The 72,089-nt window shown below is 42.0% G+C and overlaps 2 protein-coding genes across 3 annotated transcripts in view; both read right to left on the bottom strand.

Moving 5' to 3' along the window:
- GPM6B (glycoprotein M6B) overlaps positions 1–1,883 on the bottom strand; it is a 110,946-nt gene extending 109,063 nt beyond the window's left edge. Inside the window, exon 1 of one of the 2 annotated variants that reach the window (XM_042867729.1) lies at positions 1,813–1,883. In XM_042867729.1, coding sequence (XP_042723663.1) covers positions 1,813–1,816 — 4 coding nt within the window. In that variant the 5' untranslated portion in view covers positions 1,817–1,883. The remainder of the gene's footprint in view (positions 1–1,812) is intronic. The other variant, XM_042867724.1, reaches the window with a different exon arrangement.
- A 13,134-nt stretch (positions 1,884–15,017) lies between these two features.
- GEMIN8 (gem nuclear organelle associated protein 8) lies at positions 15,018–42,035 on the bottom strand. Its single transcript, XM_042868177.1, has 4 exons — positions 41,950–42,035; positions 37,682–37,717; positions 34,550–34,967; positions 15,018–16,710 (listed from the first exon to the last, which is right to left on the bottom strand). Exons 2-4 carry the CDS (start codon positions 37,703–37,705, stop codon positions 16,454–16,456), a joined length of 699 nt encoding a protein of 232 aa, XP_042724111.1. The 5' UTR covers positions 37,706–37,717; positions 41,950–42,035; the 3' UTR covers positions 15,018–16,453.
- Between the last annotated feature and the right edge of the window lie 30,054 nt (positions 42,036–72,089).

Here is a 72,089-nt window from a genome sequence, read left to right on the forward strand (position 1 = left end):
AGTCATTCATGTACTGCTTTTCAAGGTTTCAGAACAAAGCTGTTTTGCAGTTTTAGTTCATTTTGTAAAGCATTGCCCACATCTCCCAGGTGAGCCACACTGCAATATCAAGGCGGCTGTTGGAGCACAGGATGCACAAAGCACCATGGTGGTTAGTAATGACAACCCTAGAGTCAATGTGAACCATAAATGTTGGTAACTACAAGCCCAACTTTTCCAAAGCACTGAGTGAGCCAATAGCCCAACGCACTCCATGGCAGCAACTCCAAAATGGAAAAGAAATCAGTCACGGCAGGCCAGCCTAGCACAAAAGTTTTGCACAAGTAAGGACAATTCAAAGGGTCCTAATTAGAAACAGCCAAACACATCCTCGTGATTGAGACGGGAGGCTACAAACCAGCCCTGGTCCCACAGCCCCGGCTGTGGTGAGGCTGTTACGCAACACGCCAACAACGCACTGCATTCACCACGGACCAGTTTGCTGCTACAAAGGCTCCATTGCTGTGAGCTCTGTTTGCAACATCCCATCCGAGGATGTCCCCGCACTCGGTGGGTCACAGCACAGCCACCCATGGGCTCAGTGCTGCTAAGCCAAAAAGCTGGCAGGCACAGGTCCTTAGGCCACTGTCACCAGCAAGGAGTTCAATATGTGCTTCTTTCTTTCCAGTCCTCTTTTCTCAGCTGTTCCATGAAGGACAACACACCCACTGGGACAACCTGTACAATGCCTGCACACCAAAGGCCCATGACTTGTGAGGATGTGTTGGGGTTCTTCTGAGTTTTCAACACAGTAATAGATTGGCTTCTTCAAGATGAACCACCTTTGAAGACCTGGAGCAGCTTTTTGGTTTTGAAGGCTGAGCCAGTTACTGCACAGACAAAGCTACCTAACAAAATGCATACTCTCACACCTCAAATGAGATGCTGTGATCCAGAGAAGGCTTCTCTTTCACTAACAACACACTGCAAAACTCTTCTCCTCCTCTCCTCCCCTCCCATTCCCACCCTCAGATCCCTCTGACATCAATCCACAGCAGCAAAGCAAAAGCCTATGTTAAGAGAAGGACAACAGATGCGGGACTGGCTGTAACTTCACAGCTTCAGTTAATATCAATTTCAGAAGTGGACACAGTGGAACAGTCTAAGAAATGACTACGGGAATGCACACACAAAACCCAAGCTTGTCAGTACATACAAATAATTCAGCTGCTTGCTGTATCGCAGCTGAGCAGCGGGAAGAGTCAGTGCCGTAACACACATCTAAAGGGTGTTGGAAACTTCGGCACAGCTCAGTAACGGGGCCACAGTGCCGCAGGAGCCAGAGCCCAAACCCGTTAATAAGCCGTTAGAAAGTAAGGAATGAGGTGATGCGAATTAATTTAACTAAGTAGCAACCGTAGGAATTCTGTCAGCTTCCCTTGGCTGGGCAATTAAATTCTCTTTTATTCCTTCCCTCTTAATTAATACCGGAGGCAGCGCCACAGAGGCGCGCTGTTACACAGGGACGCGCTGAGCGCTGCGCACCGCGCGGGCACCGCGGCGCTTCCCGCCCGCCCAACTTCCCCGCGGTCCGATTCATTCCGTGCGCTGCCGCTCGCTCGGGGGGAGACCGGGGACGGCCGGGCGGGCTGCAGCGCCCGCACTCAGCTCCTGCCGCACGCCCGAAGAAGCCTCCAAACCCCCGCCCGACCCCGAGCTTCTCCTCCTTCACGCGGGGCTCAACCGGGGACGGCACCGCTTCCCAGGACCCCAAGGGCGCTGAGGCCGGCGAGCCCCCCGCACCTGCCCCCTCCTCCAGCCCGGCTCGCTTACCCATGGCTGGCTCCGGTCTCCCGAGCCGTGCGGGGCGCTGCGGGGAGCAGGCGGGCGTTCGCCGTGCCGGGCTGGGCTGAGCCGGGCTGGGCTGGGCGGGAAGCGCGGCGGAGAGCAGCGGCCGCAGCTTCACACACTGCCGGGCTCCGCTCGCCTCGGGCAGCTGCGGCGCGGCCGGAGGGGCGGAGACGGCCCCGCCCGCACCGCCCGGGGGCCCGGCCCGGCTCGGCCCGGGGCAGGGAGACGGAGCGCCGCCCCGCGACAGCGCCGGGCACTGCTGCTGCAACAGCGCTTCGGCCGCCCGAGGGGGGTCTTAGTTCCTCTGGGGGAAATGGGAAGGCAGCCCCAAGAAACAACGGGGTGGGCTGGAAGTGTCCGCGGGCTCATGGAACCCTTCCACGGCCAGATGCGATGGAGGCAGAAGTCGTCATGTTGCCCAGTTCTGCCCCATGCCAACAGGTGTGAGGCAGAGCAGCAAGGTCAGAGCTCCTCCCAGCCATGCTGACGTTCTGGGTTTGGCCACCATATTCCACCATTAAATTCAGAGGAGGTTCAGTTTGGATATCAGGAAATGTTTCTTCTCATAAAGAGCAGTGAGGCAGTGGCACGGGCTGCCCAGGGAGGTGGTGGAGTCACCATCCCTGGAGGTGTTCAGGAACCGTGTGGATGTGGCACTGACGGATGTGGTTAGTGGGCATGGTGTGATGAATTGGTGGCTGGACTAGGTGATCTTACTGGTCTTTTCTAACCTTACTGATTCTATGATTCTGTGATCTGGTGAATAAGCACCCTTGTCATGTCCTCTTCCTTGTATTCTGCACAGCTGTGCCAAAGGTACGCCTGTATATGAAATCATTGAATCATAGAATGGTTTGAGTTGGAAGGGACCCTTAGAGGTTCAAGTATGGGGCATCCGCATCTCTTTGGGCAACTTGTTCCAGTGCCTTACGACCCTTACTGTAAAAAAAGCTTTTCCTTATGTCCAATCTAAATCTTCCCGCTTTTTGTTTGGAACCGTTTTCCCTTGTCCTATTACAACAGACTCTACTAAACAGTCTGTCCCCTTCTTTCTTAAAGCTCTTTAAATACTGAATGTCTCCACAAAACTTTGAACTCTTTTCCCAGCAGAAGTAAGCCATTTTATAGAGAGAGGAAAATATCTTACCCAAGCTTGTCACTGGCAAGCTGTTCCCAGTCTTCTCGGGATCCAAAGCAGATGAGCTACACAGCACTGAATAAGGAGATCATGACGGAAATGACACTGATTTGCACTAAATAGCACTGAAGTCATTGAATCATTAAGGTTGGAAAATGCATGTAAGATCACCTACTCCAACCACCAGCTCATCCCCCCCATGCCCGCTATGTCCCTCAGTGCCACATCCACACATTTCTTGCACACCTGCAGGGACAAAATCCAGAAGGAGCTGAAGGCAAGTGGTAACAGCACCCTGCTGTGTTCAGTTTAGTGTCGGGATCAGTTGATTCTGGTTCTGGCTGTGCTTGTGTTCATGGGCATCCTTGCCCTGCAGAAAGCCAAGGGCCATCTTGCATCCCAGAAGCTGACCAACACAGCCGATGCCAGCTGCTGAGTATGTGGGCTTGCTGCAAAGCAGGGGGGAAGAATTCCTATAAGATGTGCTAAGGAGAGAGGCCCGCCTTCCTTGATGAGCTATCCCCAGGACTGCTGTTCGTTTTCTCTCCAGAGCACAGCAGAGAGCAGCTGTCCAAATATTGGCCACAGCTCTGCAGTCAGTGGGGATTTCCACTTGCAGATCCCAAGTCTGGGGGCAGAGGAGCGTATGGGGCTGGGGTCTAGGCTTGCAGCTCCTCAACCTGAAGGAAGGGGCAGCACTCAGTGAGGCCAGGAAGTCAGGACCACGGGGGGCAGGAACACTTGGCTTCTGCAGGACAGCACATCAGAACTGTGATGCCTGCAGAAATAGCTACTGGTTACACAGTCTGTGCTCCACACCCTCACACTTTTATCCAGTGCTTAAAGGAAAAGACAGACAGACAGAGTTGTGCGGCTTCTCAGCGAGCCCTGGTGGCCAAGCAACTCCTCCATGGGGAGTCATTTTGGAAGCCAGATTAATCCCACACTCCAGGCACCAAGGGGTAACAGTGGGACCTAGTTCTGTTGCAAGCTGGAACTGTAAAGGGCAGAGTGAAGGCTGCAATTCTGTGCTGATTGATGTAAGTTATTGCCTATGCTGGGTGCTTGAAATCTTTTCCATAGCCTGGATAACAAACCGCAAACATTTCTGTGTTTGCTAACAGTGGACTCAGTGGTTACTTAAGAATATTTCTTCTGACTACAGCACCAGTGGTGCCAATGGGCAGCAGTCATTTCCAATTTCCAGAGGGTTGGAGTACATAGGGAGCCTCTCTTATGCTTGATTTTACAAAACCGCAGTAAATCTCCAAAACCATGTAAAACCAGAGGCTTACGAGCCAGCCTCCCTTTTAATGCTATCACCAGTGCATTTTGGGTTTAAGGGAAGCAGAAGTGCTAACATCCGATTTTAGTTCTCTGTGTTCTCTGTGGCCTTCCTCTATGGATTTGGCACTCCTCTCTGTCCTGAGCTCCTGAGATTCCCTCGCAGCCAAGGCCTGCTGGGGCCCTTCTCTCCCATGTGATCTCCTGCTCACAGCAGCGCTACAGAAGCCATGGATGTTAAAGAGAAATAAGATGACAATTGAATCTCTTCATACTGTCATCTGCGTGCAATGGAGCAGTGACCTTTCCATGCTTTGAACTCAGCATCTTGGTGTAGATTAAGGAGAATGACTCACGCTCTCCTGTGTCCTTTGTACCTTTTATGTGAAGTTGATCTGCTTTAGATTCCCACTGCTGCTACCAAAGCCCCTTCTCAGTGCTTTCTACACAGAGCTGCTTGGAAAGTTCATATAGCAAAATGCTGAGGAAAATGGTTCAGATCATTGGCCCTGTGTAGTTTGGGGAAAAAGAGGGAAAAGGAAAGATGAAAAGCGAGAAGTGGTTTGGTAGTTTAGCTAGCATGTACAAGTCCTCTCCTGGAAATTAACATTCACTTACAATAGCACATGGAATAGATATTCTTCAAAATCAAAACTGTTTCTTATTACCAAGAGGTCACATTTTCAGCAACCGTTCCTCAATATGTAAATATCAGCAGTGATTGCTTTAGAATAGATATAATTATATATTCAGCAGAATGCATAATTTTTCCCAATGAGCCGATGTTAATTTTGTCTGAAAATTAGTGATTACCACTTTGGTGTTAATTACAGAGTGCTAAATACATCCTTAGTGTTAAAAGATAGACTTCTCTGTTTCATACAGCCCAAGTTGATGGTGAAATAGCTAGTGTCATTTAGTGATTTTAATAAATGGAAGGTATTGTAAATGAAGGATAATGCTTTGATCAGGACTTCTGGCAACTCAGGAGTCATCTTTCACTTAATGGCTCTGCATGCTTGGCCTTACTTGCTCTGTATTTTACTCTTATGTCCGTGGGTTCCATGGCACAGGCTGCCCAGGGAGGTGGTGGAGTCACTGTCCCTGGAGTTGTTCAGGAACCATGTGGATGTGGCACTGAGGGACATGATTAGAGGGCATGGTGTGATGGATTGGTGGTTGGACTAGGTGATCCTAGAGGGCTTTTCCAACTTTAATTGATTCTATGATTCTATGAGAGATCTGAATTTAGAGAGAGCAACAGAAAGAGGACAGAAGAATCAGGCACGGTGTTTCTTATTCTGAATGCACAAACTTGCTTCTATACCTTCACCTCTCTGTGCTTTTTAGCTGGTAGGGAGCCACGAAGGAGGTAATGTGAGGTCTGAAAGTGGGTGGATGGTTTCAGTAAAGCATTACACAGAGTGGGAAGCTTGTGAGTGAAAAGATCTCTGAAGACTGAAGTCTGTTATACAGAACAAACACATGCTGGTATGAATTTCCTCCAAAGTGGAGCCCACCTGCTTTCATCCTCCCTTTATGAATCTGTGAAATGTGGATGGAAAACCTTGACAACCCCTCCTCCAAAGGAGGAGAGAAAAATCTGGCCTCCTCACAGTAGAATGATCCCAGTAAAGGCATTCTTCCACAGGCTTCATTTTAAAACGTTTAGGTTCAAAAATGCATTTGAGTTTGGCCAAAGATGTCAGGTTTGATCTAACAGGCTTGGGTGTAAACATCTATTGGAGTGCTTTGTCACATTATTGCTGTGTTGTGAAGTAAGGATCCTGTGGGCTGGAGAGGCCACTCTACTGTCTTTAGGAGGAGCTTACTCAGATGTATGAATTATCCAGCACTTTGATTAGTACCAGAGGGGAGATCTGAACGTGGAATAGTTTGCAAATGGAGAAACCAGACGGGGGCAATATGCATACCCATGCGACATCAGTATTCAACTTCAGAGCAACTTCTGTGTGAGCATATATGTGCTCATTGCAATATCCTGAAAATAATTGCATACATATGTACAACAGCCACACCCTCCAGCACTATCAATAGACTTAACCTAAGTATTATGTTGAGTCGCAAATGAACAGAATAGACTTTATTTCAGGAGTGTTGAACACATGGCTGCCATCCAACAACTTCAGCATGGCACTCACCCAAGAAATCGCTCTAAGGCAGCCTAATCAGGACAGGACTCCTGGCAAAAGCACATTTTGAGACAAGGCTCTCTCTCTTTTTCCAAAGTAGAAAACTCCTTTGATGGCACTTACAGAGAGAGAGCATTTAAGAACATTCTCAGGTGCCTTTTTGTTTTTTTTTTTCAAACTGACTCAAAGAGCATGGAAGGAAAATTGCAGGACTCATTTTAACACTTCTCCTGGATCCAGTTAGACAGTAAAGGTTGGGTAACGGCCAGCTGATTTCATTTTAGTTGCTTTTTTTTTCCACTTCTGTCAATAGGGAAAAGCTCATAACTTACTACAGAAGGTTTTAATTCTTCTCTGTAAACATCACTGGTGCCTTAGACCTGAACGGTGTCAGAAAGCTGAGTTAAATTCGCTCATAGTGGGCTACCCAGCTTTAGTTTTTCACTGTAATACATTTCAAAATGCTGGTTTGGGTTTTTGTAATTGTTTTTTGTTTTTACCCACTGTTTTATTGCTTCTGTACTACTGTTCTTGCACTGCAAATGGCTGTCCTCAGAGCTGTGGTTTGTGGCAAAAATGTGAATGCAGGAAAAAAGATGGGAGTGATTCAACAGCAGCAGTACAACTGAGTGTGTCCAACAGCACAGTGCAAAGGGTCTGCAGGAGATGGATGGACTGGGCTGCTGCAGTCCTGCAGAATCTTCACCAGTTGTTAACAAATGAGAATGAGATACAAACTCATAGAATCATAGAACCATAGAATTACAGAATGGCTTGGGTTGGAAGGGACCTTAAAGCCCATCCAGTTCCATTCCCCTGCTACCTAGATCAGGCTGCCCAGGGCCCCATCCAATCTGGCCTTCAATGCCAGAAGTGTGGTTTTAGAATGAAAGTGTGGTTTCAGGTCTGCTGACATAATGGAAATATTTAACCTCCTTCTGACTTCACAGCCAGCCAAACACCTTAAAATTGCCAGAAATGTGACATTCAGAAAAGAAAAAAAAAAAAAAAAAGAAAAGAAAAAAGAAAAAAGTGCAATTCTGGTCTGATGAACGACAGCCCTCCAGGAAAGTCCAACAAGGATGAGAGTACAATGGAAGAACTTGAAAAATAACTGTGAGATGAAGTTTGATGTTAAACCTTGGTTTCGGAGAGTTTGACATCTCATGCCCCAGACTAATAAATATTTTTTTAAAAATTATCCAAACACCTATTTTAAACATAAACATTTTCTTCCCATTTTCTGCAAATGTGTGAGCATAGGATTAAAAATAAAAACGTAGGACTCACTCGTCACTTGTACACATTGTCCAATTTGAGAGACCAAAAAAATAAATAAACGTGTCAAGTATCTTACTCTAGTTATCATTTTGCCCTTCTTTTGTAGCATAAATAAGATAGGTTGTAGAGTTTGTATTTTTGAAACATAGATCAGTCTTAGGACCCTTGCTATCTGATTCTATTATTTTGGATATCACATACAGCAAGAAGAAAAATAACACAACTCCAAGAGAGGAATGTAGTAGAACTGTTAATTAGGGTTATATAATTATATAATATGATATTATTATTATATATTATATTATATGTAATATTGGACAACTGTCATACGGGGGTTTGGATTCTTATTTTTATTTTAAATTCATTTTATTTTAAATTCAATTCTGGCTAAACTGAGAAGTTTCTAAACCGTCAGTCTACAACATCAGCTCTGGCCTCCCATACTTTAAGGTAGTAACTTAGAATCACAGAATCATAGAATTTTTTGTGTTGGAAGGGACCCTTAAAGGCCATCTGATCCAACACCCCTGCAATGAAGAGAGACATCCACAGCTCAGAGTGCTTAGAGCCCCATCCAGCCTGATCTTGAGTGTCTCCAGGGATGGTTTCCACCACCTCTCTGGGCAACCTTGTCCTATCACAACAGAGGCAGCAGAAGTGGATAGAAAAAGATCTTACTGCAGCAGTTTCTGTGGCACAAGCTGCTTCTATACTTGCAGACAGTGTAACCACCTCTCTCTTCTGACTAGGGACAAGCTCTCACCTGGTGGCTTTCCCTTTCCCCACTGGTCCCGCAGTCTTGGGTCTCCATGTTGCAGAGCTTACAAATCCCAGCAGCAAAACTGGAAAGCTGCATCCACTAGAATAAAGTGAAATATCCAGAGAGCAAGCGCTGCTGCTGTGTAAAGAATTTATTAGCAGCAGGAACAGACGCCCATATCAGCACTTCACCGGTGGATAAATCAGTGGTTCACTAATGATGTTTCAGTTGATTGAATTGGATTTGTAAGACAGAAATGCAGCTGCAGACTGAACATGCCAAGAGAATAATGACTAACCAATCCCTAACACCCAGAGCTTCTGTATATATGGGATAATTTCATTTCTGTTATTATTTATTTTTTTGTACAAGCAAAATCTTTAATGTCTCTACCTAATCACTTTTTGGATTGCATTTATTCCTGAGTTTATGCCTTTTTGTGCGCAAGAGAAACTTCTCATTTTAGCTGGGGCTAACACTAAATCTTGGTTGTGCTGCAGCTTGTGGGAGTTTTGTTGTATTACAGATGTGACCTCTTCAGAAGATACCTGAACAGCAAATACTGGAATTGCCCATGGTTATGAGTGGTATTGATAGAGGTCACATTACCTCATGCCATTATCTGCATGTTACATGTGCTGCCTTTGGCATATTTGGTGTTTCCTTTGCATGCATGTCAGGTTCCTTTAACAGTAGCATTTCAGAGATGATCTGGCCAAGTGCCCTCATTTGCCTCTTCCCCGGTTGCTCTCTGGGGTTCCAGCCAGTAAATCCCCATGGGTTTTAAGCTCTAAATAGGCTGCTGCTCCCCCTCCTCAGGATCATGCTGAGCTGAAGTGGTGCCTGCTGGAAAAGTAGAAAACAGGATGCCAGCTGGCAAAGAGGGCTGAAAAGAAGGAAGAAAAGAGATAAAATGATTCTCAAATTGAGAAACTGCCTTAGCAACATCCTCATTTGCGGGGGTGGGAATAGATCACGGTTGCCTGGCTGGTCTTTCAAATGGCTGAGCTCTTAAATCACAGTTATGCCTTTCCACCAGAGAGATGGAGTTGACAGAGATGTACTGTTGAGACACACTATAAATTGAACAGATGGATTGTGAAGCCCAGGCTCTGTATCCAGTAGTTCCTCCCACGAAGGGAAAAGCCTTTCAAAAGCTTCCCCAGTGCTCAACAGGATCTTGGTGGCTTCATTGCACTGCTACTTTAGAAAGGCTTTGGTCAGCAGTTAAAACAAGCAGGGATATTTACTGGAGGTGGTTGACTGAAGCCTGCCCAGAGAGGAGTTGGCAGTGATCCTCTTCCCACCACTGGCTCAGCAGGAAGGGAGTTGTGTGGTTTGACTGGGAAAAGAAGAGAGAGCGATCCTTCCTCCCTTGGCCAGCTCTGGGCTGGAGCTGCTAGGAGGTACCAAGGGCAACAACGCTGTGGTAAGGGGCCTGGCACCTTCCTCTGGCAGCATTGATGCTGCTGGAGGCACCAGCTTTTTTCTAGGCATCTAGACTAGAACTCCTCATTTGCTCTTCTGGCTCACAAGTGTCTGGGTAACCTTTCATCCCTTAAGTGTAGGAGACAGATAGGAGCGTAGGAGCTGAGAGAAGAGGAAGCACAATGAGGCTGCTGAGAGTGTGTGTTGGAGTGAAGGGAAACAAGTGAGGTGGGATCAAGAAGAATCATAGAATGGTTCGGGTTGGAAGCACTCTCTGTGCTGTGACAGAGAGACTCCTTACTCCAGAACCTCCTCTACTACCAGAGGCAATAAATAAAATTACTGACAAAATAAAGGTTCAGTGCTCACTCCTTTGCTTGTTCTGTTGAGAAGATCCATCTTCATGTCATCTACAACTCCAATGCGAGAGCCAAAACAAGTATCTCCAGAGTGCAGAGGTTCTTCTATAGAGTTCTTCTAAAGAGATCAGTTATTTGCCCTTTACAAGCTTTTTTTTACTATGCAGACTTTCACTAGGAGAATGTCCTATATTTCCCCTGTCAACAGCAGTTAAATCTTGTTTGGAAGGGGAAAATGGGCTGCCTTAGGAGCAGTCTGGTGCCTTCAATAGCTCTTTTAGTCTCAATGTTACCTGCATTATGCAAGACCAGTAAATTTAAATCCATCTCTATGGCATGCCTATGGCTAAAGCTTTTTTCTTGGTAAACACATTGATAACAATGAACTGCACTCGTAGCTTTTGTTAACACTGTGGAAATTGTTATTCCAGGCATAGACTGCAGTTTGATAGTCCCCACCAGTGAAAAAGAATTGTTCCCTTCAGCCCAAGAAGCTATCACATCCTACTGGAATAAAACATGCCAATAGTTTATAGTGTTGAAACTTTAAATCATATAGAAGAGTGGTAATGGAACAATTTTATTTAGATAGTTTAACTTCCTTCATGCCAGGATTTTGAAGTGGGAAATGATATAAAACCACCATAGTGTTAGAGAAGATAAAGCAGAATGTCAAGAACAATGTATCTTTCTTTCTCTAATAGGGTGCACAAACTTATAAAAATAATTGTGAAGAAAAAGTGTCAAAAATTGTGTTCAATGATTTTGCAGTATTATTTTCATTTCTTGGTTTCTAGAAATAAAATTGGATTTTCTTTATCCTTCTTAACTGAGCAACCTTTAAATTTTGTAGAACAACTTAGGCAGTCATACTTTGCAGGGCTTGAAATAACATTAGAATGCAGACTCAGTCTATGAAAAACACCTACGCTGCCTCTCCTACTGCTGCCATCCCCACAAAGCTACCTGGAATTAAATGGATGTGCCCCGCAGTGCATTTTCCTACCAGTGTCCATCATGCTTCGGATCTCTGAGCACCCAGCTAAACAGTTTCCAGAGTTTCTCTCGCTTTCAGGTCATTTTCAGGTCACCTATGTTCTCTTCCTCTTTCCTTTGTTTCACAAAGTTTCTCTCAGGTCCAGAGGAGGGCCAGGAAGATGAGCAGAGGACTAGAGAACCTCCCCTACCAGGGCATGGACATTTTCTTGCTGGGTGCTTGTATGTGGCTAGCCCAAATATGTCATGTGATTCAACACTAGGCCTCTAATCCCTGCAGTGGTTTATACTGAACCAATGGGGATAAACCTCAACCATGTAAACACGCTCCTTTGGCACAGCATCTGCAAGCCTGAAGAGCTGTAACTATTACACATAAAGTAGCAATGTAGAAAATAATTAGAAATCCTAGGATAAAGCTTCCTGTGGTTTTGCCAATCTTTTATGTTCAGCGTGGAAGAAAAAGCACATTTTCCTATATGAGAAAAATATACCAGAGAAAGTTAGGTCAACATGCCTAATGAAAGTAGTGCAAGAGGAGCGCACCAAGCAGGAAAAGTCTGTGCAAGCTGTGAGCACTATAAAAGTATTTGTGTACATTCTTTTAGTGATGTTAGAATCTACAAATGCATGCATCTGTGGAGTTCATCACCTCCACAGGTCTGCTCATCTGATTGCACAAGCGAGTGTTTCCTGTAAACCTACAGATAAGCTGTAAACAGCTTAGCAGAAGGGCTCTTACAACTGAGCTTTTTACTTAGGGAGTGATCAGACAATTAAGAGCTGCTGGCAGATGCAGGTGGCAGAATGCTTTGGTGAAGCTGAGCCACTGAGTGACTTCTGAAGCTACAAAAAAGGATGCGTGGGACAGCTGAAAAAGGAACCTCAGGACTGGTATTTTACTCCTGATCTTCAGTGTAAGCAGCACATAAAAAATTCCACAAATTGCCATAAACAGATCAGAGGTCTCCTATATAATCATCCAATGGCAGCTGTGTAGATGACAGTGTAAGAAAAGTCCATGAATAAAACTATTTTTTATCCCTTCTCAACATCCAGTAAGGCGTAGCTTAGGGAGATCGGGGGACAGTGGTTCAACTCCATGTTTAACAGCCCTTCGTAGACTTTTGCCTCACAGCTTTTTTGAACCAAGACTTTGGTAAATTGTTATCTTTATTCAAAACAATGTTTAAAAATCAAAAAGGAGGATGTGTCAGGAGCTCTGTTTGGAAAGCAGTTCTATCAACCCTTCCCGTCCTTTCCTCCCCACAGCAGTATTTCTTTAGGATGGGTGTAAACAGCAGTCTTGGGGACAGTAACAGAAACTCCTGCCCTGCTGGAACTGATAGCTGAAGCTTAGGCACGTGCACTCACCTACTTCAAAGAATGGACTGAGCCCAGCCAATTCTACAACAGCCAGGTCCCCAAGAGAATACCTGAATACCAAAGTCACAGTCCATCACCTACTCAAAGCTCCACTGCACATCACCTATGCAACCTATGCTCAGCAATTCCAGCCACATAAGAACAAGGACATACAGAGAGGAGTGAAGCTTCATACTTTAAGTGCAATCACCCTTCAGGAGTGACTGAGAGTCCTTTGGAGGCTGCCATTCTACATAAGAGAAAGTCCATGATTTTTTTTTTTTTTTTTTCTCCTTTGGACCCTCCAAGCATGACTGCAGGAGACAAGACAGCAGGTTATACAAAATTTCTTCACAGCAAGACTGTATTATTTATTAAGCAGTATGTTTCCCAGTTAATTCATACTTTTATGAAAATAGAAGGAAAATTGAGTTCTTGATGCTTCCTTTAGATAGACTGTATTTGGTCAGTAATCTTGGCACACCATAATTCTCTCAGGCAGATATTCAGTCCAGCCTGCCAAATATCACTTAAAAACCCAAGATTAAGCAGCTAAATTAAAGTGTCTTGCTTTTCTCAATTTCTATTCAATGAGTTGTACTCTGACAAATGTAACAACAGATGAAGATGTCAATATTTGAAATTATTTCATATAATGACTGAGAAGCTTCTGCAAAAAAGCCATAAGAAAGAAAAAATCCACTGTGCATTATGTAAGTATTTATCATTCTTTAAAGCTGTTACAGAAATTTAAGTTGCTCTACATTGTAGATCCTTCCGTGATATTTGCAGCTAACCATTAAACAGGACTACTAATAACAAAGATGAATACTTACCAATAATTTTGATGAGAAGTTATTTTGCTCAAAATTGTTTAATCTCCTCTGTTTCCCTGTATACACAGGCATATTAAACCATCAGCTGCTTTAGGAGGAAATAATTCTACAAGGACAGGCGTCCTTGACAACGTCACCACTGTATAAGTAAGTATTTTTTCTTTTGATAGGAAACAAGAGGCCATTGCTTCATTTTTATGTTTATACTGTGCCAGTTCTGAAAGTTTTTCTTTTCTTTTAAGAATGTGTACACTAAAAGAGATCCATTCCCACTTTTCTCCAGTCTTCAAAAGCATCTTCAACCAACCACAAGCTTCTGAAGATGAGGCAGTTTGCATAATTGGCATGTAGCACATCATCATAGTTTCTGAAGCTGGTTTCCCTAATTTCTTGTATGAGAACTTTGCTTGTAACTGCAAGATGCATTTTTTTTTTTTTCTGTTAGAGCTGAGAATAGCTCAAGACAACTACTACCACCATGAAGAACTTCCTCTCAGCAGGACTGTACAAGCAGTTGGTATAGCTGAAAGTAACACTGTGATGTTTTGGAGAAGGAAAAATCAAGTCTGCAGCATCATTGCTGCATTCTATTCATGAGGTTGACATACCATCATCACTGGGGAATACAATAAAAAAAGGAGTACATGGTCTGTCACTTGAGCATTTCAACAAAAAGCACGCATGCAGGACTGAAAAGTGTTACAGACATTCTGACTCCATGCACATTTTTGAGTTGCAATTACCTTGCTTCCATGATGATGCTTTTCTGAGGTATTTCTTAGAACTCTAAAATGACACAGGAGACGGAATAAGCTGTAACACAAAATCTCCAGGTTCTACTGAATAACCAGCAAAATACAGCCCACCAGCAACTGCCTGCATCCTGAAATCTGGGAGCAGCGAAAAGATTATTTGGCAGCAACACCGTCTGCAACAGTGGATTCCTCTTGCTCAATCTTAGTGCATAGTTCTTAGGGAACTTTTTTATTTTATCCAGATCTACTTCCAACCTCACAGCATATGTTAAAACCTCTTAGAAACAGTTACAAGAAACAGAGGCAGAGAAAGTTCTTGTATATTTTATCTGAAATGAGAAAGGAATTCCATGTTTGTCTTGTATGGGGTCTCTACAACTACTTTAGGAGATCAGGACTTCTGCTAGCAGAACCAGTTGGATTCAGAAACATCCATCATAAGAACTGGGTTGAAATCAAGAACAGCCCAGTTCTATGCATCCCTTCTTTCTTCTTTAGTGCACTGCACAAGGGAGTTCATCACCACCACAATGGAAACATTTCCAAGAGAAACAGAGAAATCTATGCATATGATTGGAGACACAGTTTTCCCCCAGCAGATGCAACAGCTCTCCTATTCATTTTGTAATATACTCTGTGGTATGGTACTGATCAGCATTCCTGTGAAAGTCCTGTCAACACTCTTTGTGCTTATGTGTTAAAACTGTAACTAGTTTTAATGCAACTCTCTCTAACCAATACAGCAGCAAAAAGAAGGCTTGAGATCTGAGAACTGGAGTGCAGAAGTATGGAAGTTTTGCCTGTATGTTTTTGTTTTAAACCAATTACGATATATCATTAAGAACATTTATTTGGTCAACAAAGAATTCCATACAAAATACCAGATTTCTGACAAAATCCAACAAAAACAAGAGCTAAGACAAATGCAGGGCTGTAATTCAGAACACGCCTCCCTCGTGTGTCAAGCCTAAGTTATTCATATTAATCATATCCATAACAAGTCTTGAACACCGGGGGATTTTAATTTCAGTGTTTAACTCATCTCTTCACATCTAATGAGGAGTGAGGGAGGTAGAACTGAACTCAAAATGCTGATTTACAAAAACATGGTAACTACTAGGAAAAAACAAAGTCTCCAAACTGCACCTCAGATTTGGTTTGGTTCAGCTGACTGTAGCAGAGAACACCAGACACAATGGGCATGAGAAGTTAATTTGTGACATTCTCTGCTGTGATAAAAGGCACACAAATGTCAGTCACATCTAAAACAGTGTGCTGTTCCCTTGCTCTGCCATGGTAATAGTGCTTAACTCAAACTACAGATCTTCAGCACACAGTGGTATGTAACAGCAGTGCTTCACAGTTAAAGACTGATATATCTTCCTTCAAGCTTCAAACCAATAAGGTGTTTTTATTAGAATGACAAAAATAATTGTTGGCATTTGCCCAAAAAGCATTTTGTCCTCTTAAGGATCTCTTTTGCTGGACAGATCTATAATAGACAGGGCCACATCAAGTTTCTCCCCCAAACTCCCCACCTCCTTCATTAAAACATCTTCCTATCTAATTTTATGTTAGAGTTGAACTCCTGCCAGATAAGTATCAGTCTTGAAGAAAAGCTTCCTGCTTTATTATATGCATTTGAAAAAAGAATTCAAATGGCCAAGCTACAGTAATTTGATATGTTGTGTCTTGGCCAGTGGGCTCCTGGCTCTCAAAGGAAAAAAAGAAGAAAATCAAAAGATTAGGAGACACAACACTTCAAGCTGTGTTGCATTAAGCTGGATCCAAACGCTGCTATATTAAAAAAGATATAAAGAGATATAAAAAAGATATAAAGACTAAAGAATACTTAGTCTTAGAAACTAAGACTACTTAGTTTCCTAAATGGAAAGAGCTGACAATTTGTACAGTCCTTTTCATTTTGTAATTGCTGTTAATTTTTTCCAGTTCATTAGGTATAGATGTTGTCATATTTCTCACCTGCATGGTCAAGGCAGGCTGACATCAAATGAGTGAAACAGACTTCAGACAGTTAAATTACTGTCCCCCCCTTTTACTAATTGGCAATGATATGTACGTAAATGAATTCTGACCATCACAACAGGTGATGTTAAAGGAACATAGGGCAAAAAAATCACTTTGTCTTTGCTGGATCCTGCCCTAAAACCCATCAAAAAATGACATGAACAGTTGATGCTTCCAGCAGTACAGCTTGAGGCAACTGTCCCTACAGCTCTGTGCCAAGTCAGAGCACAGTCCAGGTACTCACAGCTTGAGGGGAATAATAGGCCAGTATTTGGGCTGTTTTTTGTCACAATTTCTATCAAAGATAAGCTGCATGGCAGTCTCCATAGCTAGGATTTTGGCAGCTTCATCACCGTACAATTTCTCCATTTCCGCCATTCTTCTCGCCCCAGGTCTTTCTGCAGGCGGCTCCACAGAACGCTTCATGTTTCTGTAAAGGTCTTGATCAGCCTCCACGTACATTTCTTGTTGCTCAGCTTCCAGTTGCTGCTGTCTCCCTAGACAACAGAAACACAAGACACGTAAGTCATCCAATCATATTTTATTTTGACTTCTAAAATATTACACATTCAAATCTGTGGTGAGTCTAGACAGCCCAGATCCACTCGTTTAGGTTGCTGCTAACTTCTTCAAGGGAAGATGATCCTGGAAAACACAGAAAACTTTCCTATTGGTAATAAAAAGTAGTAACTAGTGTTGCTTCAGTTCTTCCCTAATGTACACAAGTCCTGAAAAGAAAAAAAAAAACTGTAAGAGTTGGTTTCCAAAGTAATTACTTAGCAGCTGAGATAACAAAACAATGCATAGGACAGTGCAACTTTAGCTGAACCACAGCCAAGAGAAAATGTAATCAGTTACTACTCTCTGAAAATGAACAAACCGGTCTGTCATGTGAGTGTCAGCCATCAAATGTATCCAATGAAATGCAGCTGTAAGCACTGTTCAGACAAACTAGCCAACCTCATCCATTTTGCACGACCTGCAAAGTTCAAAACTGACAGCCTTACTGTCATTGCTTTAAAGACAAGACAAAACAACAGCTAATGTATATCCCTGCACCACATCTTTTAGAGAGGATTCAGAACAGTTCAGAGAGGTGAAACGCTTGGACCAATCTGCCAAAAATCCTCTTTAGTAAGCCCAATTTTGAAGCAAGAAATTGGTTTGCATACATAAGGATACCCTCACTTCATGAGTGCTTCTCTGATGGAATAAACAATGCTCTAGGCAGTTAAAACACAGCATGTGCAGGACTCCTCTCTCATGGGGGACATTCATACATGATGAAAAAAATCACTTGGGAGGGACTGAACTTCTTCACCTACCAATAACAAATGATGGTTTCTAAAACTGCATCACAGGAATGGTTATTCACTGTTAATGTGAACACTTTTTTAAAACAAGCAGATGAGAGGGACTGAGTTCACTGGTCAGGATGCATTAATCACATACAGGACATACTTCTCATGTTCGGTGCTACGGACCCCTTCTCTCCTTCCTCAGAGAGTGAACTTAGCTTCTACCAAACACACGACATCTGCAAACCCTAACCCAAAGCTAAGTATCCTGACATATCCTTGTCAAACATCTGCAGTTTATTGTTACACTGCAAAGCCCTGTATGCAGCAGCCAACTGACTGTCAGACTTAATAAAAGAATTATCCTCTGTACCTCATTCACAGAAAATAGGTATTTTCAACAGTGTAAGAAGAAACTTCAATGCTGGCATCTGCTCGTCAAGAGAGGGACAGGGAAAGCTTCTGTCCTGCCATTTCCACCATTCTCTGTTGATAGAGGCAGGACAGCAGAGCTTGAGGGGCTATCAGAATCATTGAATCATAGAAGTTGGAAGGGATCTCTGCAAACCACTGAGCTAACCACCCCCCTGCAATCTACTCCAAAGAGATGCTTCAATTTCAGTGCTTCTTCTTTAAGGGTACATCCCCAGAGCGTGCTGCATTGCCAGAACTCAAGAGGAAACATACATTAGAGGTTCACATGCATTTCTGGAAGAGTCAGATTTACTTGGTGTGAGGCCATTTCAACCAGAGGTCTTAATTAAAACTACTGACACCACCCACAGAGGGCCCAGCATCATGAGAACAGCTTAGAGCTCAGGTGGCACAGGTCACTTAGATTGAATGGAAGCAAACTTTGTGGGACACCCGGCTGCCCACAACTAGGTAACATGCTTAGAGGACAAACCTGCTGCAAATTATGCAACTCACATTGCATATTCCTTGACAAAGCATGACAATCTATGCTGAAAAAACATCTCCTGCTGCAGGTTATAAAGCAAAACTCTGGCAGGGCAATGAACTGAACCCGCATTTGTTGACTCCTGGGTCACAAAGACAATTCCTTCTACTTCTGTACTGTCCATGGGAATTACTCATTACTTCTATAGCTGCATGCTAGAAACAGCTGCTTCCTCACATGCCTGAGAACATCTCTGATAGTTCGCTGCACACAGTAACACTTAAAAGTTAATTTCTCTGGAGATATATAATGAATCCTTCTCTTTGGAAATTAAATATATTTCTAGCAGAAGCTTTATGATGTATGAGTAGATTACAGTTTAGTGTGCATCAATCTCTATTTGAAGCACAGAATGGCTCATAAACCCACAGATCCTGACGTTAACAATCAAAATAATAATATAAATTATAATTCTATTCTCTGAATTACCTAATGAACCTCTGAAGCATACATTTTACATTACGCTTTACTAGTTGTACATAATGCCATTAACTTCCCACCCTAACTAACTATTCCACAGCAACTGGCCAGAAAATTCCCTGAGCGACAATATTACACAGTCCTAGATCTAAGAAAGAGAGACTGGGCATGGGCAGTGGACAGAAGTCTGCTCCCCCCAGCTTTTAACTGCAGAGGCTGAATTTGAGCACAGAATACGGTAGCTGTTGCCAGTAATGCCACTGCAGTTGCATGGAAGATGTAGTTTCCCATCGCTTATTTGTGGAGTGGTACCACTGTGAGAAGTGTCAGCAGCGGCACCAATTGGTACCACGGCACCATTTGGTACCATGGTAATTGTGTAAAGAGAAGCCATGGAATAAAATGGGGACTAGTAGGCTACTGCTTTTACCAAAGCAGTTATTTCCAGCCAAATATTGAGATAAGAAAGAAGTTTTGTCCTGTTGAGAAGCATACTAATTACCTCTGGTGGACAGGGAAACAGAACTCCCCTTACTTGCACTCAGTCTGGGTTCTGTTACCTCCAAAATTACTTCAAAAACAATACAACTTGTGCTACATCTGCAGCTACTGTCTCATCAAAAAGACGACAATAAGCCTCTGATAATGGAAAAAAAACTCAAAACAATATAACTGTAAGCTGTTTATAGCAATAATAGGGAAGAATCTCTGTGAAGAAAGCACCAAACATTCGTCTACAAATTAGACAGCAAGGTTTATTAAAAAGCTAATTCTCAGCCCACAGCAATGAAGTTCCCAGCTCATTTTCAAATCTGAGCTCCACACTCCAAATTTGTCACAGTGCTGTCAAGCAATAAATGTGAAACAATTTTTTCTTTTTCTTTTTTTTTTTTTTTTTAAACACAATTCTGAGCAGTTTCTCCTTCACTTCACACATGCTGAAAAAACAAAAAAAAAAAAACAAAAAAAAAAAATCAAAAACCCCCAAAAGCCAGAGCTTTCCTTTATAGCATTCAGTTGCAACTTCTGGCAAGCTTTACTTCCCCCTGTTGTGAAAAAGCATTTTGCAAACGGTCAAAAGGCAGGCACAGCACAGCAGCAGCGTTTGGTTGCTATACCAAGGATAAGAACTGCTGACGTTTTCTTGACTGGCAGTTCTGTTTGTTCCCAAACATTCCCCTCTCCCTCAAAGCGATTTTCAGAAGTAACTTATCCTTTCTAAGTCCACTTCTGCGAAGCCATAGCTAATAACTGGCCAAAAGCAGTTCAGACACCTTTTTCCAAGCGCATTAAGTAGTTTTTTCTTCACCTTTCAGGAACACCAAGATCTCTACCCAAGTCATACTGCATTCTGGGACATCATCAATTATTCTAGGTCTTTTAAAAGAAGTTTCTTTTCCTCCCACTTTTTCTTGCCTGCTATGGATATCCGCTTTTAATTTTGGATATACTAGGTGGTGAAAGAAATGTGAATGAATGCAGGCGATGACCTTCGTACTCAGAGGCTGCCAAAAGCAGGATAAACAGTAAAAACATCTTGGCTATTCACTGCATTTGTGGCTTCATATGCACACAATTTTGCATGCTTTCTGTGGAACTGTGACCAAAGCTCTTCAAGATGTAAGCAATTTTCCCTATAGGCTCTCAGAAACTCAGAGGTCTTGTTCCTCCTATTTTATAACAAGGTCATACACTGTTAAGTCTGATCCACGTTGTTCTTCTTTGCTCTTAGTATTCTGGGAGAAGATTAAGAAGCAATCAAAAAACAACTATGGAATTCATCCTTTTCTTATTAGAAAAAAAAAAAGGAAAAAAACAAAAAAAGAAAAAAGGACAAAACAAAAATCTCGAAACCAAAATGCAAGAAAATTCCCTTATTTGGAGACAAGTCTTCATGAAGAGATTTTTCCACACAAAGAGAAGATGAAAGCAGGGCCAGTAATTATCTATGCTGAATTTTCATTGAAGGCAGTGAAAAATTCACACCCAGCATCCTATGGCATCTTGTACCATTTTTAGCTCTTCGTATTGATACACTCAGCCCTTTGCTTGCTGCAGCCCAGTGATCACACACAAGCTGACAGCACTTCTCACAAGGCAGCTCTCTCTGTCCCCACTTCTCTGGGTGCACATCATCTGCAGCTGGCTGTGCTACGGGATGCTGACCTGCACCATGGCAGCTACGCCATGACACCAAGGCCTTGCTTGCCCTATATGGCACACAGCCTCCACTGACTTTTGGTTTCTTGCCTATCTAGCACATTACTCTTGAAGGAATTATTTCACTTTTCCCAGTCTCAGTTCTGCTTTTTCTTTTCCATGCTTTCAGATCAACCTATACCCCTATACCCCTGTTCACATATTCGTCTGCTTACTTCAAGTGATTAATGATTTTGTTATGCTGCATGTGCACTTTCTGAGCTTTCTCATCCTGTCTTAAATGCTACCTGAGCTGAGCCTGAGCAGCCCACGCTAACAGCGTTTAAAACGCTTCCCTTTCCTACTGTTTAAAGACTCCTAGTTCCCTGCCTTTGAATGCCACTTCCCACAAGCCTATCTGCTGTGTTAAATATTCTGCCCACACAGGCTTCTCAATGCAAAATGCCAGGTTCTTCAGCTCCCCCAGAAAACTAAACAGCTCTACAGTGAAGTTACACTGTTTCTCTGAAGTGATAGCATCAGACCATTTTATTATGCCAGTACTTGTATAAACCAGGCATACCATATAGAAAACCCTAATCTGTACCTAAAGGAATTCTAACAAAATAAGGATTTCAATTTAAGAATTTGCCAACAGGATACTCAAGGATCTTAATTTTTCCAGAGCTATCGTGAAAGCTGGCGTCTCAATCATTATCACTCTTTATCAGGTGCAAGGCTTTATGGAGCAAGAGTTTCTATAGGTGGGAACATTAAAGATCCAAGTAATCACAATCTTACTACACCAGCAGTGTAACTTACACAGTTAAATCATGTTGTTGGCTTGAAAACACCATTCTGGAATAAAGATGACTTTTTGGGGTAAGTAACTGCCTACAATGATAAGCTCTCCGTCACCACAATGACAACCACTGTGGAAGAGAGTTACCACAAATGCCAAAGGTGTTAAAAACCCACACACCTATACTGACATCTTTTCCATCCGCTAGTTGAGAAGGGAAGGAGTCAAAAGAAATTGAATATTTCACCCCGTGTATCTACAAGCAATGCAATATTCTCCAGAAAAAAAAGAAAAAGGAAAGAAAATGTTCTGTTACAGGCTTTGAAGTAAGAGCAGATGTGACTCCTTGGCAGGCTGAAACTGTGGTTCCACAGACATTCTTTTCTCGGCTACAAAACCAGCTTATGCAGCTCTTTCTTCTATCTTCCTCCCCTTAGCTGCGTGTTCCAGCTCCCAAGCCCCTCAAAGACGCTGGTATAACTGTCCCAGGGGCACTACTTTGCATCCCACAAAAAACAGTTATATTTAATCTTGGTACACTTTAGTGTCTTGGCACCATGAGCTGAACTAAAGTGGCAGCATGGAAGCAGAAGTGAATGGGCTGGGAAGAAAAACAACCTAACCTGGCTTTGGTACTAAGAAATGTTCGCTGAACCACAGTCTGACTGAAAACTTAGTGGTAAAAGCAGGAAATAGTTTGAGAAACATGAGTGTCTAAGAAAGATGCAGTAGCAACAGGCTGTCAGAGCAGACAGGAAACAGATTTTGCAAATCTAAAGTACTCAGTTTGATTGTTTCTTTATTATAACATACTTTTACAAATTTCAAAGATGAAACTCCTGTAGAAACAGGGCAAGATCACTTACTAAGACAACAAGCGACTAGATGTTATCTTTGAAACCAAGATGAAAACGTAGCCAGGAAGCAAGGTTAGAATCACGGCGTTCTACTCCCTGGTTTGCTACTGAATAGTATTTACCACTCCTGATAATTATCCACATCATGCTTCAGTGTAATTACTCTACAAAAGGAGCCTAATGCTTTCCTACCTGATAATTATGAAGATTTAATTATCTCACACAAGTTTGAATTTTTGGGGGTAAGTAACTGGATAAAAGCTGCACAGTTAACTGGAGATTAAAAAAGCTGATTTCTGTTCCACAAATAGGATTAAAAACTAAGAAGGGCTGTCTTGTAGTCTACAGAACAAACTGCCCAAGCTCCTAGACAGAAACAATACAAGCCTTCATGTCCACGTTTACACTAGCAGTAGGCTACACCGGTTACCATCCAGCTAAATGACCATTAACTTTTGTTTTATTTCCTCCTACCACCTTCCACAACAAAACCCTTAAGAAGGGATATTTTCATACTCCACCAGAAAATGAATTGAAGAAAACCCATGAACATGAATCAACCAGCTGGCTCCATGGAACCCCAAGAGGAAGCCCTCTCTAGAAAGTGGAATGCTCTGAATGCAGCTCTGCATCAGATATGTGTGCATCTGATAGCCAGAGAGCACAAAACACACAGGCACACCCAAGGTAACCAACCAGAGCACTGTATCACGCAAACCAGAGATACTAAAGCATCCCAACTGTACATTTGCACCATCTGAAAGAATCAAAAAGCTGGGAGGGTGCTGACCACCATGCAGAAATTAATACAGGACCAGGCACTGGCAGCTGCCTCCAGTACGGATCAAGCCTACAGAAATAAGATTAAATACAGACCAGCTGACTCTGCACTCCCATCCCCCAAACAACTCCAATCTGTCGTTGATGGCAACAGTGCTGACGCCAGACAAAGACACCAGTGCTAGAGTAAACAGAAGGATTACTTAAATCTATATATAACTGTATCCATATATACACACAGCCATACATGGCACAGCCAGAGTAGATTGAACAAAGAAATACACAAAATTAGAAGTGCTTCTTTAAAAGCAAACCAAAACAGTGAGGAACCGTGAGTTTCACTAACGGCTTTCTATGTGTCCTAAATAGAAAGTAGGCACACGCACTGGAAAGACAGTATTTTGTGATGTATAGTGCTCAACAGCCAAATAAAACTGAATGTTTGGGGCTTCCATGGGAACAAAAAGGAGTAGCCTGTACGAATCTTCTAAAATAAACATGTACATTAGAATTTCAATTAAATTTCCTCCTTGATTCTAGCCACAGATTATACTGTGGAATTCAAGCTTGTTCTGTTATGATATGGCAAAGCAACTCAGTAAGATACGCAGGGAAATCTGCTAAGCTACCAAAGCAAAGACTTTTGAAAGCAACCTGTGCCCACATCACCAACTTTTTGAAAGAGCACGGTCAGCCTATGAACAGAACTTTCAGTTAACCAGCAGGTCCAGAAGTCAGTGTCACTGCAGCCATGAGGAACTTACAGTCACCAATCCAGATAAAATTAATCTCAGAAGGAAATGTACATTTTTTTCCATGCTGCTAGTATAAAAAACACAAATCCCTACAGTGTGTTGCCTGACCAATAATTCTGTAAGAAACATCTGGAACTAAAGAAATCAGCACATAAAACTTACAAAAGAAAGGGCCGAGGGGTTACTTCGGAAATTAACTTTCCTTCTGAGTTCCTCATTGCTACCATGCTAACAAAACACATAACAAATTAGGACTTCAAAGCCACCACAATAGTTTAAGAGCAATGCCAGGATGCATACAAACAAAACACAAAATAAATGCTTAGTTCAGTTTCTAAACTTGCCTTTCACCTAGCATCGTATCATTGCTCTAGCAAATTAAATTAGATTTACTTAAATGCACAAGGTTAAATTGTTGTGCCTAGTATGGAAAAACACAACAGTAATAAGATGAAAATATGCCAGAGAAAACCTGCAGACGTGTGCCTATCATACCTTCTACAAAAGGGAAATGTTTGACACTACAAGTAGTTCAAGAGCCCCTTGCTGGAGCAGAGGTCTAAGCACTGTCTCCTTTCAAAAAGGCAGCTTTCAGCATCCTGGTTTCTACAAAGTTATTAATACTCATCAAGTAGGAGCTTCATGTCTCCCTTCTGTGACTTCTCTGAGCAGTCTGGTCTCATGGTTGGTGACCCTGCTCTGCACATAGCAGGAGGGTTGAAACTAGATGACCGTTGTGGTCCTTTTCAACCTAGGCCATTCTGATTCTATGACTTCATTGGTGCAATTCCCACATGAAAGAAGCACTGAAGAGACTTGAAGAAGGGAAGATTTCACATGAGGAGAGCCATCAGTAAAATCCTAAGGGAGAAAGAAAGACCCAGGGAACTACCGTCCAGTGAGCCTCACTTCTGTGCTTGTGGGAGGACCATGGAACAGATCTTCCTAGAAGATACGTTAAGGCACGTGAGGGATGAGCAGGTGACCCAACACCTCCAGCGTGGCTTCACCAAGGGAAGGTTGTGCCTGACCAATCTGGTGGCCTTCTGTGATGGAGTGATGTCAGTGGTGGACAAAGAGAAGGCAACTGATGTCATCTACCTGGACTTGTGCAAGGCCTTTGACATGGTCCCTTACCACACTCTTATCTTTACATTAGAGAGACTTGAAAGGTGGAATATTCAGTGGATAATGAATTGGTTGGAAGGCCACAGAGCGAGGGCTGTGGTGAATGGCATTATGTCACTACATCCAGGTGGAGGCCAGTAATGAGCCAGGGGTCTGTCTTGGGACCGGTGCTCTTCCACAGCTTCATCAACGACATCAATGATGGGCTCGAGCGCACCCTCAACAACTTTGCTGATGACACCAAACTGAGTGGTGCAGTTGACATAGTAGAAGGAAGAGATGCCATCCAGCGGAACACTGACAAATCCAAAGGTGGGCCCATGTGAACCTAATGTGATCAGCATAGCAAAGTGCAAGGTTTTGCACGTAGGTTGGAGTCATCCCAAATACGTATACAAACTGAGAGAAGATCAGTGATCACCAGCTTTACCTACTGAGAAAAAGAAAGATCAGAAAAAGCAGATACTTCTCCTCACACTCCACCAAAGCCAGCCACATAATTTGCTAACTGCCACCTCAGCACTTCCTCCTCCAACACATTACCCACAATGACATCCTCTGGACCTGGATCAGGCAAGGTCTAACATGCTCTCAGGAAGCCTACGTTCCTTTGCAACGTTTCCCAAATTTACACGTGAATATAGAGTTGATTTTTAAAGCAACAACTGCAGCTTCAGCAGCTACAAATGAAATTAAACCCAAGAGACTCTTACTCAGCTAAATGTGAACAGTAACAATCACCAGTATACCACCTATGGTGCTTATTTCATACATGATTTCAGTAAAAATACCCACTTAAAATTTATTCTTCATTTTACACTGTCTCTGTCATTTCAATGTATAGCAGAACAGTGTTTTGACAGCTTAGAATGTCTTCAAAAATACCAAGGGAAAGCTCTGACATCCAGATAAACAGGTTTTTGTATTTGGAAGCAAACAACAACTGTAACTGATGAACAGCTGGATCAATCCATGCTGAGCACTTCATATGCTAGCAGTACAACTTTTTTTTAGTGTGTTGACACATCAACAAACTTCTCTGTGTTCCTGAGAGACAGGTAAGTGCCACTGTGCCCCTATATGGCTGAGAAGGAAACATTATTACTTTGGATATGATGCTAAATTCCATCCATTTTGATAGCTCTTGTGTATCCAGTCCCAAATGACATCGTGTCCAAGGCCATGGTGGAACTCTATAAAGGGCACCCAACTCTAAAACCAGTAGCCCAAAAGCCTCTGTATCTCTCAATTTTGAGCATGCAAGGAGGTAAGTTTCTACAAGAGTCATGCAGTAGGAAGTCCTTCAACTCTCAGTTTCTGTCCATGCAGCACCCACAGCCCCTAATTACAGTGGGCAAGAATTTCATCTGGAAGCTTCTGATAAAACTGAGGAACCATGAAAGGTGTTGAAAAGCAAATGGGTCCTCTGAAGTTTTGGCTTTAGCAACATCACATTAAAACTTGCAGAGCTAAGTTATGTCTCCAAGCAAATCCATACAAGACGTTTGCTTTCTAAGAGAGTGATCTAAAATTTTAATGGCTTGAGAAGTATTGTTGCACCATACTGTTGTAGACTCTGAGCAGATTTTGGAAATAAAGAGCGTAAAAAATGCACACCGTGGTTACATTCATTTCTACCTTGGTCTCCTTTAAAACACATTCACTCAAGTACCATAAACCTTAAAAGTTTAATTGTTCATGCTACAGCAGCTCCCCTAAGCAGACACAAAAAAGACTGGGTTAGAAAATACTTAATTCATAGCCACTGCCCAATCACAGGGTTGTGAGCCCTACATTAAAGATGGATGAATTCAGATTTATCATCACAAAACTGAGTCAGAGCTCTTTCCTAATTGAACGCATTTAGAGGTCTACAAATGCCACATGTGGCACTCAGACAGAATCACTAATCCAGGAATTTTAAGGGCAATAGAGAAGTGCATAACAGACTGCCTGAGTCCAGTGACCAGCAGCAAATGGCTTTTACACCACCTCCCTAGAGCTATCAGCATGATCTCACCTGCTCTTTTCCACAGCAGCTGCAGCTGCTCTTGCAGGCTCCCCTACAGGGACAGAGAATGAAGAGAAGACTAGGGGGAACCCCACAGAGCAGCTGCAGATGCTTATGGCATAAGCAAGCAGACAGACATGACTTCAGAAAATTATCCAGGACCAGTTCCCAGTTTAAGTAGATTTTGTGCATTCACCCAGCAAACCTTCTGAAAGTTGTTCTTGCTCTAACAGAAGACTGGGAAGGGATTCCTTGGGGTCTGCAGGGTGGCTCTTCACCTGAGCTTCATGGAGCCCAGGTACATCACTGCAGTATACCTTCATGCTTTGGAAACTGCATGGACATAAAACAGGAGATGACACTCTGCTTGTCTAAAAATGAATTGCCAATTTCTTGTAAAGAGAAAGTTCTAATAGCTGACCTATCAGAGCTACAGAAGAGACCCACATACACAACTGCAAACTATTGAGTAGTTTTCACTGCATCTTTCTGAGACCACCAACAATCAATATTTACCAACAGCAGACCTAGCATGCAGATGGTAAGGGGCGAGGCAGCTGAGAGAAGCAATGATGTCTGTCCCATGCATCTTACCCTCACATCCTCAAGAAAAAACTCCATTCAGGAGGAATTTTATTACAGCAGCAATTTACAAAGGGCAGCAACAACACAAAGTTGCCAGACTTCACCGATTCACAAATAAGACATTTTATTAAGAATAAGAGCTCTCTGAGAGAAAAGGAGTTGGAATTTTGCACTCATTCAGTAAAGTTGTCAATAGGATGTATGCAGGGGTGACATCTAACTTCAGTACTAAATAAAAGGCCTGGAATGAACAACTCTTCTCAGATCACACTGTTTATTCTTCTGTCACTTAAGGCTTTCACTTCTTGCTAAAGTACTCAATATCTCTCATAAACGTGAACATATTGAGCCTCTCAACAAGCCACCTGAGGTATGTGTTATCTCCCCTGTACTAATGGAGACAGAAAAATAAAGGGTGAGATTTTAACCATAGGTTTCCAAAGTTTAATATGTATTTTCACTCTGAGACAGCTTTTGAAGCATTCTTCACTTCCATCAAACGAAAGAAAAAAAATGGAGACACCAGCCACCTCAACAGTCCTCTTAAAGCAATGCCTACATTGCAATTACACTGAACCAGACAAGCTGCTTCCCTCATACCCCTAGAAATAGCCTGCTGCACCTCAAAACCTGTAACCCACAGCGTGCTTGGGCAGAACAAGCGCAGCGCAGCCATGGGCAGACAAAGCTGCAGGCTCCAGCCCCAGCTCCCCTGAGCGCCCAGGCTGCATGCTTGAAGCATGGTTTACAACACTCCTGGTCGTGATAGCTAGAGCATCCCAGCAGCAAAACGACTGCACACTTGGCCTTTGCTTGTACACTTTAAGAGGATGTCAAAAAGTCTCAGCCTGATGCACAAAACAAATAAGAGCAACTTCAGATATTGTAACTCCTAGCTCCATATATGAACCTCACAAAATCCTCCTGACTGAGCAACAGAGGAAAATCATTTCTGACTGTATCTGGTCCAGTGATGCAGGAAGCACACAGACACCTTGTCTCTCTGTTCCACTAAAAGTTTTAGCAACGTAACAGCCACCAGTTGCAAAAGACACGCTGGATTAGTGGGAAAAAAAATCATAGGTCCACACAACAAGACCCAAGGCCATTTTCTTGACTATCTCTAGGAACGACATTCTCTAGGAATAACTGTGTTCCCAAGCTGATACTCTTACTACACTGTTCATCTTTTCCCTCACGAAATGGATATAAAGCTGTGCCCAACTCTGTTCTGCAAATGCAATTCAGAACCTTCTTTGTTTCTTTGCAAGTACAGATTACCTTTCAGTGCTGAGGTGATGAAAAACAGTGGAACTTTGTTTCTGCAGCAAGGAGGCATTCTTCTGCCACTGATTACCAAATAATAACAACCTCTCTGTTGGCTGCACCAGCTCTTGCACTTGAGAAGACCCTGCTGCTACATGATAAAAGGTTCAACCATTAAGAAGAGATATTCCTCCTTCCATTAAATAAAAAAAAAAAAAAACACCCCATTCCTCAAAAACATACCTCAAGCACCCACATATATTGTGGAGAAACTCTATTTCACAAGTGCTTCTCAGAAACTTCAGCAATCCAGTTTACAAACACAGTGGTAAAAATTTATATGATGGCAAGACTGACAAGTCAAGGAGTCAAGCAGACATTTATAGATCACCATGCACACTGTTTTAGCAGTCCAGGGCAGGGAAAAAGACGCAAAAAGATTCTGGTCATCTAGAGGAGAACTACTAGAGTCTATCAGAGCAAAATGAGTAACAGAGAGAAAAATCTATTTCTTTCATTTTTGGTAAAGCATGGTAACAAACATGAGCATAAAAGCCTTTATTTTCCACAGTACAAAGACTTAAAACAAAACCAAAAACTTCATAGATCTGGTATTATTCAGACAAGTTTATAACACATGGAAAATTCCATTAGTCCCTTGTCACGGAAGAGGCAATGGCCACTGTCATCTTCTTCTGAAACCCAAAGGAAAAAAACCTACAAATTGCAGATTTGAAACAAACATCTTCATTCAGCATTTCCTTTCAATCTGTTTTTTTTTTTTTTTTTTTAAAAAAAAAAAAGGGTTTTCCATCTGGCACAAAAATTTTAAGTTGAGACAACATTATTTTGGGAACAGCTGGAGGGTCTATGCGGGCAATACAAACAGGCTTTAATGGAAAAAAAGAGTTGCAGCATTAACAACTGACAGACCATTATCCTACAGTAATGAACTGACACGACAGCACTTCCCTTTGCTTTTGTTTTTAAATAAAAGACACTTTCATTGCCTGCTGGCTGCTACAGAATGGTTCTCAATGTATTTGCAATGTCATATTTGCTCAATTACGGCAGTCATCTTGCATGTAAAAAGGGAACAAAGAAATACTGCGTAACAACAAACCACATTTCAAAGGCTAAATTTGGAAGTGCAATAAATAAAATACATTAATTAGACAATTCACTGAATCGTTAGGCTCGTGAATCTTACTTTCTTGCTTTTGCCCCTTCAAGTCTTGCAAACATAAGAAGACAATGCATTCAGCCCCTCATATCTAGGACACCTGGAGAATGAAGTACACTACCTAGCTCTGACAGGTGTCATAACTCAGAACAATGATTTCATGCTTTTTAACAGCCTCAGTGAAGACCTAAGCACTACTAAAAAACATCCCCAGGAAGCACAGGGAACTGGAATCATCAGTTAAGATGAAGAACAAAACCCCTTAGAACAGATACACTAAATAATTGCGATTGCAGGTAAACAACTGAAAAGAAATCAAAACTGCCTGTAAGGAATTTTAACCAAGTGCACAGGATATCTAGAATATGGAATAAATTTGTGGTGCATTAATGTCTGAGCTCATACAGACTCAGCAGAACCCTGCTCACAATTACTTTGGGGCATTCCAGGAACACATAACTTGACTGCAACACATGATGAGAATATAAAAACTATGAGGAATTTGATATGAATTCAAAGACAAAAAAAAGGTTGTTTGTGAACAACTGTATCCCTGCTAAGCGTTAAATCATGCAGCAAGACTTAGAGCTTGCCAGTTTTGAAGGCTTTACCATACAAGTCAGCCAGCAACTGAACAAAAATTGCTGAAGAATAGGCATACTCTTCTAAGTCTGTGCTGGGTACTGATAACTGAACTCAACCTGAAGTTCTTTTCTGTGGCTAGTTTAAAACAATAGCTTCCTTCTCTTTGAAACTCTCCTTTTTGCAATTAGAATTAAGACTTGTATTTTTACCTCCCAGACACATGCCTTTCCCACCTAAATCTCAGGCCTATTTAAGTCTTTCAAATGAAGTTCGCAAGACTCTCTTCTAATGTCTGTGACCCCTGTTACCTCTAGTGGACTCTTCAACAGGCACTAGAAGTGAGAGTCTGATAATTTCAGTCTATTTGACAACTGCTCCTCATGAGGATGAGACATGGGTCATGGCTGAGAACCAGCTGTATTTAACTTGGTAAATCAAAGCTCTCATCACTCACACGTCCAAATAGCTGCATTAAGTCTGTGTACTACTTCCTAATTTTGCAGGTCTTGAAAAACAGAATAATGGTGGTCATCCACTACAAAAATAAACCAATTCTCCAAGTTCTATACCTGTATAACTCTCCTGTAGGAGCCCAAATTCCCTATCTGGCCCATTGCTCCTCTCCCATGTGTCTCACACTTCAGCAAGCTGCCCATAACCATATATCAAACTCATGCACAGCACTCATTTCAAAAGAAGAGCGAGCCAGATGTTTGTTTGCAAACGCATATCAAGGTGGAGGGTTCAAAGGCTGTGAACTCCACCTGCAGCCACTTATTCACATCAGAGAAAGGAAACTCAAGACACAGCCTTCCCTTAACATTCTCTGACAGCTGGCTTATCCTTCACCTGATTGCCAAGGTCTCTACTGATATTCTCCTTTGACATGCCCAGTTTAGGGAAAATTTAAAATTCTCACCTAACACTACCAGTGGCTCTCCCAGGGATGGATGCCTAAACTTCAGGTGTAGCTGAGCTTTATAATGCCTACGTTCCTCTAAAGATCTGTTCCTAAGGTAGTGAGACAGCCCACGACATACAGTTTGGGATTAAAATGAAAAGCTATCAGAGGGGAAAGTAGTAAGCATGGGTTTCCTTTGTGCATTTGTATTGTCTCTGTTTTCTTGAGTATCAATACAGAACTATAGGGATTCCTCGGCACAGTATGAAAGATAGAACATGGCAGTGGAACGGACTGCACCTTAATGAGCTTCTAAATTTCATTTCATTTTGTTCTGAAAAGACACCCAGGAAAACGAATAACACTACTTCACTGTGTGATACTGCCTTGAACAATCTCACATCAGCTCATTACCATACAGTGAGGGAAACAAAGATTCTCTCCTCCTCCTGCTACTTCTGCTACACAAGAAACTTCAACAGAACAGAAAAAAACATTTTACTTTTTTCTCCCTCCTGCAAGAAAAAAAAATATTTCTTAACAAGCTTATACTATATTCTTAATTATTCGTAAAATTAGCATTTAGATAGCAGCAGTCACCTAAGAGTTCTGTAACACTTTTATATTTTAATTAAATCTAGTGCTTGTTTACTTTTTCATGCCTTGAATAATTACATACAAGTATTACCCTCGCTTTATCATACCACAAAGAAACTTCAAATGACAAGAAACTGACACTTGCAGTAGCTCAAGGCCAGATTCTGCTTAACTTTGGACTAAGATATGGAACACTATCCCTGAAGAAAGTGAAGTCACACTTACCCATAAATAGGCTAGTATATGGCACAGAGCAGAAACCTAAGTATTCCAAAAGGCTCCAAGTATCTCCGTGGTGGAAGGAACAGAAGTCAAACCTGCATTCTGAGCCACAAGCCTTTTCCTGATTCACCTGCTCATCATAAAGGATATTTTTCATATTTTTAGCAAGAGCAGGCACTGAGGGGTCAGGAATAGACTGAACAGCTATACCAAGGTCACATAGGTTTTCCGTGATAAACAGTATCTGTAAGCCCAGATTTCCCCATTTCCAGGACTGTATAACCAAGATGTTATAATCACAATATAATTGTGTATAATCAATAGATATCAAGATGTTATAATTGCAATATAATCAAGAGAGTAAGGCAAAGCAGACAACGATAACAAAAAGAGAATAAGTAGAAGAGCTTACCCTTTGGTTGAGCTCACCAGAAGACACCAAAAGAGGGGATCTCCAGAAGAGATCCTTCCCCTCTGGTAGCCAGCTCTTAAATAGGTCCAGGAGGGGTGGAGCCTGGCTCCACCCCTTCCGGCAGCACAGGTGAATTGCCTTCAGCTGTGCTCCTCTGGCTGACTCAAGGCTCACCTCAGGTGATTAATCAGAGGTTCAGGCCGTGACTCAGCAGTTCCCATACACAGGACACCACTTTAATCACTCACACACCTTTAAACACCATTAATCATAAAGATAAAAAAATATCAAAGAAAGTACTGCATTTTCTAGAATTAGCCAAGCATCTTAAAGTACCCTGTCCCTCACTAAAGGAATGTTTCAGAAGAAGATGTCAAGCTGACACTGAAAAAAAAAAAACAGAGAGAAAGGGCTAGCACATCACACACTACCACTTGAGCTCTTTGGCTCACATTCCTTTCCTAACTACAGGAACAGTGCACCATACTGATAAGAAGCACGAAGTTAAAGCTGAGGAGTCTCAGCTCATCGGATACCTCAGATCAAAGGCCTTAGAATAACAAGATTTTTATTTCTCCCTTCCAATCACTGCCTTTATTATCCTTTTCTTTCTTCTAGAATATTTCCCTCTTTTGGTATGCATAGAAAGCTCTATTAAACATTTATTCTGAGTACTTCCTATTTGAGTTAAGGGGAAAAGTTGTTCTCATCATACTACTTTTTAAAAACACATCATTAATCTCTCTGCAGTATTTGTATATGAAATAAATACCAATAAACTTTTTTTTTTTTTAAAAGGAATTTCACAGAAAAAAAGATGATCAAGATCTGAGATAAATACTAAGTCTTTGGCTTACATCCCCTGCCTAATGACTTGGCTCCAGATCAAGATGCAAAATAAAGAGTAACTTCTGGTATAGTATAGAATGAAGAGTACCTCAGGGATGCAGAGACAAGAGAAAGGTCTCGGAATTTTACTGTTGAGTTAGCCAAAGAAAGAACAAAGAAAATGGCTGCTCCATAATACAGAACACACAGAGGTTTACCCCAGGGCTCAGTAGGGTTCATGCAGCGAAGCGGCTCCTCTGGGTTCCCCTCTCAAACATCCAGCACGTTAACTATATTTAACCTTCAGTTTCAAGAACCCCAGAATTTTTAAGAATACTGTCTTCTAGACAAGCAAGTTAGTCTCCTCTCTGCAGTCATAATTCTTTCTCTTTCTCACAGAAAGTGTTTCAAGATTTTTCAAACAGTTGTTTCTAATGAATTGTACTCAACTGTACCCAGTGGTTTTGCTCGATTCAATCTGCTTAGCTTGTCCACCTGCAGTGCCTGTTTCTATAACTGTTACACAACCTGTAAACTCTGCAGCTGTCCATGACTCATTGGCATGGCTACAAAGCACAAGAAAACACCAAACAAGCACAGACTTACGTAGTTCCTCTCGATGCCTCTCTGTTTGGGCAAAAAACTGGCGAAGTTCCTCTGTGATCTCCATGTTACTCAGGTCATATTCAAACTCCCCTTCGGACTCCGAGTCTTCCTCCACTTCAGAGTCTTCCTCCTCCCTGTCATCATCCTCCTTCCCTGGCTGGGCATCCACGTACTGCTGAGCTCTGCCACGTGGGCTATAGTTGGAAAAATGGTTGTGGGTACATGGGGGGTCATCCCCATCCCAATCTGAGTAGCGGCTACTTGGAGAAGCTGCATAAGGAGGCCATGGTACATGATAAAAGCACTCCATGGCTTTCCTGTAGGCCTCCTGGTGTCTGTGCATCCAGCGCACAGCTAAATCATAGTGCTTCCAGTATCTTGCATACATTTTCTGAAAATACCATGGCTCAGCTTCCTCCTGCATCCAAATGGGGGGAATGAGAAAACAAGCAGTAATTGAGAGATAAAACACTGGAAGAATAAGCCCTATGTTTGTACTTTAATCATCGATTGCTCTTTCTGTAAGGAAAAAAAAATCTAAAAGAAAAGGCCAACTGTTAACACAGTACAAATGCATTACACTTTGTTACTCTTACAAGAGATTGTTTTTTTCCATCATCGTATCTACCAAGGAAGAATTCGCAACAGAGAGTTGTAGAGTCCAGGAGGTTTCTTCCACACAAGTGTTTGTACTATTATGGTGGAAGTCAGTGGTTTTCAGGGAAAACACTGTGCAGATGTATTCCACGTTTCCTTTAACCACTCACATGACTTTTAAGAACGGAGTCATTCCAAGGTGTATGCATTACAACCAACACCTGATTTCCAAATCCGCAGGCAGAAAACACAAGAGATTAAAATTCCTCCATGTTAAACAAAGGCATTCATTTTATCCAGTAACATATTTCCTCCATCTGTCTGCCAAAGTAAGTTTCTCAGGAAAGGTCAAATGGCAATTCAGCCAAGTTCATATAGCCATTGTGGCCTTGATCAAAAACAAGTCTGTATTTAGCCAACTTCGAGTTGCCAGCAAATCTCCCTTTTGTACTCGTCAGCAACCAACATGTGAAGGGTAACAAAGTACCACTGATAAAGCGCAGGGAAAAATAATTCTACAGAGGGAAATGTATTGCAACACCACTGTCTCTTGTCCTGCGCCTGATCTCAGTTTCCCTGAAAAAGCTCAGTTTCACTCTGCCCATGTTCCACTAACAACTGAAAAGCCCTGAGCCCTGTCATACAGACCATTTCACCTCTCTCCTCACTCTACTCACAGAGATCAGCAGGTAACAGAGGATCTTAAAAGAAAGCCATAGAGTAGTAACCTAAAATCCAGAACAAATAAAACACAGCTATTCTTCTTCCTGACCCATCTTGATTTCTATAGATCTTTTACCTAGGCAAAACGGAATGCCTGTTAAATAAGACTTTTAATTAAACCACCTTATGGCGAACACTCAATCGATGGCAAGATTAGCCAAAGTTTTCAGAGATGAATGTGACATTTACAACCCTTTATTAGTTTTTTCATTTTATTCTTTTTTAGAGGCATTCAAGAAAAAAAAAATCTGTGTGTGTGTTTTCTTGATCTGCACTGGCACAAATTCCACAGCTTTAAAAGAATGGCCCTCTGGAAAAAAAAATTAAATCCCCAAACAGAACAGAAAAAAAAAGAAGCACTTTCCATTTAATGCTAACAAAGTAAACTAGGTTAATTTCATTTATTTCTCTGTTTTCATTTTCTTTTTGTCAGGTAATAATGCAAATACTGTAGAGCTTGGAGTAATTATTACTCATACCAAAAAACCCCTCAACTATTATGTTCCCCTTCTTTCTACAAAGCTGAGCCCATTACTCCAAAAGAGGTCTATAAATGCTTGCTCTCTTTCTAGGTAACTGCTAAGTGCTTTCAGAATTAAAAGATCCCCAGCCATGAGAGTACATTAAAAAAAAAAAAAAAAAACACCTCACACAATAAAACAAACTTGCATTCCTTAATAACTTCTGATTAAAGCAGCACCCTAGTCGTGAAGGCCTACAAGGCTCAGCAATCCAAATTAAAAGATCAGATAAGTGATCCCTCCCATAAAGTAACAATTCATGGATGTTAAGCTTCATGGCCATTGATTCTCATTTTAGTCCAGTACTGCGTTGCTACAAGACCTATCATATGAGAAGATTTATTCCTAAAACGAGTGGGTGCAAGAGAAGCATCTGCCTTCCATATGGAGTTTTCTCATTCTTAATCATCCAGGGACCTAAAAGCTATGATATACAATGTTTTTTTCATTTATTTATTTATCATTCTTACTTTGCTAAAGAATGTCACAGTGACTCCTCATCCTTCAACAGATGAGAACGTTCTGTTGTCAAATTTGATACATTCACAGGTTACTTACAGAACATTTTATTTTTCCCACTACTTAAAAATCCAGTTTTGAAACATCATGCAGCTTGACAAAAGCAGAGATCTCCGACATTCTATATATTTCCAAAAATGTCAACATGTTCTTTCAAAGCTCAGAAAATATCTTCTTAAATGCTTCCAAAGAGCCCTTGATGACTTTACTCTAAGCTCCGGAATCCAGCTGGTTGACTGGCTCCAGTTGTTAATTTAGGAGAAAGGAAGACAAAAAGCCAGTTCATGGAGACAGGACTGGGACGCTGGTGCACGTCCAAGTACTTTTTATGGCTTTTCTGTTGAAAGTGACCCTTAAAACCCCCCTTTTACATTTGAATTTTAAAAATCCATCTGTTAAAAAAGAAATTACAGAAATGTTTTACACTGGTGTGGAAAGAGGAAGGGAACACTTTAAAGTCTATCTTAGTTCTATGTCTGTGCTTTTTCAGCTGCAGAATAAATGGAAATAAGAGATTTCCTCAAGAAAACAAAAGCTATAAATCTAAGGCAAACGATCAGAGTCCTCTATTTTCCTGTTATGACTCTGGAGCCTCCCCAGGAGTAGACAAATCACTCACTGTTGTAATCTGAATTCTATTTCACAGCCATTTAGATATTTTCACATCTAATTTTTATACGTCTGCATTGACAATTCAATAAAAGTGTTTATATGCATTTTGTGTATAAAATATGACTAAGCAATCGCATTGACAACCATAAAGACTGCTTACCATCTCTTGTGGAGTTTGTTCCATGATCACAGTGAACTAGAAAACAAAATAGCAGAGTTTAATTCATAAAAATATGCATTATGATGGTCACAAGTAATCAACATATTTTTCATTAAACTTGAGTACTATGGCCTATAGGTATTGAATACCTTTTCTCTGTTGCAGCTAGCTGACGTCTCATACTGGTAGTTTTTTAGTAGTCAGTACAAAACTCAGTCCTTAAAATCCTCCCCTACAATACTAAGGTGAACAGGGAGCCACCTACTTCTATACAGCTTAAAACGCTGAGACTGAATGATTTTCCACGTCACTATCTTCCATTTTATCCCACATATCCGTTTTATCTGTTTATACTTGTACAACCTTTATTTTCTAAAGAAAATACAAAGCAAACATCAAACAAATCAAACTGTGTCCTTGCTTTTTAGCAGAACCTGCACAGGGGCATCCATAAAAGTTGCAAGTACCACAAAACGCTTAACCTCCTCTTAATTCCACTTCTGTAAGTCTTCTGATTAACTTAGAGCACACTTATAATTGCATAAAACCCTTTCTTTTGATTTACTGCTCTTTTTCTCCAGACAACCAACCCCATCTCCTGCAAAGGAAACAGACTGACACAGGCTGCAATGATATTTTTGAATGTGAGGAAAAAGAAAGAGGAATATGGGCAATGGGAGAGAAGGAAGAAAAAAGAAAAAAAAAAAAGGGGAAGGGGAGGAAGGGAAAGAGCAAAAGCATGAACAAGATCACTGTAACCACAAGGTTTTCTGCCCAGAGAAGCTGTGGATGCCCCATCCTTGAAGACATTCAAGGCCAGGTTGGATGCAGGCCTGGGCAGCCCAATCAAATGGTTGGTAACCCTGCTCATGGAAGCAGGTTGGAGCTTGATGATCTTCAAGGGCCCTTCCAACTCAAGTAATTCTATGATTCTAAGGCCGGATTTGTATTTGCCATCATTTTCAGTGTGATCTACCAGCATGGAACACTAAGAAATAGTTCAACTTACCTCCCTACCTGACAATCATTTTATTACAACATTAGCTACTTCATCCGCATACCTCCTCCCAGGACTGCCATTCAAAACTTGATGTACATGATGCCTGTGAAAGGTAACAGGCACCCAGCATGCTAAACCACCACTGCTACCCATAAAACATAGTCAAAGGCTCTTCCCAGCAATACTGGAATATAGCCAGGACAGCACTTACTTACAACTGTTGTAGATTTATATCAACATAGAACTGGGATTCTTCACAACGCAGTGAATACAGGACAAAAACCACTTGTGCTCTGTCTCCCATTTAATACTCCTAATTAAACAGCAATTTTTTGCCTCTTAAGACAAAACATACTGAGTGAAAGAATAAGGATGAGCCACATTCAAAGAAAATGCAAATTGTGAAGCTACCACAAGGGCAGATTATTGCCCTTAGTATGGCACACACTAAGCTCAAACCCATAAATCTTCAGTCAGACCACCAAGGTGCCCTCTGTACACAAGCAGTCCATTGCAACCAATGGGTTGACACATAAATAAGTGAAAGGACTGCATCATTAGGCAAACAAAGTGCATGAATTCATTGTATTCCCCCCTGCCTACTTAAAGCAGGAAGGATAAAACCCAGAACTGAGATCACTGAAAAACACTGCAGTGACTTCTAACAAGTGCCATCCCCACCTACACAGAAGACCCATGGGCTATCCTCTGCGCACTTCAAACATCTCATTTCCATGCTACCTCTCATCAGAACTTCTAGCTCCGCTCTCATGACTTAAATGTGTACTTTCTGTCCCTTTCCCATACACATCTGGACACTGTCAAGGTCACTATGTCTTTTCCTTATACTTAAAAATCTAAGCTCATGGCAGCCAACTCTTCAATTTCCAGAAAAAAATTAGGTACATTTCACATTAATTATCCCCCTAATTCCTCCTACATGACAGAAGGTTCTTCGAACTAGCTTCAGCATAAATCGAAATCAGATTCAGAGCTTAATGTAAATGTATTTTTTAAAGCAGTAACCGGTGAAGTTTGATACTTTATTACTAATACACAACACGTATGTGTGCTCTCTAATGGGGAACGGAGAAAGGAGGGAAAAAACCTGGAGAAACTATTCAACTCTATTCAGTTCACCAAATATGAAAGAAATTAATGAAAGAAAGTTTTCTCTTTGCTAAGTTTTACTGCTTCCTTTTCTCAGTTTTAGAATATTTCTTCACAGATAATTAAGTACAGAGGCAACGCGCTTAATCAAAACAGGATTGTTTCTTTATCAGCATCAGGCAAGTAGACATCAATGAAAATAAATATATCTGATCAAAGTAGTGATAGCACTCAATTTGTTTGGAGTCAAATGAAGTTGAGACCAATTGTTGTATTTTAAGACTTGGTAGCACAGTATGGAAGCCAAACCATCTTCTGGTGTGTCAGATACAGTGTGTCACATGGCTGCCATATCAGAGGCTACAGGTACTGCTCAAAAGGCCCATCAATGTAGGATCAAAGACAACTGACTTCATTTAGAACACTGATGATTGGAAAATTAACCAGTCTGTGGTACTAAGATAAGAACACAAGATATTATTAAAGAAAGGTGAACTTCCAAGAAATTCAACAGCGTTCTTCACCAAAACACTAATATAAAGCTTTCCTGAAAAAGTAATCTACATTGCACAAGAAATGCCCAAACAGATAAACACAGGACCACAAACTTTGCCTGTTGCTGCTAATGCTTCTGCTCCTCGAGAAGCATCTTCTCCAAATCAGACCAGAGATCTCCCTAACTCAGTAACTCATTTCTGGCAATGAGTAGCAAGAGATACTCTGAAAAACAGAGTAAGTACATATGCAATGCTCCTATAGTTACATTTGTCACGATTTCAGCAACAGATAGTTCAGAGACTTTTTGAGCTCTGAGATGGTTTTGGCATTCACAGCTAAACTGTCACCTCTGGGAACCCATTTTTCCACATATCCCATGGGTGTAAGTTTAACAATTTAAGGTGTTAAACATCAACCTGCACTCAGTACTTCAACCTCACCTACTTCAAGCTCTTTAAAAATTATCCAAAAGTTTAGTAAGATAAAGCAAGCCATCTATATGAATAGTGTGCATCTTCCGACAATCACCTACTGCCTTTTTTTAAAAAAAAAAAAAACTCACTCTAATGCTTACTTCTAATGCAGAATTACCAGGAGAGTGAACTGTCTGAATAGTGCTTTGATGATATGCCTTAGATTAATACTGGTGCATGATGTTAACTTTAATACCAAAGTGCCCTAGTTACAGTCATGAAGAAATTTCAACTCTGTGACTGCTAAGACAGTTGGCTATACCAGCGTTTCCCTAAAAAGAAAGAAAAAGAGGAACAATTTTCAGCTGCACACACTGCATTCTTCTCTAAGAATGGCCATAGCACAAGATCTGTCTGGGACTTAGGATTCAATCACAGCTGGTCATCATCCAAAGGGAACAAGGTGAAGACTTTGCTATTGCTACAGTGTCTTCACACCAATCTCATACACCAGCAGTGCTAATTCCTGCAAACAGACTGCACAGTAGTCACAATTACAGTAACTGTTGGTTTAACCAACACAGCTGTAAACAAGGCATGCTGATCAAACTTCAGAGTTTCTTATGGCACCTCCTAGCCTAGCAGAGCCTGAGGTGGTAATCCTGTGCTGCTACTAAAGGCAGTAATAGACAGCCAGGACACAAACCCAGAAGCCACGTGGGCCCAAAAGCCGAGGCCAGCTGTGCAACGCAATTATCCGCAGCTCCTGTCAGCTTTTGCTTCACGGACCTCATCGCTTCAGTCATGAGCTTGGAAAAGAACGAAAGTTCATAGGTTTTGGAGCAAAGCCGACTCCCTGTTCTCACATACGCGGTGCCCATACTCTGCTTAGAGCCCTTCAGCTCATCGCCAGCACAAGAAAGACCGGCAGGCCGCGGCCCCGCTAAGCGCGAAGGCCACGGGCTGACAGGAAAGTGCTCCCGTAGCGGTCTGTCTGCAGCACACACGGGGCCGCGCCCCCGAAGCACCAGCGTTTTGTGGAGGAAGCACGAAAGCCTCGACCCCTTAAGCCGATTCGCGTGCGATAATCGCCGTCTGCCTGCTCCCACCGGGCGCCCAAGCTCCGAAAGCACAGCTGACTCCTCACGAACTGCTCGCTCTCCCGCTAACGCCGCTTTCCCCAGCCCGGCCCTCCCGCAGCGTTCCCGGCGTAAGGGAGAGGACTCAGCCGCAGCCTGCGTACCCACCCGGGCAGCCCAAGCAGCCGGCCGCGCGGGGAACCAAGAGGAACCGACCCCGGCGCTCCGTCGCTCCCTTCCGGCACGCACGCAGCGCGGCACCGCGAGCGGGGCTTCCCCCGCCGCTTCCGCCCGACCATCAGCGGAGCCGCGGCGCCATCTTGTGGGATGCCGGGCTGCGGCAGGCGGTGCGTACTTGTGCGAGCGGCGGACTGGCGGCTGGGAGCTGCGTAAAGCGGAGCGCGGGGTCTAACTCGGAGAGTCGCTGCGTTAAAAAAAAACAGATTCGAGGAACGTTACACGGCGGATGTCTGTCACGAAGATACGGTCCTGGCTGAGGAATTCTACGAGTGAACACCAGGTGCTCAGAGAGCGCGCTAAGAATCGGGATCGCAGAATGACGTGCTGGCGCACGGCTCCGCGTCTATCTGGCCCAGCCCCTGCCCCAGCAGCGCACCCAGAGCAGGGTGCCGGGTCCACGGCCAGGCGGCTCTTGGACATCTCCGAAGAGCAGACCGCACGGCATCTGGGCAGCCTGGCCCGGTGCTCTGTCACCTGCACAGCGCAGAAGTGCTGCCTTCAGAGCTGCTTCAGAGGCAACCTCCTGCACTCCAGTTTGTGCCCATTGCCTCCTTTCTTGTCTCCAGGCACTGCTGAAAATAGAGCAGCTCTGTCTTCATTACATTCTCCCTCCAGGTATTTGTATGCATTCTTGAGAGCCTCCTCGAGCTTCACTTTTTTAACTTTAGCTGCCACAGCACTTCGTAGAAAAGATGTTCCAGTTCCTTCGCCATCTTTGTGACCTTCTGTATAATCAGTGGATATCAAGATGTTACAATCACAAAATAAACAAGAGAGTTAGGCGAAGTGGACTATGATAACAAGAGATAATAAATGGAAGGCTTACCCTTATGCTGGGCTCACCACAAAACACCAGAAGGAGGAATCTCCAGATGAGATCCTTCCCCACTGGTAGCCAGCTCTTAAATAGGCCTAGGAGGGGTGCAGCCAGGCTCCACCCCTTCCGGCAGCACAGGTGAATTGCCTTCACCTGTGCTCCTCTGGCTGACTTATGGCTCGCCTCAGGTGATCAATCAGAGGTTCAGGCCGTGACTCAGTAGCTCCCATACACCTTCTATTGGAGTCTTTCCTGTATGTCCATGTCTCACTTGTACTACACTTCTAGAATTAGACTCAGTAGTCCAGGTGTGGCCTCACTGCTGATGATGCTGTTGATGCTTTGCCCAGTGCAGCCTAGGATCACAGAATCAAAGAATCATAGAATGGCTTTGGTTGGAAGGGACCTCAAAGCCCAGCCAGTTCCAGCTCCCTGCCATGGGCAGGGTTGCCAACCAGTAGATCAGTCTGCCCAGGTCCCCATTCAGTCTGGCCTTGAGTGCATCTGGGGATGGAGCATCCACAAGTTCTTAGCCTTCTTCATGGCAAAGGTACATTTCTTGGCTCGTATTCAGCTTGGTGCCTACCAGGACTACCAGATCCTTTTCTAGCTAGGTGGCCTGGGTTTGAAAGCAGAAGCATTACAGGGAAGGTTTGCTGTTACCAGTTTTATGAATGGTGGTCCATAACGCAGCAGGGCCCTCTTGAACTTTCCTCTATGGCTGTATTCCTTTCAATTTTCAGGGCTGTTCCAATGACTGAACACTAGTCAAGAGCCAGGCAGAAGATTAGGATACCTGTTGCCTGGGCAGAGATTTAAATGGTGGAGTAAAACAGCTGTGAGAGCAGAGAAATTTCCTTATAAGCAGTTGTCAAGTCTTGACATCTCACAGAGCATTTATCAGCTACTCAGGCTCATTAATTGACCAGTTAATTAGCTTATACTTTAAGAATCAAGAAGTACAGTCACTGGGGATTTGTAAAAATGTGAGTAGCAAGAATACTGTTGACATGGCATTGACAGGATAGTTGTTTCCATCACATGGTGATTCTAATATAAAGTAGGAAATTAGATATTGACCTCTATTTCTTACATTACTACTCAAGAACTATATATCTGTAACATCTAAATGTGTTGTTCTGTTAAACTGATGAAAAATTGTATGTAGAAAATTATTTTGCAATTGTGTTATTTTTGTGTTGCTCTACTGATTGTGAGATAATCCAAAATAAATCAGCCCTAAAGCTCTTGGCAATTATTAACCATCTAAAGCGTTTAATTTATTATCTGTTTTCCCTTTGATAGGACATAATCATATTAAACATTGTTTAATTTGTAGTTTTTCAATTCAAGATCTATCTTTGGATTAAAACAAATCCTACTTTGGTTTAGCTCTTGCATAATCTGAATCAAAATTTTTGTAACATTTCTAGGAAAATCTGATGCCCCTTTCTGATATTTGTGTGTGTGCAGGAAACAACACCTGATATTTCTTAAGCTTTCTGAGATGGGAAATGACAGGCTATGAAAGCAAAGCAGGGGGAGAGCTAGAAACATCTTAAACTGTCAAGGAAAATGTATACTGGAGCTGGGCTTCTGGAACAAATGTCATTCCTCATCCATATTTAGATGCAGTTAATCACCTTCCTTAGTGCCTGTTGCCTCACTGTGTGTGAATACAAGTTAATGAATTAATAGCAGCACCTCTGAAGACTTCCCCACTGGATTATGGAGTAGTATTCCTTTTGCAAGTTCTGTACACTTAGACTGCACCAGCAATGTATACACCTGAGTGATCACTCTTCAGTTGCTGTTTTAGCCACTGGAATAGGGCACTAATACTTTTAAAATAGTGCTCATATCTGATGTCTGTTGGCTATCTACCTTGGGATGAACTGAATCACTCCTCAAAAGTGCTTATTTCTTCCACTGACTTTCTAGGAAGCCTGAGGCAATTCTCATGAGGTTCTGTTATTGCAGCTGTTTATGTTTAGCCACCTCTGAGAAAAACTACAGAAGTGCAAAAAATTTAAATGTAGCAGTTGTGATTATTAAGCACGAAACTCCCCCTAAGCCAAAAGATGGCAGCATTGTAAAATGGTAATACACAACCTTCTGCTTCAAGCAGCAGTGCTGGTATCTCAACTGTTTTCTCTGATGGAGTAAAAGATTTGCCAAGTAGGCAGGCGTTTAGCTCCGTCTTGCTAAAATATGCTGTCCTCTCTTAGCTCTCAGATGGCACAGGGTCCTTCTTTTCCTTGCAGGCTAGCAAAGGGACCTGTGCCATCCAGATTTCAGAGCCTGAAACCAAAAAAGAACAGAGCACTTAGTTCTTAAATTTCTATTTCTGGAGGCTTAACACTGGAACATTTGGCATAGCAGCTTCTGATGATTTAGATCAGAATGTTATTTGTTAATTTTATGCACACAATAAAACATTGTAATGATACATTTTATTGTTGATTTAATTTTTATTCTGATGGCCTTTGGTTATTGGGTCTCTTCTGTGTGTGTCTTTGTTAATCTTGCCATTATTATTATTATACAGCAGCAGCATATAAAGATTTTAATTAGGAGGAGCAGATGACATTGTACTGTTTCTTCTGTACAGAAAAAAAAAGGTGTTGTTTCACATATCATCAGTTACTTTTCATTCAGAAAACCTTCTGGTAATGTCAGATGTTTTAAATGTCCAATCAGTGCCTTGAATGGATCAGGGGAGAGTTGTGCAGCTGGATGGCTGTGACTACAGTGGTGAGGGAGGGTACTGAGTCTGCTGTATGGCTTTAAACTGAAAGAGGGTAGATTTAGATTGGATATAAGGAAGATATTGTTTATGGTGAGGACAATGAGACACTGGAACAGTCTGCCCAGACAAGCTGTGAATGCTGCATCACTGCAAGTGCTCAGGGCCCGGTCTGTTGGACAAGATGATCTTAGCAGTCTTCACAACCCTAGCATTTCTATGATTTTATGAAACAATGACTGAATAACACTCAGCATTTTAATGTAGTTTTTTTTTTTCCTTGCTTTGACAAATATTGCTTATTAGAGACACAGCTAACTTTTAAAAATACATTTTATGTTTTAGTTGTTTTTATTTGTGCGTTGAATTCCTTCACTGAAATATGATGAACTGCCTAAGAGGTATGGGTAGAAAAAACCTACTAAAATTAATAGGTTCTATGTTTGGAAAGAGTTGTGCAAATCTCGTGGCTTGGATCATATTTATTTACATATTTTAACTTCTGCCTAAGCTTAATAATCAACTTTTGAATAGTCCACCTTTAGCTGACTATAGATTAGTGATAGAAGTGTTGAATAACACTTGAAATTCAGTTAAAAACACTGTTGCATACTTTGTCAGGCCATGTAGCTGCTTGATTCATTATCATTGCCCTACATAATCTTTCTTCTTTTCTTTCTGAATTCTGTTATGTCTTGGACCTACCTGTTGTGTCCATGACTCTTAAAGCTGGCTGTTTGTAAGCCATAGCTGTCTTTCAGCTGTTAATGCAGGCTGTCTCACTGATGATGTTTCCCTGACCTTTTGAATTTCCGCAACTACAGATGGCTGTTGTGCCCAGTACAGTAGGTGAAAATAATAAAGCCCAGAGCAGCGCCTATAGCCTGAGACAGGCCATAGAAAATATTGGCTCACCTTTCTGCTAAAAGAGGGCTTTGAGGAAGCAAAAGTCTTCCTCTGTGTTCTCTCTGTCCTCTGTATAAGAACGTACAAAAGCTTTAGTCACAATTTCTTTGAACTGAGGCTAGAAGTGCATTGAGGAGCAGTGTAGAATATAGAACAGGTGTGTAGTTATCTTGACCTGTCCCAAACAAGAGGAGTCTGCCCGATCCTTCACATGCAATGCTTTGTCTCCATATGACAGAGAACTATGAGAGAAGAGCTGCAGAAAGTTCTTGTGTAAAGACAAGATACGGCAATGGCTCCACTCTGGGTCAGAGCTGAAGTAGGTGCACAAATGGACTGACCACAACAAAGCTGCAAAGTCATTCTCAGTTGCTTCTTCCTGCAGCTGAGGATTTAGACACCCCTCCAGCTGTGGGGCCAGTACAAACCTGCTTTCAGAGGTCTGGCTTTGATGGCAGGGCCACATCTGGACCATTCACAAGTCTCTAACTGTTCAGGAGCTACACATGGCTTTTAAGTTCCTTAGGGGTTAAAATAAGTCTGTGAAACTCATGACTGACTCAGGGTTGGACTAATAGGGAGAAGAGGAAAAAAAGGTGGTGGGAAAGGATGTAAATTTGTGACTCGTAGATGCTTAATCCACAAGGTAGGATCTGAAGCAGAAAGCTGTGTCTGGGGTTTTCTGTTCAACTCAGGAGGACATTTGGGTGCTGCAGAATAGTTATCTGAGAATATCTGTATTGGCACCTGTGATTGTATTACCAACTTTATGCTTCCAGCTGAAGAGCCCATACTTCCATTGAGAACATACATGCTCTATGAAAATGGCTGCCTCCGCTGACATTAGGTACCAGATACAATGTTAGGTATTTCTGCTATGTATTCGAGGGTAGGCAAAAGGACAGAGAAATCCAAATGCGAAGACATCTTCCCCTGTAGCTATTCTGTCAGAAAACAATGCATGTATTCCTGATTTAGGTGGGAATGATAAGTCATGATGAATGTGCTCCCTTTGATTACAGAATAGCCTGCTGAGTACATCACTTGGAAAATGAGAGATTGGGTTAAACTCTTCTAAACCTCAGAGGCTTAATACTTTACCTCCAGGAGAACAAACAAACCACTTACTTCTTGCTGACCTTGAAAGCCTGACCTCTGTTTATAGGCCACCATCAACATTTTCTTTTTCATTGCAGTGTTTTTGTGTTTCCACAGACATAACTTGGCAAGCTGTTCAGCTGGCTTTGTTGGAAATATTGCAATGTTTAGCACACAAATATTTTGGCCAATCTAAAGAGAAGAAAAAAAAACAAAACCAAACAGGCAGTCAAAATGACTTGAAATGTAGGGAGACAAATACCATATCTGTTGCAGTAGGAATGAGTAATCATGAAAAAGTATTAGGTGGGTCCAGAAATTTTGAGTGTTTTGAACATTAACAGCTTGTTTTATTTTATTTGTCTGATCACGGTCCCAGTTTCTCTGTTTCATTACCACTATCATGTTAGTTCAATGAGAATGCTCTTTGGGACAGAAGTTTTCATGGAAATATTTGCTATTGTTCTCAGTGTAGTTTGTTCCTCTGGGGGCAGAAGAAAGGAAGCAACTTTCCTCAATAATGTTTGTGTGAAGACTGAGGGAGGTGTCAAGTAGCCTTTGCCTTTAGTGTATTCTCAGCTCTCACCAATGGGATCTGGCTGATAAATCAGAAGCTGGTCTCTGCTTCCTGGGTGTGAGGTAAAATTTGAGCCTTGGAAATGTCAGTGTTTGTACATTGTATGGTAAATACAGGGCTAGGTCTGTGCTACTGGAAAAAGTACAACCTACTGCTAGTGAGGATTTCCTCATGTAGAGAAAAACCAATACATCTTGGAGATGGGAGTTTTTATACTACGCCATATATACTACTTCTCCAGCAGCCCTCTGGTTCTGGAGCTTGCAGAACAGGTACTGTTGTGCTGAGTTATGCACAGACAACAAACCTCTGGAACATTCTGCCATATGTCAGTCCAGAAATCCCACACAAACGGACATACTGCTAAGATTTCCTTCACACAGATTACTCAAATCAGAAAAAAACGAGTTCTTCAGAAGAGCCCAGCAGCATGCAAACCCAGAGAAATGGCCTGCATACAACATGTACTTACTGCTGGTCTAGGAGATGGGAATCCTTACAGAACATCAAATTGTGAAAACTTCACTAGTTTCTCAGTCCTGAATAACAACCAGATATAAGTTCAATAAGAACGTTAGGATATGGCAAACATCAATAGATACTAGTACTGGAAACTCTCAAAATATTTTTGGTAAATTTAAATTAAAAAATGGAATTGAATTTAAATGAATCAATATTTGTACAGAAACTGTTTTTGCACCATTGAAAGCAAATATTTTCCTTTGAAAGTTCACTAATTGTTGCTTCTGGATCTTTTTATTGCTAGGTTATACTTGACTGAGATTTTCTAGCTGGAAGTCCCAGATAAATTCTGAGAATCCTGAAAGTACAGCTTTGAAGCAAGGTTTTTAAAGAAGCTGGGCACATGTCCTGCTGAGTTGGCTGCTTTGGATCCTGTGTGCTTTTAAGCTTTTTGCCACCTGAATAATTTTGGTGTTGTTTCCTTGCTGTCTTTGATAAACTTCTTACGCAGAGGCTGGGCCTCTCTCAGGAACAGGGCTTCAGTGCCCAGAAGCCTTGACATACCCAGGAGCGATGCTGATCCTGAGCATTCTTTGAATGTCAATTCTCACTCTTTCCCAGAGCTCAGGCTGTGAAGCTACAATGGCTTTATAAGAGGTATGTGGAAGACGAAACAGGCAGATGCAGATTTGGTGTTACAGAAACTAAAAGCAGTGTGAATTCACATACACCCATGCTCCAGTTTTCTCCTTACTCTGGACCTGTCCTTGAGGCTGAGGTGCCCAGGGCTCTCCTTCTGGAGCAATATTGTTCCTCTTCCAGCAAGGTCTCTATTCTGGCCTCTCTTCTCTACCTGCTTTCCTGGACTTACCTTTGCTTTCCTCGTAGATAAAAGTGCTCTGTGTATATTAAACATTTCATCATCCTTGACAGATGATCCAAGTTTCCATTAGATGATCCCCTGCTCAGTTACTTCCTCTTGAAATTTAGGTTTTGGGAAGCAGCTGTCCAGTGTGATAATGAACTCTTTGTCCCATGGCATTTCAATGCAATGGAAGACAAAAAAATAATGACTGGAAGAGGCCAGCCTCTGGTGCATCCTGACTCCCTCTTTCCTAAAGGTAGCCTGGAGATGGTGAGACAGCCTGAAGTGAGCTGGGCAAAATGTTCTGGTGTCTCACACCCTGTTCCTTGCTAATTCTGTCCTAAAGAGTCAGCTGTTTTTTCCATCACAAGGCCACAATATTTATTCCAGCTGGCATGCTCAGGACCTTTTTGCTGTGGCTGGAGATGTGCATGTGAAGTCCTTTAGGAGACTTGGTATGTGTGTGCACAGTTCTACCACATGGCCAGACGTGATGTGCACACAGTGACCATCAGAGAGGGAGGCCCTTGTTGTGTTCTGAAGTGCTGCATGTGTGTAATTATATGAGTGAGAAAGGTAGTGGTGAGTAGCTGCTGAATGTGTCTGTAACAGGTTATATGGCACGTACTGTCAGAAAGATGGCATCCCTGCATAATTGTCAGCCCTGAATCACCGCTGGGATTAAGAACTTCATCCAACAGAAAACAAGGAGAGAACACAATCAGCAGAGAAAACAGACATACTCTGTATGTGAATTGAAGGTGCAGTCTTTATAAATTAAACACATATTCGTAGCATGGATCTGTTTTTAAACAGTACATGGAGAGATTCCACGAAGCGTCGCTCAGTCCCTTTCAGCCAGTCACACTAGATTCATAGGCACAAGCTTTGACAGTTCTGTTTGTTTTTTCCTCAATAAGATAATCAAGAAGATTTAGTTTATTACTGATGTCGTCCTTTGCACAGTTTTTAGCTGAGATGTCAGTGCAGGATTAAACACCCGACCTTATTGGTCATACTGGAATGGACTGGGCCAGCATTCAGTAATGACCCTGAAAAGACAGTAAAAGGCATTACAAGTGCATGTGCTGCCTTCACACATACTTGATGATAAATTGAGGTGGCATTCATTCCCAAATCATTAATTATGAATTGTTCATCCATTCTCTGTTCATTTAAATGCTCTTTGTGGTTTTCATCTTCCCAGTTTGGTATCCTATGATTTACAACCGAAGCATCTCCCTGTTCAATGAGAGCTTGCTATTTCCAGGGAGACTCCCATAGAATGAATAATGAAGGACTCTTTATTAAATGATTCTGAAAAGCAAAACCTCACTACTGCTGTTTCCTGGAGGGTTTATCTTACAGGGAGATGCACGTGGAGTTGAACCAGACTGGCAGGAAGTCTTCAGGAGCAGAGATGATAATCTGCCTTCACAAAATGAGAGAAATTCTGGTGTGATAAATAATATTCACTTGCAAAATCAAATGTAATATTTCCTTAATGAATTTCCCAGGCATGTGTATACACACAATGTGGCCAGACAAACCAGAAATTGTTTCTGTTATTTTGTATCATACTTACTATGCGTTGTTCTCTGAGACACAGGACAAGCTGTGATATTCACTGTATGGGTACATGCAGATACACAAATCAACCAGTTTGCTAGCATAGAACTGAATATGAACGCAGTCCTACTGTGGGAAAGGAGATGGAGATTGTTGTTTGCATTGTAAGTAGCTGGAAGGCGTTCAAATGCTCTTGTATGAATATAGGGAGACATAACTGGATATATACAGAGGTGGTTGCAGAGATTTATTCCTGAGAACATAATTCCTTTCTTATACATCTGTATTCTGTGACATGCTTAACAATGACAAAAAACCTTGTATGTCTCCATTGTTATTTTAGGAGTTTATGAGGACACTGTAAAATGCTTTAGTAGAGATCTTTTTGCAATATTTGGAATACTGCTCCAACAAACAAGGAAGCAACAATTAATTTACGAGAATAAACACTGAAAATCCTTCTCAGAATCCTTCTGGATGGCCAAGCTTGTACGGATTTACCAAGACTTGTAATGTTACTATTTATTTAATGGTGTTAGATTTGCAGAAGAGATTCTCATGAGCTATTTGATAGTTTTTGTCCTCTCTTCTGAATGGCCTGTCATTACTGTGAACAATGAGAAAACGGTCCTCATCTGAGATCATTATAGTTTCCACAGAGTCACTGTGGCACTGTGTTTGGCTCTGGCTGGGATAGCAGCTAGGTACCCTGAACTTAGAGCAATTACCTCAGTGGAAACACTCTAGCTTCAGAAAGTGTCTGTTCAAGCTAGCACTGAGGTTCAGGCACGAGACAGCAAGAGGAGAGATACGTTACTTGCAAGAGAATTGCAGGAGAAAGCGGCGGTGTGCCAGAAGTGTTGGTAGGGAGATAGCTACACTTGGTGCGTGTGGCACCAAGACCTCGACTGTGTGTCAATGGTCTGAGTTATTTGAGTTTGGGGATAATTGCTACAGCAGTTTGCTTTACCACGTGCAGTTGCTGGCTTGAGCTTAAATCATTTTTGATGCATCACGTTAGCGCTAGCCCTGTGGGTTGTTAAGGGAATATTGTTTGCTCTACATACTTTGATTAACTTTGCATCCAGAGCTTTCAGGAGCTGTGCATCCTCAGGGTACCTCTAATCACTTTGTTTCCTAGAGAAAGATTGCCACTTGGTGCACTTCCACACTGTGACCAGGGGTTCAGGAGTGCTGCCCTGACTGCTTACTAGGTGTTTTCTTCCTCCCCTTCCCTGTTGTTGTGGCTTGCTTTTTAGAAGCAAAAAAGTGTGGCACACAGCAACATCTTCACAGTTACTTAAAGAGAAAGTAAGCAATCAAAGCAGTCATGGTGAGGGAGCCAATGGGAGAAATAAAAATGTACAAATCCCAGAAAAAAAATGCTCGTGAAAACAACAACAAAAAGCTGCAGGCAAAGCTTTGTATTGTAAAGATCTAAAAGCCCAACTCCTATCCCTTTCATTCCTTCCCTGTCATTTATCTCATTGCCATCCTCATTGCTCAAGAATTTGCAGAAATCTGTAATTGGATATTTTTCATTTTGATGTGGAGCTCCTTGCCATTTCTTGGCATCAAAATACTATTCAAAATTCATTGTGTTAGATTGTCTGGGCATTGCTCATAGAATATTACATTTTTCAAACTCTCAAGGCTCATAGCTCTCAAATACTTTAGTTTAGATTAATTTTGGCTCATTTTAACTTCCTAGAATAGATTTAGCAGAGATCTCAATGCTTTCATTATCTCTTAATGGTTATAGGAGTCTTTCCTTAGCACATTTATACAAGTTAAAGCCTTTGACACATTTAAAAGGTTGTCAACTAATGAGATGTGGTTTTCACATGTATACTACTGGGCCTCATCTCTCAACTTTCATTAAACAAGGAAAATGGAACACAAAACTCTCTGGCCTGAATTAGTGCAGAGTCAGAACTTTAGTTTAATATTTTCTCCACTGCTTTAGGAATTTTTATGACAGATTGAAAGATAACATTATGAAGTATTTTAAATCACTGAGCATTTTGAGATTATTGTGAATACCATATTTATTTTAAAAGAAAATGGAACAATCTTTTCATAAATAGTTATTCCACTGAGATAGATCAGGATGGATTTATGTTGGATATTACTGGATAATGCTGTATGTTTAGTCAAGAGATCCAGCCTAACAATTATTGACATGCTGAGGTGGGATAGTGTGCAGAATGATATCCCATATACAAAAGACATTGGTAACGTGGTCTTTGCATCCTTTCCCTCACTTCTCTCATCACCAGAGATTGGAGCGTTACTCACTCAGTAATACCTGGGAAAGAGTAATTTTTGAGACAACCTGGGCAGACATGCAGGGAAGCAGATATTGTGGTTTGGCAAGGCAAGGTGCAGGAAGTCTGAAGTGCTGGCTGGGATGCAGAGCTGGGATGGATAGGGCTGGCGTGGCTTAGGTTGCAAGGATGTATCTAGAAAAACAGAAGTCAGGGGCTAAAGGTAACCACATTTACAAGGGAGGTGGGAGCAGAAGGGTAGACAAACTTCTACAAGAGAAGAGGAACGTGATCCTGATTTAAAATATCAGATAACATTGGAATTGTCACCAGCTACTTAATGCTCTTGTTACGGCTATAGAAATAATAGCTTTCTAAGTGCTCATCAAATCTTTTCTTCGTACAGATTTTAACAACATTTTACCCAAAATTTTAACAACAACTGAACTTATACGGTGGTTTAATCTCTTTAGGCTTGTCTTCTCACCACTGATTCTTTGTACTATTCTAAAAATATATATTATAGGCTATTATATGTGAAAGGCAAAACATCTGACAACTCACAGGGACAAGACAAAATTTTCAGCTTTGATGGTAATTCACACAAATTATTGTACGACCCTGAAGTAAGAATAGTCATAAGATATTTCAGCTGTTTGGATAGCTTTCACAAGAGCAACAGAATTTTCATTACCATGCTCTACAACATGACAAATGAGCTGAACTGGAACTACAAGAAATAATGACATCAGAGAAGGACAACTGTGGAAAATTCTTTCTTTTCTAAAGCCTAATAACATTTAACCTTCTACTAAACTGTTCGAAAACTTTGTGATGTGTAGCTAACATTGCAGTGCCCTTCACCCAAGCCTTTTCTAGGAAGTGCCACAGCATGCCTTTCAGTGGCAAATTCTCTCACAAAGAAAAGAATCAAAGCAATTTTGCACCTAGCTAGTTAGGGGGAAAGTTTCATAAAATATCTGTGGGAACAACTTTCAGTCTGGTTAATGGGAGGAAGACATTTATGCAATTGCATTTTATTCCTCGTGTATCATGCCTTCCGGCTTCTAAAGGGTTTTTTCTGCAGTAAGGATGTTACTGAGAATCAATAAAGTCTATCTGTTTCAGAACAAACACTGGGAATTTCTCCCATAAAAGTGTTTTTTCTTTTTCAGTAATGGTATTCAGATTAAAATTTCATTATTCCTTTTCGTAGATAAAAACCTGTAGCAATTAGATTTTTTTAGATGATTATGGTTCCTGGCAAAGAGATACTGTGGGTTTTTTTTTCTTTTTTTTTTTTTTCATATTTCAGTCAGGTAAATTCAGGCACTGCAGCAAACATTTGCAAGATAGTCTGTTCTAGAGCAGTAAGAGGAGGCAGGAATCCCCCCGTCAGAATTCTGAGCAACACAACCCATTTTACTGGTATTACCTATGGTAATGGCTGCAGCCCATTTAGAAATGCAGTCTGGAAGAGGAGCTACAACAGATATCAAATGCTGGAAAACCTGTGTTATCCCCAAGTATTGCAGTGCAGACTAATTCCTCTGGCTATGTTGTGTCAAGGTCTGTCTTTTACTTTTGTTTATAATGGGTGATTGTTTAAAAGCAGATTGACTCTACATAAGCATACCACAGCTCATGAAAAGCTGAATTTTTCCATCTAAGGTGACAATCTTCTTCATAAATATTTGATTTACTTTGGCAAACATTTAAATGGCAATGCTTCTACATCTACAGTATCTATAAAAAGTGCAGCAACTCAGGGCTCATTTTTCTCTTATGTCCCCTTCTGGATCTATCCCACTTTTTTCTCTGTTCCTGCCTTGCTTCTCTGAGTAATAATTGCTGGCTCCCCAGAAAATCAGGCTTATTCTGTAGATGCTTCGCCCCGCTCATTAAAGAGGGAGGAGGGGGGAAGAAAGAGCACAGTCCAGCACAATATATAGCATCCTCCTGAGCAACCTGTCTTGAGCACAAACTGTCCCCTGCAGTACTGTGACGCTTGAGAACAGAGATGCTGATGAGAAGAGCACAACTGAGAGCTCACATGGGAGTAGAAACACTGAAAAGAGTCAAGATCGTGCTCTAGGAGGGAATAAAGCTAATGCCCACAAGTAATTAAGTCTCCACTTTTGAATCTTGTGTTGCCAGGAGAAGGATGTATAATACTTCAGGTTACTGACTTTCTTCTTGCCACCACTGGTAGAGATGTGGAAATCAGTCAGATCTTTATTATTCTTTATTATATTAACATATCAGATAAATCATTTTTGTCTGGGCCTTTTTTTTTTTTTTTTGGCTGTTTTGTGTTAATTACAGTTCGATGAAGACAGTGGGAAGATTTGCCAGAAGTGTTTTTCTCCCTCTTTTTCTCCTTCACGTTATTCAGCACATTTCTGCAAATACAGCGTACTACATGGTGAATGTTAAACACCCAAGGAAAGGCACATTTAGCATGAGAAATATCAATATAACAGTATTCGTGTGGCAGGGTAATACATACCTGTTCAATAAACACTTAACCACAGGTCCCGGCTCCATGTGCCAGAGGGATGTAGGTAGAGTAACTAAAACTTCAAAAATAGAAAACCCCTCTGAAGGCCTTAAAGCAGTTTTTGAAAGTCAAGAATTATTTTGCCCCCAGCTCTCTACAAGAACTTTGAGAATAGTATTAACCTTAATAAAGCATTTCTCTAAAAATGCAATTTGAGAGGGAATGCGAGGAGCTGTGCTTACCCACTGTGCATTTATTTTAATGGTGTTTTACTTCTCCCATGAGTACTGAAGTAAATGATTCTTCCTAGTGTTGGATTTCATTTTGTCTACAAGGGGGAGTTAAATTTTGTCTTAATCACATTCTGACTGGAGGAATTCATATAGAGTCCAAAATACTTTGTGTTCTCAAGAGCTGATCTGAAATCCAAGTCAGCTAAATGAAATAAAAAATGGCTGTACAAATATTCCTGCTCATCTTTTCTTGTTTGTTTGTTTTTACTTCATTTCTTCTAGTAGGTCTGCCCGCACTGCTGGAATTCCATGACTTGGGCCCACCACCAAATGCAGCCAGTGTCTTTGGCTGTTGGCTGACAGCATGGGTCTACGAACCTCAGCAATTCCTGGAATCTCCTGCCCTGTGCAAGGCTCTTTCTTCTGTACTCCAAATCCCAATTACTTTGGTAACTTTCTTAGAGACTGTTGAAACAAGAAAATAGTAATTCTACATCTTTTAAAGCATCTTCGTGACATACTGATGGAGTATCACAAATGGAGATGGAGATTCACAAATGATGTCTTAGTTCACAATTTATGAGAATGCTGCAAAACTCACTTTTTCTTTTTCTTCTCTGGTAATGAGAAGGCTTAAAGAAAAGTTTTTTGTTTATGCTATCATTTGTTAGAAACTTCTTTTATTTAGGCTGTTTGTTACCCCTGATGAGGCCCATCCAGAGTGCTCAAAGACTTCCCTCTTAGAACTTTAAATAAACAATGGCACTCAGTGGCCCATCATTGTTAACTATTCTTCATGGCAGGTCATGAACTCCATACTGGCCTCATTAGAGCTGTGAAAATTCTATCAGTGGTATGTTTCTGTGTAATGATTTAATTGAATTTTCTTATTGCTGGAGCTTGTCATTTTGCCAATGATTTTCATGCCGGCCTTCTAAACTCACAGCTCAAGTTTTTGCTCAAGTCTAAGTAATCCAAAATTGTCGTTATCAGTGTGTAGTCTGCTGGCAATGCACAAGGCCTGAATGAGAAAGCTCTTAATTAGAGGACTGGGGAATTTTCTTAGTTTTGTCTTCTTGCTTAAGAACTTAATTTTCAACTCCTTGTTTTCCTTTTTTTTTTCTTCTCATTTAAATGGAATACACAGTAGACTTCCCAACCTGCGACATAAGTCTTAGGAACCTTCTTCTATGTAAATGGGAGGAGTATGTATTAATTAGCATGCACTAGGTAAACCTGAATTTAATTTTGAAAAAAAAAAAAAAAAAAGACAAGAATTGTCTAGAATCTGGGCAATGTGGAAGTGTTAAGCTCTCATCTAACACTGTTCTGTACAGGCACAAACCTATTCAAGACACAATAGCTCTTGTGCATTAACACAAGGATGTGGCTGAGAATTTAAATGCTGCAAAGCCTGTGGAATTCCCACAACAATCACATCGCAGGCCTCTGTGGTACTGCAGATTAATTTTAGTCTGGGCAATGTTTTTGCATGATAAACCCATTCTGAGCAAGCAGCGATCACAGGCGCAGGATACTGATCCTGAGGTGTGTATGACTGGGCACAAAATAGGCATTGATGAGGAAGTGGGCATGGTTGAAGAAGTAAATAAGTAAGGTTAAAACGTGTAGCCAGAATACATCCCACTTTGCTTTGTAACTTGGAGCATCAGCCCATGCATGCAGCCCATCATCATGCATCAGCCCATGCACTGGTTCTGCATAATGACCTGTTTTTCATTTTACCCAACTCAGCTGTTTTGTACTCCTTCAGACAGCAGAAGTGCAATATAATTGACACAGGAATAAATACTAAAGTCAGTCATCTTACAGTTGTGACTTAATATTCATCAGTAATTTTCTCTTTCCACAAGCTCATAATTTGAATTTCATGGTTTTGTTACTACAGGTTGTAGTCTTTTCCCTAAAGTGCGCTTGTTAGTTTTTGAGGGTAAAACATTCATCCCTCACCTTAGAAAAATATTTTAAATATTAGAAGCTTTGGCACAGTTCTGCCTGGCCTTTTGGTAGTTAGCTTTTATTGACCTCAAGAGCTGGTGGAAACCCACTCTATTTTTGTTAGAATGCCCAAAATAACTCCCCCATATCCCAGTTTGAATATGAATATGAATAGCTTAATTTTCTTGAGAAGTGTACATTTGTTAGCATCAGTTCTGAATTTGCATTTTACAGTGAGTAAAAAATAATTCCAAAATAGTGGAAAATTCAGAAGATATTTTGGTCATGGATCGTGCATTGTCATAACACTGTTCAGTGAAACCATTTATGTTAATTCCCTTCCTATCTGTATGTCAGTGTTTTGTTCACAGCAAGGCATTGTGTGAATACCTGTGAAATGCATTTAAGACAGAAATAACAATCATATCTTCTGTCTGTTTGTCTGTCTGTCTGTCTGTATCACCGGATATGCAAGTCCTGGGGACAGCAGTCCTTCTCCCAAGAGGAGACAAGTTCTAGAAATAATGCACTGGAAAGTAAATATAAGAGGACTGATAGTGTAAGGTCATATTTTGCATGCTGTTCACCTTGAAGAAAAGGGCTACGATTTCACAGTCTTCTCCTTTTGGCACCCTGAGCTGGATGCTCTGCATTATTTTATTATAATCATGCCTGCTCTGGTCAGGCATCTGATTTTGAGATTTCAGCACTTGTGTTAGGCAAATAAAGTAGGCAACTTGAATAGATGTCATTGTGCCAGAGGACTGCAGAGAGAGCAAGTGCCAAACTTAAGACTATATTATACACCCAGAATGCTTCTAGCTCAGCAAGCCAATTCAGAGCCAATCCCTTGAGCCAAAAGTGAACTGGCTCTACTTATTTCTGAGTCCAAGCACAGAAGCCAAGTAATTTGTTTTGGACTTGGAACTGTAGATGGGAAAACCTGTGTACTTCATCTGGATGTTTAACTTGCATATTTCTCATTTTATTTATGGAAAGTCATGGCGTCTGCAAAACCAGCTGTTTGCCAATCTTGCTTTAAATTGTGTATGACTCTGAGTATGGGTTTCAGAATGTCCCTTTTTCTGCTCCCCTTGCTTTGAGTTATTCTGCAAGAAGTTCTGTTTGCCTGTCCTGTTAAACTGTGCATTTGAAATTGATTTGGGAGTCTTTTGGTGCTTTTGTTTTCTTATTTGTGTACTTCTGACTGCCAGTGCAGCCTGTGGAAACAAACTAGTTCCTTCAAAATTGAATTGACTTGAAGGGCAACAAGGCTTGTTATGGGCTTGCAGAATATGCCCTCCGAGGAGTGACTGAAAGAACTGGGGCTGTTTAGTCTGGGGAAGAGGAGGCTGAGAGGAGACCTTACTGCTCTCTTCCAATATCTAAAGGCGCTAACAGCAAGAGAGGGGCTGGTCTCTTCTCACTGGTGACAGGTGACAGGATGAGGGGAAGTGGCCTCAAGTTGAGCCAGGGGAGGTTTAGGTTGGATATCAGGGAAAATGTCTTTACAAAAAGGGTTGTTAAGCACTGGAATAGGCTCCCCAGGGAGGTGGTTGAGTCACCATCCCTGGATGTGTTTAAAAACCGTTTGGATGTGGTGCTCAGGGACATGGTTTAGTGAAAGGTTGTAAGTTAGGGTAGGGTGGTTAGGTTGTGGTTGGTCTGGATGATCTTTAAGGTCTTTTCCAACCTGAGCAATTCTATGATTCTATGATATGACGAATCTTTCTGCCTGCATGTGCTTGACTCTTTTGGGAAACAGGACATAGGCTAGGAAGGCAAGTAAGGCGGAGCATACAATAATAAACTTACTTGAACACTCCTTTTTGCCTTCTGAATCCCATTTAGCCAGATACCAGATAATCTCTGGGAAAGGCCACATGCTTTTGGATAAAACTGACACACTCAGTGTTATAAAGAATCTTTTATGGAATGTGGGGAATGATGCAATCTGATCTCGGCACTGAATCCAGTTACACACAGTTGCAACCCATAAGAAGGTGACAGCTTCAGACTTTTACATTTCTTTTTCCCTCTGCCATTCAGTATAGGAGCACTGTAGTACTCTCTCTCCTGTTCAGAACAGTTCCAGAGCAAAGACTCAGTTTTGGTTCCTATGTACAACAGCTGTTTATCCTTGTGCAAATGATGTCCTTTCACTTTGCAGGTCAGAGAAGTCAGCATTTTCTTTTCTTAGAGAAAGCAGCAGTGGCTTGAGGGTAATTTGGAGCTGCAGCATGAGCACTTAATGGAATCACAGCCACATGCTTGCAAAGCTGGGCCAGATGAGGATGCAGTTTCTATATACTTGAGGTTTCATTTTAATACAAACCAACAAAAATTGCAAGAATCATACTGACAGGCAATTCTCCATTTACACGGGCCTGGTATCACTGAAATGTGCTGTTAAAAGATGCATGCTCTCCAGGAGACTCTCTGCCAGCTTGAGCTGAAGGTTTGGCACACGGGACTGACAACTGAATTTGGAAGTCTGAATGAAGGGCTAGTGTTCAGGCAGAAAAACTTTGAAGGACAAACCAGGTCTTCGAGATAATGAGGAAATTATTTCCAAATTGAAAAACTGTCATACGGTTGTTTGAAGAGATCTCTGCCAAAACCTACCTTTAACAATGTTCTTGCTGAAGTTTCTAGACACTTAAAATTTACACATGAACTACTGCAAAAGAATTTGGGGTGAAACTTGGTTCATGGTGAAATCAATGGCCGGGCTTTATATTGGTTCTAGTGCTTTCTATGCAATAATTTGAAATTCGAGGGGAGAGAAGGATTGTCATGTGGTTACTTGGCTTGGCTGCCTTTCTAATTTGCTGTTGTGGGAACACAAAATTGCTTGTCCAGTGTGTCACTCACCGTATAACAAGTAGCTCGAAATTACTTGTGTTGAAAAAGCAATTACCACTCCTGCAGCAAAAAAAAAAAAAAAGAGGCATGTATATACCATGTCCTTTCTTCTAGAAAGGCTGCTTAATGACACAGGACATGTACATAAGAAAAGACTAAGTCTATTTTACAGCTTTATTGCATACTGGACTTTTCACATTTCAAGATTCCTACTCCTGAGGAGCTTTCGCCTAAGTGTAGGCGTGTGTGTGTGGGTGGGTGAGAGAATAGAAGGAACATGATGTCCTTAGCTTTAATAGTTTATTTTATGTTATTGCTTTGTGTTTTGCAGTCCCTCCAGCCTATCTGCATTTATGAACTGAAGAGAATAGGAGCCAGGGGCCTAATATTAGAGTAAATTAGGTACTGAAATTCTACTTGGGAGATTTAGTTTTGAATTTAGCCTTTATTCTACCCAGTTAATGCACAGAGATATCATACTGGGAGTTAGGAGTCTTCCCTCTTTCCTCAGCAACAAGAAGATGGTAGTCAAAGAACGAGGGAGAATGTTTCCCTTTTAAACCACCTCTGGTCCGTGCTTTAAGGGTGTTTCTCAGGCCTTTATGGGGCCAGCCTTGGACAATCAATGGTCCTGTTGCTATGGCTACTGGGATTTTTAATTATGAGTAGAACCATAGCAGAATTTCTGTCCATGGAGAGAAAAAAAATGTTGATGTGCTTTTTGGACCCATGTGGAGTAAGCAGCTGTTTATGTTAACGTTTTTTAAAAAAGCTACTCTTTGATAGTTTTGCTTTCTACCGCTGCTGAAAGCAAACTGGGTTAGCAAATGGGAGATGTGTAGAGTTCACCTCTTCCTGTTTTGCGAATGACGAGACACTTTGTGTTGGAAATTTTATCAGATTAGGCTGCTCCTTCTGTTCCTTTTTCAGTGAGTGTATAATGTATTTATGGACCTGAATTTATTCAGATTTGTAGGAATATAGCATTTTTCAAAGGAAAATTGTGCTTTTCACAGACCAACTCCCAGATTCACTCCTCTTTATTGCTCAGTAATATTACGCGTCCAAACTTCAAATATTCATAATGGGTTCTCATGGATATTTCACAAACATTCTTACAGCTTTTTGCCTTCTTTACCTCAGTCATCCCTACCTCTGAAGTCACATCAACAAGAGTTTTAACTGTATCTATCACACTGGAACTGTAGCTGCTGTGTTGCTGCTGGGATGATCTATGACCTTGGTTAAAAAGGTAGCACGGCCTTGTGCTTCCTGGTAAAGAACTCCCAGGAATGCAGCCCCAAGGTGAAAGGTAGCAGCCTTCTCACCTCATAGGAGCACAGGTTGCCCACTTAGGAGATTTTCCCAGGAGCTGTCTAAGGAATCATCCTAGAATTTCAGAGAACATATTCAGCACTGTGGATATATGGGAATTTCCTTCTTTCCAGCTGGCTTAACCGCTTCCTGTTGTGGTGTGCAATTCCCTGTTCTGAAGCCATGCTATTTACCATTAGCCTCTTGTAAGAGATTATTCTTTTACATCATTGTCTCAAAGCTTGCTGGGGACACAGATGAACAAGTCCAAGCAAGTCCTGGGCAAGGGTTGAGAAATCCTTTGTCTGAGGGACACAGATGGACAAGGCCAGGGGCAACGAGAGAGTGAGACAAGCCGCAGGTTAATGGCCAGGAAGCAGTCTTTTGTGTGGGCTTATCTGGAGGAAGATGGCCATCTCAGGAAGTGCTGCACATGTCTTACCCAAGCACCCAGGAATGCCACGATGGCAGAAGCAGAAGGATAAAAAGGGGACCTGCAACCATGAGGTTAGGTTTTCTGGCAACAGATTGCTCATGAAGAAGAGGTTTCTGCCATGAGAAGCCTCATGACCTGGCTCTCTCCCTCTTGTACTTGCTCTGCACTCTACCAGCATGCTGAAAAAGAACAAAGGTGTCTGCCATCAGATTCCTCACTGCAGAATTCCTGCATGCTGATGGACTCTCCTGGGCCTGCTACCTGAGTCCTGCTGCTTCCTCCTGGACTGGCTCTGTGGCTTCTTCCTGCTACCTGCTTGCTGCCCAAGGCCGGCCGCACTGCTGCTGCTCTCCCCCTGCTGCTTCTGCCTCGGACCTTCGAAACACTGTACAACAGGACGCTGCTGGATCCTGGTGGTGATTATCCCCGCTTTACGCAATTCTTGCTGCTTTCCTATCTTTTCTATCGCCCTCCTTCCCTTCCCCGTCACCATAATTTGTGATATTCACCCTCCTTCCCTTCCCCATCTCCCTGATTAGGATTTGTAATAAACTGGTTGGACCAACATTTGAACCGTTGTTTCTTAATCTCACGGCAGGTATACAGATATTAAAAGAACCTCCTCTCCCTCCTATAAATTGGAGTGAGACACCTGTGTGAAAAATGACGTCATATATGGGACTGGCAATCTGAAGGAGTTTCTTCAGTGTGCTGTAATAGCCACAGTTCTTTTAATCAAATATGGAAGACATCAATAAAATAGGCTGGCTGGGACAGCTGATGCTGAAACTGCTGCTTTTTATAGTAGGTATCAGTATGTCACTGTCAACTCATGTGTGGTCATTTATTTATCTTTTTTCCATGCAACACCTTCTATTACAGAATCACAGAATCACAGAATCACCCGGGTTGGAAGGGACCCCAAGGATCATGTAGTTCCAACCCCCCTGCCTGGCAGGGCCACCAAACATACACATTCAGATCAGGTTGCCCAGGACCCCGTCCAACCTGGCCTTAAACACATCCAAGGACGGGGCATCCACAACCTCCCTGGGCAGCCCGTTCCAGGGCCTAACCACTCTCCTAGTAAAGAACTTCCCCCTAACATCCAACCTAAATCTTCCCTCCTTCAACTTAAAACCATTTCCCCTAGTCCTGCTGTTATCAGCCCTTTTGAAGAGTTTACTCCCCTCCTGGGTGTAGGTTCCCTTCAGGTATTGATAGGCTGCAATGAGGTCACCCCGCAGCCTTCTCTTCTCCAGGCTGAACAAGCCCAACTCCCTCAGCCTGTCCTCATAGGGGAGGTGCTCCAGCCCCCTGATCATCTTAGTCGCCCTCCTTGAAGCAAGGACCATGCTGTTTCATTATGTGCATGAAGGTTTTACTTATCCTACTTAACAGGATTTTTAAATTGTCATACAATTATAAATCTGTTGTCATACCTTAAGAAAACGGGGAGATGAATCATCTTGACTGCAGCCGAAAAAGACTGGGGCTTTATGGTGAACTCTTTACTCTGGATTAAAACAAAAACTATCTTTACATCTTATTGCAAAGGTGATCTACACTCTGAGCCACTTTTAAGATAAATATGGCCAGAAGTTGTTATCCACTTATACTCAGCACTGGTGATGCTGCCACTAGGATATTGTATTTAGTTTCAGACCTGTCTAGTTCAAGATGGGTATAGTCGAACGAAGAAATCACCAACATGGCTGGGAGCTGAACCACATGCTACATGAGGTGAAACTGAGCAGGTACCTGATAGTGCCCTGCAGCTGCTTGAAGGGCAGGTATAAGGGTGATGGAATCAATTTATTTTTGGCAGTGTACAGTGCTATAAGAATTGCTACACACAACGTGTGACACTGGATATTCAGGTTGGACATTAGGAAGAGCTGTTCCACCTGGAGGGCAGAGCAGCACTGAAGAAGTAGATTTTCCTGTATTGATCCTTGTTTTCAAAAAAGGGTTGGACAAAGTTCTGGATGACCTGAATGAGTGTCAAGCAGGAGGTGCATGGGATGACTTCCAGGTCTCTTTGAGTCAACACTTCTGCAGTTCTCTAACTCTGTATCTATATTTACATTTTGGCAAGGATCTAACCCTGAAAACCCAGCATACTCTTTAGACCTAGCACCTGACATCCACAATGTACTATAATGCCAGGCTGTCTGCAAGTTTAGTCTGTCCGAGGACAGGTGACCTCTGAGCCTTTGTATGGAGGTCTTCTCTTCTGCTTGACACTGGCCGTATGAAGCCTCTGAAAAGGCAGAAGACTGTATGGTGTGCCAGGGTCTGGTCACATTGCAGAGAAGTGCGGTGTCAGCCGAAAGCATGGGGAATATTCAGGATCTCTTTTCAAGGATTTGTGGGTGGGCTGGATGTCCCACCCACAAAGGTTATGGAGAAAGTTAACTAGAATTATCAGATGCATGAAACTTCTGCTTGGCTACACAGAGGAGAATATTCAGCCTGAAAAAGAGAAGCCTGTAATCTTCAGAGAGAAGATGAAGTCTGTGACATCTGAATGTCATGGATAAGGTGAACATGTGCTAGTTGACCTTTTCCTGTTACAATACAAGGATCAAGAACTTGAAACGACACTGGAATCACAGAATCATAGAACATCCTGATTTGGAAGGCACCTACCAGGTTCACTGAGTCCAGCTCCTGGCTCCACACAGCCCCACTCAAAATTAAAATCCTGTATCTGAGAGTGTTGTCAAAATACTCCTTGAACTCCTGCACTCAGGGCCGTGCCCACGGCCCTGCGCAGCCTGTTCCATTCCCACCGCCCTCTGGTGCATAATCTTTCCATTACCCATTGCTGCCTTTCCCCTGACACAGCTCCATGCCATTTCCTTGGGGCCTGGCACATTTGCAGCTCCATTTTTAGTCAGCATAAATACACGACCTGCATATTTTCAAATGGAATGTGTAGAGTTGCAATCAGACATTCAGCTCAAAAATCTGACCATGTTTCTTTACTTTTATAAGACCTCTCTTACCAGAGAAGAACATTCCTCACATCACAGTCACACCTTATTCATGTCCTCACTCTTTAGCAGTACATACATTCATGAACAACTGTTTTCTAGGATGAAGAATGGGAAGAGTAACATTTCATCAAAGATCTCTGATGAATACCTTGAGAACACAGTAAAAATTGCAACCACTGCCATCAAATCAGGGTGATGTGTTAATTTCACAAAAACAGGGTCACATATCCCACCAGTTTTGTGGTTTTGTCCCTCTACTTTCTTGTCTTAACAAAAATATCAAAGATTAAAATATTTTTTTTCCTAGTATACATTAACCATGTTACATATATTTTAAGAGAGCTGCCTGAAAGTATTGCCTCCTGTTTTATTATTTTGACCCATAACATCAGAGGCGGCTGTTGGTGTTATGGCAGTAGAGGTTGAACCTTCCCACCAGTATCCTGTTACATGTTGTCGCAGTGTGACAGATGGCAGCAGAGGGGCAGTCTGACACAATGATGCCCGACATGGAAGTGTGGATGAAATGAAGGGGTGTCGGTGAATTCCTCCTTGTGGAGAAGATGGCACCCAGTGACACTCGTAGATAGTTGCTGAATGTTGATGGAGACCGAACAGTGTATGTGAGCACAGTAGGTGGTGAGTGAGTGGCACATGTTAGCAGTGGTGACAGTGACAATGAGTCACCTTCGCTGGTGCAGATTTTTCCAAGCGTGACATTCAGGCTCTTGTTCATTGCTGGTGAAAATGCATAGCTTGTGGTGGTGACTACACTGAAAAATAGTGTTTCGTAGCAGATAATTTGCTCAATCAAATGGCATTATGATGCTCAATTCATACAATGGTAGTTTCCATGGAAATAAATAGGAGGCATTACTTTCAGATCAACCTTGTGTGTGCAGCCCAAAACAATTCCTGTTCACTCAGTATGGCCCAGGAAAGGCAAAAGCTTGGACACCCATATTGTAAACTTTCTACTGTAGGCACAGGAAAGGACAAAGCTGAGGAAATGGGCAAAGAAACTGAAATGTATGCACTGAATAATGGATTGGTTGATACTTGAACAGCAACATTCAATAAAATGAGCTTCTAGGTGTTTATGTGACAGCAAACCACTCATTACTTGTGAAGGAACGAAGGGAAAAGAGAATGAATGACGGAACCTGAGCGATCCCAGTGCTGCATCTCAAGCAGTGAGTAGAACGTGAGGGAAATTTAACAGTCCAGCTCTTTTTAAGCAAAGGAATGGCTGTGGATGCTCTGCTGACTGTTCAGGGCTCACGTAATATGTGTAAGTACTGCCTTAATAGCTTCTGTAGTTTTGAATGCAGCCTGGATCAAACAGCTATTGCTGTATTTTACTCACTTGCTACCACTGACATTGTTTCATCAGCTTTTTAATTCTGCTGTGATGAGCCAGCTCATCCACGGATGCCAGCGGACTGAGACCAGCTGCAAACTATGCAGACAGACTAAGTTGATGCTTGTGTCAGTGAATTCAGAAATACTTTCCAATTTGTACCAACCCCTTCCCACTCAAACCACTCAGTCCTTCTGTGGAAGCAAGGCAAACTCTGAATGGTAAGGTACAACTTGTACTGTCATATCTCGCAAAAGTAAATGCATAAGAACAAGGAAACAGCTCACACAGAAGTCCTCTCACCATCAGTTTTGGAGGAAGCTGAAGACTGCCTCTGAGACAAGTGGCTGAAGACACGAATGCGCACCAAATAGCACCACCACACTGCTGTCTCACTCCCCCTTCTCAGAAGGACAAAGAGAAAATGCAATGAAAAAAACTCATGGGTTGAGATAAGGGCAGGGAGACCACTTTCCAATTAGCAGCAAAATGGACTCAGCATAGAGAGATTCATATAACTTATTGTGCAGGGGAATGGGGAATGGGGGCTGCAGTCAGCCCATAACACTTCATCTCCGCAGCTCCTCTACAGGCTGTGCCTCCAGCAGGACTCATTCATCACTGTTCTGTGAGCTCCTCTGTGGCTGCATGTGGAGGTCTGCTCCATGCCGTGCCTGCAGTGGGCTGCAGGGGAACAGCCTGCTCCTCCATGGGCATCTCCTGGGCTGCAGGGAGTTGCTGCTCTGTGCCTCGAGCACCTCCTGCCCTCCTGCTGCACTCACCTCGGTCAGTGCCTGCGGAGCTGCTTCTCTCACCATCTCTCTCCCAGCTGTTGTTGCACAGCAGCTTTTCCCTTCCTTAAATCTGCTCTCCCAGAGGCACAAGTGGAAGGACCCTTTTGGATTAGATAGAGCTGGCTCTGATCTGACGTGAGCCCATCCCTGCAGCTGCCCTGCAGCCCTCCACTACCAAAATCTTGCTACATAGGTGCAGTACAGTAGCCAAACTCCGCATCCATGCTGCTTCTGTCAGCCAGTGGCTGGCAAGGGACACTGCTGGAGTACAAATATTTCTAATGGGAGGACTGGGTCAAACTATCCAAACAGTCCTCAGTGGCAACCAGGTGTTTTGAAGGACAGTTTTAACTGGACAATTGAGAAGCAGCTGAGACCCATGGCATATTCATGAGCTCTTTACAGCTGAGCAGTGAGAGGAAAATAAAAACAAGTATTGAATTCCTCAGAGCTGCCTATTTTTATTCTAGGCATAGACACAGAGGCAGACACAAACTAGTAGCTTTTTGAATCTCACATTGGGAGCTCATTTGTGCATGGCTGCTTTACGTGGTTTTCTTTTAATTTTTTATGTCATTTAAATGTTTGTGTTTTAGTTCATCACAATTCTTAAAAAATGGCTTACAAAGAAAAAAAAAAAAGCTTTTCTTTTTTCAGTGACATACAAAAGGTATTTGCTGCCTTCCAAGACATTTTGTTTGTGAAATTAATGATTAGAACAGGCCAATAATGAAAACATTTCATAAGAAAGAAAATGATAAATTTTGAAAAGGGCAGACCAAAGATGCTTACAGTACTACTCAGAAACAAAGAGGGCACTCGTATTGAGAACTGCACTGATTTAAGTCACAGTGCATAGTGCATTCATCCTGTAAGCCTGCTTGTGGCTTCTGCAGCCGTTCGACTCCTGCATGCGGACACTGCTGGCTGCTGTGGAGAGGACCACCACCGGCCTCTGTTTCTCCTCCTGTGCCCTGGCAGGCTATGTCAGCATCTTCCATCCCTCCCTGGCTCTGGGATCAAGAGAACGGTGGCTTGTGTTCCTGCGCAGGCCCACAGGGAAGGAGGCAGCGATGCTGGAAGGCAGCAGCTTCTCTACCAGCACGAGCTCTGGCTCACTCTGCAACAAACGGGTTTCCTCTGGCCCCTGGCGGAGTGCTGCATATGCTTGGGCACGCGCCCGGCACCTCTGCTTGGAGAGGAAAGCGGTCCAAGGCCATCTGTGCTGTCTCTGTACTGCTAAGGGTTCAGCAGCTGGCCGTGTCAGCTGTGCATGCTCTAATAAATGAAGCGGTGCCAGGGCACATCTCCGGACTTGATTATTTATATTGGTAAATTATTGAAATGCCCCCCAGCTTGCTTTTGGCCAAATAGTACTCTCCCAAACGATTCCCAGTCACAGCTCAGAAGTTAGGCTAGGCCAGGGACTGTTCCCGAGTGCGGTGTAGCTACAGTCACCCTATGTTATATGGTAAGGGAGTTTAATAGAATGAGCACAAACCACTCCATGCCACTTGGCCCTGGTGTCAGGGAGCAGCTTTGAGAATGCTTCATTCAGGCACAGCTTTTGGGTCCAAACCTTCACGCTATCAGAGTGGCATGAGATTAAAAATCCAGGCCTGAAAAAGAGATCCATCTCATGCAAATAATTGCATTTTTTGTCTTCTGCTCTGTTTGTTACACAAAAATGTGTTCTAACCACTTTGTTTGAACACACTCTTTTTTTCTTCTCTAGCTGTTCACACTATCATGCTTTTTCTAAGAGTCACACGGAGGCCTTAGATTTGAATCTCAGTGTTTTAAAGGACCTCTTCTTGGAGAGAAAAGGAAGTGCTAAAGCTGAAAAAAAGATTTTATGCATCTTTACCCAGTTTGGCAGAAAATCTCATAGCCTACTCCAAACATGTGATGTATCCGTACACCCACATAAGATATATGTGCATGCCACATAACATTCAGTAACTTATTTTCCTTTAAAGATGAAAAACATCTAATGATATTAGAATTGCAGTAGCACCTTAATGTTCTTACAAATTGTCACAGCTCTAAGTTTGTCTTGGATTTCCTCCTGTTATTTTTTTTTTAACTGTTAATTTCTTTTTCCAGTGGATTAAAGATTTCTGTGCAGCACTGACTTTTTAATAAACATTAAATTTAATTTATTCTCGGTGGAAACAACCCAAATATCCAAGCTTTGCTTTTTTGGTTACCGTTTCAAGTGTAATATTAGCTGTGAAAACAGAAGATTTAACACCTGCTGTTTCTTGGACCAACTTATTATCTTCCCCTATTCCGATCCAAGGACTACAAAGCAAGAGAAAGCTGCTCTGTTTGTATGCCTACTCCCAGCTGGAGTCCCAAAAGCACAAATTTTATAGCAGTGAGCATTTTGATGGGAATTTATCCTTATTTTAGGCTTTCACCTAAAAAACATTCAGCAACAGGAGACTCCAACCATATCATACCATGCTGCAGGTACTCCTGTCTTCCTTCTTATGCCTTGACCCCCCAAAATGCTTTCTATCAAAGCACTAGTGGAACCAGCAAATGACAAGCTTAGTTCCACTTTGCTGCATTCCCAGAGAAGAAAGATGGGTCTAAATAACAATCACAGGATGGAAAAGGCCACTCTGTTATTTGCTTGTGTTTTACCTGGGTTCAGATGAGAAGGGAGAAGCTTTTGAACCTACACTTTTGCTCTTTGAGTTCACTAGCAGCTAGCAGTAAGGGTTTCCAACTTCCTTTGTCACAAAGAATGTTACATATCTTACTTTCATGATGACACTGAAACCTCCAGCAACTACTCAGCCCTGGAGACATGGACTTTTCTCAAAGTGCAGCTGCTCTTGGCAGTGGTAGTGGTGGAGGGACAGATGAAGGGAAAGATGAGAGATTTTGCCAGCAGTGTTGAGCCTAAGAATCAGGTTCCATGCAGCTTGCAAGAGAAAAACAAAGATGTGATTCTCCTTGATAGTGCACCAGAGAAGGACAAAAAGTATGTAAGGAAACAAGGCAGTTTATATTTTAACAAGCAGCTGGATACAGAATGGAGTCATGGGAAAAAAACAAAAACAAACAAACAAAAAACCATCAGGAGCAAATTTTAATTTGCAAATTTTAATTCAGACTGAAGAAAAAAGTTGTGTTTCTATTGACAAAGGGAAAGGAAAAAAGGCAGAAGGCAGAGCATAGTGTTAGGAAGAAGTCATGCTCAACTGAAACCGGTGAGGTCAAATCACTGAGGAAATTCCACGTTATCTTTAGGTGGTCTGAAAAACTTCATTTTTGAAAGCTATCTACTACTATCTACTAGTTATTGTCTCAGCTGACAACAGGGTGAAGAGTTTCATAATTTAACAAAGCTTTGATTCCATGGCCCATAGAACCTTTTTAGTTTAGCTGCAACCAATTAGCTTCATTTGAGCACAGTGAAAATTAAAGTTCACAGTAAAAATATATTTCAACCTTTTAGCAATGGGAAAGAGAAATCTTTTTCTACCTAATGTATGATATTTCAGAATTTTATCTTTCTTTGTAATCAAGAGCATAGCCTCCTTTTACTTGATAACAAATATAAATCCGTGGTGTTAAATTATCTCATAAGAAACATATAGTGAAAAAAAAATTGTAACTGAAGTTTATTGGAAATGAGAAAATGATAAAGAAAGTTAGACTGATAGATTAAAAGCAGAAAAGCTGTTAGGTTTTGCTGGTGCTGCACAGCAAGGCACTGTGTTTCTTGCTCCTTGTCCAGTCCGTTCCAATCCTGCCAAGTCTACCTAGCTGATCTACCCCAGTGGGCATGGGTGAGTAAATCTCAGTCTGATGATCTCAGTCTGTGGTGGTCTAGTCCAAAAAATGTTATTTTATGCACTGTTTTAATGGTGAGATCTCTGACCTTCATTCTCTTGTGTATCTAAGGTTAGGACTGAACTCTCCATGGCCGTGTGGGTCTTGATCTTGATCTCCTGGGTGTGGATACCTGCCTGAGCTACCTCTTGACTCCTAGCTAGGGTGATACATGTGCAGCTCAGAAATAGCCAGTGTAAGCACGGTTATTACAGGGAACATGGGCAATGACAAGCAGTGGGGTCACATAAGGGCTTAAACACAATGTGTTTTATAAAGCTAGTGGGAGAGTGGCCATTTCTCTCCTTCCACTACTCTAGGCTTCATTAAAATGAGTAGCGCAAGGATCAAGGTGGAATGAAGTGAGACCAGAAGGATGCTGACACCTCCATTAGCAGAGTTACTTTCTACCATGTGATGGGGAAGGGCCAAAGTGTTTGCACAATCCT

Source organism: Lagopus leucura, unplaced genomic scaffold (assembly GCF_019238085.1).
Source record: "Lagopus leucura isolate 7727_CA_CO unplaced genomic scaffold, USGS_WTPT01 Super-Scaffold_100001, whole genome shotgun sequence".
In the NCBI taxonomy this organism is placed as follows: domain Eukaryota; kingdom Metazoa; phylum Chordata; class Aves; order Galliformes; family Phasianidae; genus Lagopus; species Lagopus leucura.

Excerpts from the sequence above, each read along its gene's own strand:
- GEMIN8 (XM_042868177.1), bottom strand. The coding sequence starts at position 37,705 with ATGGAACAAACTCCACAAGAGATG. Across the intron at positions 34,968-37,681 it reads AACAAACTCCACAAGAGATG|GAGGAAGCTGAGCCATGGTA; the intron begins GTAAGCAGTCTT and ends ATTTGGATGCAG. Across the intron at positions 16,711-34,549 it reads GAGGCATCGAGAGGAACTAC|GGAGACAGCAGCAACTGGAA; the intron begins GTAAGTCTGTGC and ends TCTGTTGTCTAG.